Source organism: Acipenser ruthenus, chromosome 25, assembly GCF_902713425.1.
Source record: "Acipenser ruthenus chromosome 25, fAciRut3.2 maternal haplotype, whole genome shotgun sequence".
Lineage (NCBI taxonomy): Eukaryota > Metazoa > Chordata > Actinopteri > Acipenseriformes > Acipenseridae > Acipenser > Acipenser ruthenus.
Genome location: NC_081213.1, coordinates 10,070,821 through 10,131,768, shown reverse-complemented (window position 1 = coordinate 10,131,768; position 60,948 = coordinate 10,070,821). Strand labels below are relative to the sequence as shown.

The window sequence follows — 60,948 nt, the reverse complement described above, 5'->3', positions numbered from 1 at the left end:
ACAAGCCGGTGTATGCAACTCAACAGCGGGGTGCAAGGCAGTGAAATAAAACCACACATACACGCACACAACAGCAAAGCTGTGAGGGTAAATACAACAGACACCACAGCAACACAGGTGAACTGAAATTTTTAAGCTCACCGAGAGGGCGGGCCGAGACAATCCAGCGGAGTCAACTCCACAGCGGGGCGCGGGTTCCGGTGGAGGATCACACGTCTCTTTTTCTTTTTCTTTTTTTTAAAAACTGCAATAGCAGAGGAAAACACAAAACAGCGAGCGCTGTAAGGTTAGAAAAGCAGACTGCAATCGCAAACAGATGTAGGATGTTGAAAAGAAAAAGAGTAAACATAGCGCAGTTGTGCAGTGTTTATAGCTGAATTCACAGAAGCTCTGATTCCAGGGAAGTGGCAAGCAGAAAACTCGAGAGAGAGCTATTTCACAGTCTCGATCACAGCAACTGGACAGGGATGTCTAGCCTGCACTACGTGCAGTCACACGACCGGACAGCACGTAGCCTACAGTGGAGTGGAGCACCGTCTACGGACAGAGGGCATCAAGGCACCTCGTGCACCGAGCACCGTGCGTACCGAGTACCATAAGCACTACGTGCACCGTGTACCGTACAGCACCATTCGTGCACTAGCGCTGTAGCAGTGGCCACCAAGCACCGTGTGCACCGTGAGTACCGAGAGCACCATGTGCACCGTGTACCGTATGGCACTCGTCCGTGCACTGATGCTGTAGTGCTGGGCACTGTGCGCACCGAGATACCAAAGTATCTTAGTAAGGGCTATGCGTGCACCGAGGTACTGAAGCACCGGGGGGCAGCTATGCAACGGTGCCTACCCTAACCGCGTGGTCACACACCTGGTCAGCGCGTAGCATGCACCAGGGAGACACAAGGGCCAAAGCCACGACGGGCTTGTTGAAGGCAGACAGCAAAAACACGGTAGAAACAGATGGGGGAGAACACACTGTTGTCTGTTTACAAGGCCCGACTCACCGTGGTGGGCGGCCTACACAGCCGGAGAGGTCTACTCTACAGCGGGATGAAGCAACAGAGCCCGGTGGAGGAATACATGGCTGGATGGCTGAGTCACAACCCCTCTGCAGCTATCAACAGCACAACCCTGAACAGGGCCGTGCAGTCTGACAAGAGACAGGGGACGCGCAGCGGCAGCCAATGACAGGCCCACTCCAGCTGCCACACGGCGGCTGGGGGAATGACTCGACAGCGGGGATGCGGCAAGGCCTAGCCCCGTGGAGGACCTGTATTTTCGCAAGAAAGAAATAGATACTCAATCACAGGGTGACTGCACAGGCAGTCGCACACACACGACAGACAGAGGAGGCTGCTGAAAGACAGAAAGAAGAGACTCAAAATAGAGAGTCGGTGATTCCACGAAAGCGGCAAGCCGGCTTTCAACACGAATGCAAGGGAAATACAACACGACTCAAAGCTCTTTTCTATCAACACACTGAGCTCAACACAGAGGTATTACCTTACCATCTTGAGAAGGAAAAAGAGAAATGGCTTCCTCAGGATGACGGTTTTAATCCCTCGGTGGGCGGGACCGAGTGTGTCATTTTAGGAAGGGGCCTATCGGCAGCTCTGATATAGAGAGCTCAGCGATACCTGCCCAATGGGCAGGCATATCCTATACATAATGTCGTTGGTGCTAGTCTTCGAATTAACTGAGCGCCACACAGGCAGAGGGCTGGCGTGAACCCGCGACTGGTCGCATTAAAGAATAGAGTCGGCTGCTTTGTACAGCGGTATCGACGCTATGCTTTAGTGCAAGAGGTCCCGGGTTCGCGCCCACTTTCCGTCTGTGTGTGGATTACCTCTCCCTGTATGATTCCTATATATATATATATACAGTGCCTTGCGAAAGTATTCGGCCCCCTTGAACTTTGTGACCTTTTGCCACATTTCAGGCTTCAAACATAAAGATATGAAACTGTAATTTTTTGTGAAGAATCAACAACAAGTGGGACACAATCATGAAGTGGAATGAAATTTATTGGATATTTCAAACTTTTTTAACAAATAAAAAACTGAAAAATTGGGCGTGCAAAATTATTCAGCCCCTTTACTTTCAGTGCAACAAACTCTCTCCAGAAGTTCAGTGAGGATCTCTGAATGATCCAATTTTGACCTAAATGACTAATGATGATAAATAGAATCCACCTGTGTGTAATCAAGTCTCCGTATAAATGCACCTGCACTGTGATAGTCTCAGAGGTCCATTTAAAGCGCAGAGAGCATCATGAAGAACAAGGAACACACCAGGCAGGTCCGAGATACTGTTGTGGAGAAGTTTAAAGCCGGATTTGGATACAAAAAGATTTCCCAAGCTTTAAACATCCCAAGGAGCACTGTGCAAGCGATAATATTGAAATGGAAGGAGTATCAGACCACTGCAAATCTACCAAGACCTGGCCGTCCCTCTAAACTTTCAGCTCATACAAGGAGAAGACTGATCAGAGATGCAGCCAAGAGGCCCATGATCACTCTGGATGAACTGCAGAGATCTACAGCTGAGGTGGGAGACTCTGTCCATAGGACAACAATCAGTCGTATACTGCACAAATCTGGCCTTTATGGAAGAGTGGCAAGAAGAAAGCCATTTCTTAAAGATATCCATAAAAAGTGTCGTTTACAGTTTGCCACAAGCCACCTGGGAGACACACCAAACATGTGGAAGAAGGTGCTCTGGTCAGATGAAACCAAAATCGAACTTTTTGGCAACAATGCAAAACGTTATGTTTGGCGTAAAAGCAACACAGCTCATCACCCTGAACACACCATCCCCACTGTCAAACATGGTGGTGGCAGCATCATGGTTTGGGCCTGCTTTTCTTCAGCAGGGACAGGGAAGATGGTTAAAATTGATGGGAAGATGGATGGAGCCAAATACAGGACCATTCTGGAAGAAAACCTGATGGAGTCTGCAAAAGACCTGAGACTGGGACAGAGATTTGTCTTCCAACAAGACAATGATCCAAAACATAAAGCAAAATCTACAATGGAATGGTTCACAAATAAACATATCCAGGTGTTAGAATGGCCAAGTCAAAGTCCAGACCTGAATCCAATCGAGAATCTGTGGAAAGAACTGAAAACTGCTGTTCACAAATGCTCTCCATCCAACCTCACTGAGCTCGAGCTGTTTTGCAAGGAGGAATGGGCAAAAATTTCAGTCTCTCGATGTGCAAAACTGATAGAGACATACCCCAAGCGACTTACAGCTGTAATCGCAGCAAAAGGTGGCGCTACAAAGTATTAACTTAAGGGGGCTGAATAATTTTGCACGCCCAATTTTTCAGTTTTTTATTTGTTAAAAAAGTTTGAAATATCCAATAAATTTCGTTCCACTTCATGATTGTGTCCCACTTGTTGTTGATTCTTCACAAAAAATTACAGTTTCATATCTTTATGTTTGAAGCCTGAAATGTGGCAAAAGGTCACAAAGTTCAAGGGGGCCGAATACTTTCGCAAGGCACTGTATATACACACACACGCAGAGTATATTTCAGCTCTTGCACAAGACGCTGGTACTCCCCTATGGTTTTCCATTGCTCGTTATTATAGTGTGAATCCACATTATTTTCTTTCTCTTCTTCTTCAGAGCAATAACCATGCAGCAGTTTACACCCGATCCATTTTGCCTTCAGATTATATCCAAATTTAGCAGGACAGGGTGGTGAACGCTGCGTATTTCCGCCACATTTTTTTCTCAGCGGTTACGCTCAAGTATGAAAGGTAGTGTTCAGTTCCATAGGTTCGATTTTTGACCCTAGAAAATGCAGCGAATAAACGCTATAGTGTGAATAGCCTTTATTGTCATCCCTGTGTAGGGCAGAGTTACACCAAAACAACAGACTATACTGCAGGTATATCTGCAGAATAGTGACAGGACAGGGATCTGGAAGATCTCTCTATAAGGGTGTGTCTCTGGGAATGGTTAATAATTCATGGTATCTCTCTTGATTAGGAATGCTGTTTTTGTCCACTACAGCAGCAGCCTGAAGCAGCACACTGCCTTCATGCACACACACTCCAGTATAATATGTGATAGACAGAGGCTCTGCTGATTGCCCATTATATTCATGCAGAACGAATGCATTGCACTGGATTACAAAAGTTACAGTATCTACAAATACAGCGTTACAGTACTACAGCATTTTTTTGTAATGGGAGTGGAAGATGAAGCATTAGTTTGGTTTTGTACTTGACTTGCATACTGGGGCACGGGCTACACTTATAGTTTATTTAGTAACACAGGAGATTACCAGACATCCCGAGAAAACTCGGATTTCAGCCTTCACTTACTGTCCCGGTCAGAAACGGTACGATTTTTACATCGCCTCGGTTTTACTACTGAGCAGAATCAGCAGCAGTGTGCTCAGCAAGTTAACAGTAGAGTATTCAATAGGATGTGTCAGCTGCATTCAGAAATACAAGAATCAATTTTAGGATTATTTGTTTAATAATTGTGATACCGCGTCAATGAATTGAAGAAAACAAATGTCCCAGTTTTTCAAATGTAAGTTATATGTCAAATTACAGCTGGAAAGTGTACCGCATGTCCGTGAGTACATGATGACTGGTGGATAGTCGCTTTCCTTCAATTTCAGTCAGGTGCCGCAGTTCTGAGCAGCGCTTAACACAGGTGTGCTCCAATTGGATGGAACCATTAAAGACGTGCAAAAAACACCGCGAATTATAATTCTTTTTAAAGCACATTCTTTGAACTTAAACACACACATGACCAATTCGCTTCGCGTGCTTGTCCCAGATCTATAGCAAAACCAAAGCCTCGTTATTTTTGTAATAAACTAATTAATTGCGTTCAATTTCCCCGCTCCCCCTCCTTTCTGAAATGGTCCTTTCCGCTTTCTGGGGAGAGGTGTATTTCCACTAGGACACTAAGTGAAAAGAAAAGAAATCAGAAAAAGCAAAGTGATAACAAGAATTAAAAGGTTTGTGAAATGGATTCGTGTGACCCTGAAAAAAATGGACAAGAACAAGACCCTGGTAACGACTTCGGTAAGGAATTAAGCTTATTGTTTTATGCGTGTAATTATTGCATTAGGCAGTTAATAACACAAAGCTAAATAGTTTGAACGGCGTTTAGTTAATACACTCTCGAGACCTGCCAATTTACTGTGATTCCCAATACTAGGCCTATTTAAATTGCATTCAATAATAATGCGGCCTGGCTTTATTTAGCACAGCGTTTAAGTACAATAGCGCAGTGCACGAATTTAGTCGTCCGGGAGTTACTTTTAGTGAAGTATCAATTGAAGTCGCGAGTTAACTGTGCGCTTGTTTTTATACACTTTGTTAATGTGTAATGTTAATTTTATTTATTTATTTATTTATTTATGAAAATCTCACAGGCACCACACTATAAAGGCATTCGGCACAATTGTAATAATAAAGTAATAGTGTGCAATATATTGTATAATTAAGGTGACCAGATTTTGAAGTCCTTTTAACTTCCAAGCTACGGTGAAGCGCTGTGGTTTTTATTTCCACTTTGGCAGTGTTTAATCTAATATCCTATTGAAAGTGAATGCAGAGACTCATGGTGATATTCAGAATGGAATCTTTCAAAAACTTGTTTTTGTGAATACATTCTCTTATTCTCTTTAATTTCTACACAACTAGGTATTACATTACACAGTAGCAATTCAATAATATCAGATTCTGAGATTATTAATTCACACACACACAAAAACTGATTACTGCTGCAAATCTAGTCCCTTTTTTGTCAAGGAAACTGCATCTTCTCTCTCTTTATCTCTGTGCGATCCTCCTCCTCCTCCAGTGTTCAATCTGCAAACCAGGCCCTTCCTGTATGAAAACAGATCGCATTATTAAATGATTACTTCATAGAATCATCTATTTTTTTCACAATATAACATTTCCTCCTGTTTAATATCCCTAGTATTTGTTATGTATATTTTGTTCCTATTGCAGTTTCTGCTTGGATTAATAGATAATATTGATTTCAGCCTCTTTCTACTATTAAACAAGACTCGTACATGTCCGATGATGTGGAGGGAAGCCCAAAGGTGATGCAGTGTGTTAAAGATCCTGTCTTTGGACTGTGTGCATGAACCCCACTGCATCCCCCAGAAGAGTCCCCACCTTTTCACAGATAATCCGCCTTTCTGAGTTTGTTTAGAAGCTGCCCTGATTACAGAAGCTGGAATTTCCTTCTGAAGCAGTTATTAAGTCTGGTAAATAGTCATCCAGGTAGGGAAACCCTTTCAGTTTCTCTGAATAGTTGTATTTCCAAACCCCCTCTATTAACATGCTGTAAGCTGACAGGTATCTCTTCAGACCTGTTGCATTGTGAAATGTCCTGTCTATTCCATTATTTTCAATCTATGCAGTTTTTCGGTACCAGTGATCATGAGAAAGCATCTTCTGACAATCTGAATTAGATAAGTACACATTTTACGAAGGCTCATTTCTTTACTGATCATGGCTGGAGTTAATTTTTTTGAGTCAACAGTATCAAGTGAAATGTTGTCACTTCTTTACCTACAAAATAAATATGATTTAATCTTCATTACTATAAGTATTAGCCTGTGTAAAAAGCACAGGGGAGTTTTCAGATTGTCAGGAGACGCTTTCTCTTTATCATTGATTGGTATGAAAAACTGCAGAGACAAGGCAGGAAATGCCATCCAGTTAAGACGTGTTTAACAGATTCTGTTTTAAGTGATGCTTGTCATCTTAAAACATGTTAAAAAGGACATTTGGAAATAAAACTATTTGGAGAAACAAAGGGATCGACCCCACCCCCAGTAATTCAGCCCTGACCTTTGCCTCTTTCGCTGAAGAAAAAACATGTTTTTATCAAGGTGTTGTTTTTCTTCTATTAAACCAAGAGCAGTGATAATTGATGAAGTAAAATATTTATAAAATACCTTATATAGCTTTCACATGAATGCAACAGATAGCACCAAATGGAGATTAGATACAGGGGCATTCAGAACAGAAAGTAGGAGGCACTTTTTTACACCGAGAATTGTGAGGGTCTGGAACCAACTCCCCTGTAATGTTGTTGCAGCTGACACCCTGGGATCCTTCAAGAAGCTGCTTGATGAGATTCTGGGATCAATAAGCTACTAACAACCAAACGAGCAAGATGGGCTGAATGGGGCCTCCTCTAGTTTGTAAACTTTCTTACTCCATTCTCTCTTATTTTTCTTAAACTTTGATGCAGAAACGGGACGAAACGAGCGTCCCAAGAAAAGAGTGACTGTCCCGTCCAAAACGGGACGTCTGGTCACTTTATGTATAACCGTATTGGTTTGATCTTTGGATTGTTTAACATTCCTAGTTTGTGAAGATCAGAGAACATTGCACTGCTGATTAGTGCATTTACTTATGTAGCGGAGCGCAGTACTGTCTCCCTTTACATTGAATGTGTGGAGTCACGTGCTGAGCATGCAAAAATACTTCTCCCGGACACTTTTTAGAAATCTATTCCTTTTTTTTTTATACGTTGTGTAATAGACCTAAAGTTAGATATATGAAGGTTGAGATCCTCAGCAACAGGTTCTTATACAAAAATTAAAGAAGTGCTGAATACGTTCGGAGCAAATCCATTGAACTGAGACACAAGTAAACTAGGCCACGCAAATGAATTTGCAGACGCGCTGACACTAATTGGCATAACACAGCATTTTTGTGGTGTGATACTGTTAGTCCCCAACCGGGCACACATGAGCAGTACGCATCACGAGACTTCTGCACGAATGTTATAGAGATATGGAATGGCAGTTGTCAGTGTCACACAGTCGGCTGTGGCCAAAGGGTTTGCATCACCTAGAATTGTAGGATTGAGACATAAACTATATGAACATACTTTAGATATTTTATTTAATGTCATGTAATCAAAGAAACTAAAATGATTTCGCAAAGATCTACCGGAAGCCATGATAGTGGTACACTATTTCATGTTAGATTTGGATAAAGGCAGTTAATTCTATAGGGAGATGCACAATGTTTGACCATAGTTGTATGCAGTTGATAAATGGGTCAATGAATCCCCAGAATGAAGGGGCTCCCTGGACTGAGTGGTAAATGTAATTCCCCCCCATATAATCTACTAAATAAAAACACTGGTTTGTTTGTCACGGTTGCTTTTCTGTCATCTATACAGTGCCTTGCAAAAGTATTCGGCCCCCTTGAACTTTGCGACCTTTTGCCACATTTCAGGCATCAAACATAAAGATATGAAACTGTAATTTTTTGTGAAGAATCAACAACAAGTGGGACACAATCATGAAGTGGAACGAAATTTATTGGATATGTCAAACTTTTTTAACAAATAAAAAACTGAAAAATTGGGCGTGCAAAATTATTCAGCCCCCTTAAGTTAATACTTTGTAGCGCCACCTTTTGCTGCGATTACAGCTGTAAGTCGCTTGGGGTATGTCTCTATCAGTTTTGCACATCGAGAGACTGAAATTTTTGCCCATTCCTCCTTGCAAAACAGCTCGAGCTCAGTGAGGTTGGATGGAGAGCATTTGTGAACAGCAGTTTTCAGTTCTTTCCACAGATTCTCGATTGGATTCAGGTCTGGACTTTGACTTGGCCATTCTAACACCTGGATATGTTTATTTGTGAACCATTCCATTGTAGATTTTGCTTTATGTTTTGGATCATTGTCTTGTTGGAAGACAAATCTCCATCCCAGTCTCAGGTCTTTTGCAGACTCCATCAGGTTTTCTTCCAGAATGGTCCTGTATTTGGCTCCATCCATCTTCCCATCAATTTTAACCATCTTCCCTGTCCCTGCTGAAGAAAAGCAGGCCCAAACCATGATGCTGCCACCACCATGTTTGACAGTGGGGATGATGTGTTCAGGGTGATGAGCTGTGTTGCTTTTACGCCAAACATAACGTTTTGCATTGTTGCCAAAAAGTTCGATTTTGGTTTCATCTGACCAGAGCACCTTCTTCCACATGTTTGGTGTGTCTCCCAGGTGGCTTGTGGCAAACTGTAAACGACACTTTTTATGGATATCTTTAAGAAATGGCTTTCTTCTTGCCACTCTTCCATAAAGGCCAGATTTGTGCAGTATACGACTGATTGTTGTCCTATGGACAGAGTCTCCCACCTCAGCTGTAGATCTCTGCAGTTCATCCAGAGTGATCATGGGCCTCTTGGCTGCATCTCTGATCAGTCTTCTCCTTGTATGAGCTGAAAGTTTAGAGGGACGGCCAGGTCTTGGTAGATTTGCAGTGGTCTGATACTCCTTCCATTTCAATATTATCGCTTGCACAGTGCTCCTTGGGATGTTTAAAGCTTGGGAAATCTTTTTGTATCCAAATCCGGCTTTAAACTTCTCCACAACAGTATCTCGGACCTGCCTGGTGTGTTCCTTGTTCTTCATGATGCTCTCTGCGCTTTAAATGGACCTCTGAGACTATCACAGTGCAGGTGCATTTATACAGAGACTTGGTTACACACAGGTGGATTCTATTTATCATCATTAGTCATTTAGGTCAACATTGGATCATTCAGAGATCCTCACTGAACTTCTGGAGAGAGTTTGCTGCACTGAAAGTAAAGGGGCTGAATAATTTTGCACGCCCAATTTTTCAGTTTTTTATTTGTTAAAAAAGTTTGAAATATCCAATAAATTTCGTTCCACTTCATGATTGTGTCCCACTTGTTGTTGATTCTTCACAAAAAATTACAGTTTCATATCTTTATGTTTGAAGCCTGAAATGTGGCAAAAGGTCGCAAAGTTCAAGGGGGCCGAATACTTTCGCAAGGCACTGTATGCAGGTGTATGAAATGAGCGATCAGCTTAGCAAAGAAACATACAATACGTCATTGAAGTGATAACAAATATATTTTTTTACTGTCTCAGCAAGTTATTTAGAAAAAATAGTAGTGAACTACAGAAATGATAAAGGCAGAAAATGATAACGGACATTGGACCGGAACAGGACATTTGCAATGTCGGACCTGCTCCGACATGGACCCAAGGGGTTAAGTAACATTGGCAGCGATATTGGTGGTAAAATGCCTCCTGATAGCCGGCAGCATTGCGCCACGAATGTGTGACCTGGCCTGAAAGCAGTACTGCCCTCCATGTTGGTCCGCAGGTATTAGGGACCCCCAAAAATATCACAACTCGTTCACCTGTCTACATTTTAATAATGTGTGCGAAGTGGATTTCAGCTGGAAAGGATGTCTTTGGCACACTGTCAGGAGTATGAGACTGGGGGGAATAAGGAGGGGTGTCTGCAAGTCACAATTACACATGAACATTGTGTTGATATATGGAAGGCATTCGGGTCACAAACACGTTATTTACAACATGTTTCAAATATTTAGTACCTGTTCTGATTTTAATTTAGTATGTCTTGTAATTTTAAAACTACTCCTTTAAATATAATGGAATTCCAGTTATTATCATACCTGTGGGTGTTCACATGTATCAAACACACTGCTGCACAAATGTGCCACCAACTACTATAAAGTATTTAATACCCTCCTCAAAGGGCTTTGTGTTTTACTTCAGGCCTTACCTGTACAGGTGAGATAAAGCCAGTTCCGTGCAGAACACACGTCTTACTTGACCGGCATTCATTTCTGCCTTCAACTTTGAATCCTACTTTTGAAATGCAGTCAGTTTCCTGTAGCAACATCCAATCCTTTCCATAAAAAGTTAAGTATGTTAAGTATTCACTTTGTTAGGACCTTCGTTCTTATGTCTCCTGTCTCCTAATATGTCATTGTGAACAGTAAAGGACTGTAGAGGAGTGTGTGTGAAGACAGCTGCCAGGTGTGCAATCTGTTGTTCTTGAAGGTAATCTTCAGTCCCTCCACTGTGATCTCACTCCCACCTGCACAGCTGAGGAACCAAGGAGAGCTCCCGTGCTGGCAATGCAATTACCTGAAAAACCAACACAATAATACAGCCACGTTACTGTTTAATATGAGAAGTAGTATCTTTTTTCTGATTGGATTATGTTGGTTTTTTGGCAGTGTTTGGAGAGGTAGGTGCAGTCCCTAATGTTTTGAAATCCACTTACCTTACTTGGCTTCGGTACTGGCTTTCGATTCTAAGGTATCCCTAACTTTAAAGCATGCCTGAAAGCAATACACTGTTGAGCAACTCTCTGCTTCATGCTGACCAGTAGATATTAGAGACCTGCCATACTCTCTGTGCTTCCTTCTGTGGAAATGTTAAGATCTTAACAGTGTCATTCACCTGTCTGTTCCGCAGGGTGTTCGTTCCCCTGTCTGTTCCGCAGGGTGTTCCTTCCCCGGTCTGTTCCGCAGGGTGTTCCTTCCCCGGTCTGTTCCGCAGGGTGTTCTGTCACTGAAGCATACAATCCCAGTCCTGTCTGGTGCCCTCCTGGTCTTTGTTCCATCTCTTCCCTAAATTACTGACCTGAACTAATGTAACCCTCTTTCACATCTTCGTGAGTTCATTATTTATTAATACCTATCCAAGCCTTGGGACAGGATGCCTGCTCCCCTGCTTGCGGTGTGCTATACTACAGGTATGGAGACTCTGTGTGCATAGCTTGCTACAGGCTTCTGCAGATTGAATTGTAACCTTTTCATGTAGTTCTGCAGGATTTGTGTTTTCACACTGACTTGCACCCGTTTGTGTTGCAGGCCGGAGAGAGCTGCTCTGCAATGAGCTGGTGAGCGAGACAGAGAGCGGACGAGGGGGGAGCGAGGGGCCGGGGTCTTCCGGTGAGGAACGAGAGGAGGAAGAGATGGAGGAGGAGGAGGAGGATGAAGAAGAAGAAGAAAGAGGAGTGCCAGAGACCCAGGAGACCTCTCCCCTGCCTGGCTATCGCACTGTCCTGATCAACAGCGTGTCTGTGGAGGGGGTGACAGAGGGCCGTGCCATTGACTCCGAGGAGGACAGTTTCTGTGTGCTGCAGGTGGAGGAGCAGCCCACCCCTCGGGAGAGCACCCCTTTCCTGACATCGGAGACCATACCCTCTGAGTGCCAAGTCAACTTCGTGACTGTCTGCGGGCGTGTGCCGGGGTTCTTTGAGAGGAACGAGCCCTCGGCGGAAGACTTTGTCCAGCTGCCTGCCTCCTACTGCCCCCAGGCCTCTGTGGGGATCTACCACGAAGAGGAGCCAGAGCAGAGGGGGGTGCAGGGAGCAAAGAGGCCCTACCAAGCCCTGGTGGACAGCGATCATGAGCCTGGGGACCTCAAACTGGGCACCCAGGCCTCCTCCTCCTCCCCCCAGGGCGATGGCCCCCTCATGCTGCCTTCCAAAGTGCTCAGCCTGGCCGAGTTCCAGCCTGTGGACCTCAAAATCAACCCTGCCTATGCCACCCGCCGCCACACCCGCTACGCCAGCCAGGCCAAGGGGGCGTACCCCCACTACCGGGGCCTGAGCGAGTCCCTAACACCGGATGAGTTGGGGGACAGCATTGCCATGCCACCCCTGCCCAAGAAGAAGACCAGGACCCTTTATAACACTGGTAAGGACCAGACTGGGGCACCGAGGTGAGGGGGGCTGCATTTACTCAGAGGATCTTTTGGTAAAACTGTGAGAAACCATGAGTTAAGTAGACCAAAGTTTTGCCAAGTGTATGCAAACATTTCAGCTAATGCTTTCATCAGTGGCAGAATATATAAATTTAGCAGATCTGCACAGATCACTAGCGAATCATCTGCAAGAGATGGGCAGATGTGCTTTGAATTTATCCCATTTTGTGTGTGGGTAGCATTGTGTCTAGGAGGGAGCTTGGTGCCTCAATCTCTCTCTCTCTCTCCTCTCTCTCTCTCTCTCTCACTTTCTATCTCCCTCTCTCTACTCCCTCTCCCTTTCCCTCTCCCACACTCCTCACTCTTTCTCACTCCCTGTCTGGTGCAGACCAGCTGGAGGAGTTGGAGAGGATGTTTCAAGAGGATCACTATCCAGACGGGGAGAAGCGCAAAGAGATCGCCGCTGCCATTGGGGTCACCCCACAGAGGATCATGGTGAGGGAGCCCCACTTTCTTACTGACACAATCATTTTGTTATTTTTTTTGTTAAAGAAGCACCAATTGAAATTCTAAAATGAATGGTAAAGAAACCTTACAAACCTTTAATAAATTGTCTGGGTTCATCTCTGGTTTGGTAGCTTCATTGGGTGATTTTTACCTTTCTGAAAACAATGGTGCTGTTGGGGATTTTGAAGTATCACTCTATCTATGCTGATTACCGATCTCTCTCTCTCTCTCTCTCTCTCTCTCTCTCTCTCTCTCTGTGTGCTGTCTGTAACACTATCTGATCTGTGTAACATTCTCTCTCTCTCATGGTGCATGCAGGGAGTGTGTGGGTGAAGTCTTGGATTGAGTGTGTGTAAGAGCTGTCGACTTTACCTTTCCTGATTCTTTTAAAAACGGTATTAAGAAGTTATCCGGTTAATTAGAGGTTTTTAAAAAAGGAAGCTGACAAATATCCCCTTTGAATAGCTGACCCCTAGGCTTTGAGTAAAGACAAGCCTAGAGCAGTTCTGTCCCCTAGAGAGGTGTGGGGAACAAATATTGACCACATCTGAGGGATCGGGGATCTGAGCAGCTCACAGACAGCAACTGAGACAGTGGAGACTGTGTGGGGAGATGTGGAGATGCAGGTGGAAATGGGCATTCAAAATTCCAGGGAAAAAAAGATGGAGAAAGCTAGCTGAAGGGACTAGCAAAGAAGTGTAGCACGGAGTGGTCGGTAGACGGCAGCGAGAGCGCTGGCTGAAGAGTAATGGAGAGTGAGCCGGAGAGCAGAGCAGCTCTGCTGGGAGGCGGGTCACTAAGCTCTGGAGTGTGGCTGCTGCCAGCGCAGTTACTGAGGGCGCCTCCGGGACTGAGAGCGATGGCGTGGGAGGCTTCACTGACTCCTCTCTCGCCTCGGGATCATCAGCAAGCCAGCAATCAAAAGGGAGGATACAGTGTGCAGAGTATCAGAGCTTTTAGAAAAAACAAAGGGAAATAGAGGGGTTGTAGTGGAGAATTATTTCCCTGATACTAAATTGTTTGTCAGCTCTGTAAAATATTTTTTGAAGAATGGCTCAGGCACTGAGAGCTTGAGTGATCAGGAGATGGAGATTGAAGAACGTGGTCAGTAAACTCAGGCACTGAAAGCTTGGGCGATCAGGAGATGGAGATTGAAGAACGTGTTCAGTAAACTCAGGCACTGAGAGCTTCATCGATCAGGAGATGGAGATTGAAGAACGTGTTCAGTAAACTCAGGCACTGAGAGCTTCAGCGATCAGGAGATGGAGATTGAAGAACGTGTTCAGTAAACTCAGGCACTGAGAGCTTCAGCGATCAGGAGATGGAGATTGAAGAACGTGTTCAGTAAACTCAGGCACTGAGAGCTTCATCGATCAGGAGATGGAGATTGAAGAACGTGTTCAGTAAACTCAGGCACTGAGAGCTTCAGCGATCAGGAGATGGAGATTGAAGAACGTGTTCAAATGGTCAACTGGTATTGGGCATAACTGGTAAGGTTATTTGATCTTGTGGAAATGTTTTTGTTGTACTGTCTAATTTAATTGAAAATAAAGTGCGATTAAAAGTAAAATCTGAGCTCTGTAATAGTCTCTCTCTCTCTCTCTCTCTCTCTCTCTCTCTCTCTCTCTCTCTCTGTCTCTCTCTGTCTCTGTGTGTGTGTGTGTGTGTGTGTGTGTGTGTGTGTGTGTGTGTTGTCTGTAACCCGCTATCTCTGAGCTGTGTAACAGCCCCTCTGTTCTGTAGCTCAGTAGTGTTCCTCTCCCTCAGGTCTGGTTTCAGAACCGGCGAGCGAAGTGGCGGAAGATTGACAAGACCACCCAGAAGCAGGATAAGAAGTACACTGGCAGAGGCGCGGCGTCCACCCTGCCCACCACAGCCATGCAGGCGCCCCAGGTCTCCGGACACATCCAGCTGACCGCCGCACCCCCTGGGTAGGACTGGAGGCAGAGCTTTAAGTGATGGGAGCTCATAGAATAGCTGCATTAATGTTACCTGCACTTCCATTCCCTCTGCATGGCATCTGTTACTACGCAGAGTTAAAGACAGTCTCAGGTTGACGTACCCAACACCGCTCTAGAGCGTTAGAAATGTGTGTCCCAGAGGCGGGGTGCTGATGGAGTGAGCGTGTTTGTAACGGAGGTCTTGTGTGTGTGTCTCAGAGGCAGGGTGCTGATGGAGTGTGCGTGTTTGTAACGGAGGTCTTGTATGTGTGTGTCTCAGAGGCAGGGTGCTGATGGAGTGTGCGTGTTTGTAACGGAGGTCTTGTGTGTGTGTGTCTCAGAGGCAGGGTGCTGACGGAGTGTGCGTGTTTGTAACGGAGGTCTTGTGTGTGTGTGTGTGTCTCAGAGGCGGGGTGCTGATGGAGTGTGCGTGTTTGTAACGGAGGTCTTGTGTGTGTGTGTCTCAGAGGCAGGGTGCTGAAGGAGTGTGCGTGTTTGTAACGGAGGTCTTGTGTGTGTGTGTGTCTCAGAGGCAGGGTGCTGATGGAGTGTGCGTGTTTGTAACGGAGGTCTTGTGTGTGTGTCTCAGAGGCGAGGTGCTGACGGAGTATGCGTGTTTGTAACGGAGGTCTTGTGTGTGTGTGTCTCAGAGGCAGGGTGCTGATGGAGTGTGCGTGTTTGTAACGGAGGTCTTGTGTGTGTGTCTCAGAGGCGAGGTGCTGACGGAGTATGCGTGTTTGTAACGGAGGTCTTGTGTGTGTGTCTCAGAGGCGGGGTGCTGATGGAGTGAGCGTGTTTGTAACGGAGGTCTTGTGTGTGTGTGTCTCAGAGGCGGGGTGCTGATGGAGTGAGCGTGTTTGTAACGGAGGTCTTGTGTGTGTGTGTGTGTGTCTCAGAGGCAGGGTGCTGATGGAGTGAGCGTGTTTGTAACGGAGGTCTTGTGTGTGTGTGTCTCAGAGGCAGGGTGCTGATGGAGTGAGCGTGTTTGTAACGGAGGTCTTGTGTGTGTGTGTCTCAGAGGCAGGGTGCTGATGGAGTGAGCGTGTTTGTAACGGAGGTCTTGTGTGTGTGTGTCTCAGAGGCAGGGTGCTGATGGAGTGTGCGTGTTTGTAACGGAGGTCTTGTGTGTGTGTGTGTGTGTGTGTCTCAGAGGCAGGGTGCTGATGGAGTGAGCGTGTTTGTAACGGAGGTCTTGTGTGTGTGTCTCAGAGGCAGGGTGCTGATGGAGTGAGCGTGTTTGTAACGGAGGTCTTGTGTGTGTGTGTGTGTCTCAGAGGCAGGGTGCTGATGGAGTGAGCGTGTTTGTAACGGAGGTCTTGTGTGTGTGTGTCTCAGAGGCGGGGTGCTGATGGAGTGAGCGTGTTTGTAACGGAGGTCTTGTGTGTGTGTGTGTGTGTCTCAGAGGCAGGTTGCTGATGGAGTGAGCGTGTTTGTAACGGGGGTCTTGTGTGTGTGTCTCAGAGGCAGGGTGCTGATGGAGTGTGCGTGTTTGTAACGGAGGTCTTGTGTGTGTGTCTCAGAGGCGAGGTGCTGACGGAGTATGCGTGTTTGTAACGGAGGTCTTGTGTGTGTGTGTGTGTGTCTCAGAGGCGGGGTGCTGATGGAGTGTGCGTGTTTGTAACGGAGGTCTTGTGTGTGTGTGTCTCAGAGGCGGGGTGCTGATGGAGTGTGCGTGTTTGTAACGGAGGTCTTGTGTGTGTGTGTCTCAGAGGCAGGGTGCTGATGGAGTGAGCGTGTTTGTAACGGAGGTCTTGTGTGTGTGTGTCTCAGAGGCAGGGTGCTGATGGAGTGAGCGTGTTTGTAACGGAGGTCTTGTGTGTGTGTGTCTCAGAGGCAGGGTGCTGATGGAGTGTGCGTGTTTGTAACGGAGGTCTTGTGTGTGTGTGTGTGTGTCTCAGAGGCAGGGTGCTGATGGAGTGAGCGTGTTTGTAACGGAGGTCTTGTGTGTGTGTCTCAGAGGCAGGGTGCTGATGGAGTGAGCGTGTTTGTAACGGAGGTCTTGTGTGTGTGTGTGTGTGTCTCAGAGGCAGGGTGCTGATGGAGTGAGCGTGTTTGTAACGGGGGTCTTGTGTGTGTGTCTCAGAGGCAGGGTGCTGATGGAGTGTGCGTGTTTGTAACGGAGGTCTTGTGTGTGTGTCTCAGAGGCGAGGTGCTGACGGAGTATGCGTGTTTGTAACGGAGGTCTTGTGTGTGTGTGTGTGTGTGTCTCAGAGGCGGGGTGCTGATGGAGTGTGCGTGTTTGTAACGGAGGTCTTGTGTGTGTGTCTCAGAGGCGAGGTGCTGACGGAGTATGCGTGTTTGTAACGGAGGTCTTGTGTGTGTGTGTGTGTGTCTCAGAGGCGGGGTGCTGATGGAGTGTGCGTGTTTGTAACGGAGGTCTTGTGTGTGTGTGTCTCAGAGGCGGGGTGCTGATGGAGTGTGCGTGTTTGTAACGGAGGTCTTGTGTGTGTGTGTCTCAGAGGCAGGGTGCTGATGGAGTGAGCGTGTTTGTAACGGAGGTCTTGTGTGTGTGTGTCTCAGAGGCAGGGTGCTGATGGAGTGAGCGTGTTTGTAACGGAGGTCTTGTGTGTGTGTGTCTCAGAGGCAGGGTGCTGATGGAGTGTGCGTGTTTGTAACGGAGGTCTTGTGTGTGTGTGTGTGTGTCTCAGAGGCAGGGTGCTGATGGAGTGAGCGTGTTTGTAACGGAGGTCTTGTGTGTGTGTCTCAGAGGCAGGGTGCTGATGGAGTGAGCGTGTTTGTAACGGAGGTCTTGTGTGTGTGTCTCAGAGGCAGGGTGCTGATGGAGTGAGCGTGTTTGTAACGGAGGTCTTGTGTGTGTGTGTGTGTCTCAGAGGCAGGGTGCTGATGGAGTGAGCGTGTTTGTAACGGAGGTCTTGTGTGTGTGTGTCTCAGAGGCGGGGTGCTGATGGAGTGAGCGTGTTTGTAACGGAGGTCTTGTGTGTGTGTGTGTGTGTCTCAGAGGCAGGGTGCTGATGGAGTGAGCGTGTTTGTAACGGGGGTCTTGTGTGTGTGTCTCAGAGGCAGGGTGCTGATGGAGTGAGCGTGTTTGTAACGGAGGTCTTGTGTGTGTGTCTCAGAGGCGGGGTGCTGATGGAGTGAGTGTGTTTGTAATGGAGGTCTTGTTCAATGTGTGTTTCAGAGGCGGGTTTCATATGCACAATCAGCCCATCATGCCCCGGTTGGCAGTGCAGCAGAACCAGAACCAGATCCACTTCACCAGCATGCTGGGCAGCCCCTCCAGTCCCACCAGTACGTACAGAACCTCCCTTATAAAGGCTCCCCAGGGTACACTTGCACAGCCATTCTGCAATTTTCCCCTTTGCTTTTCCCATGTTTATACTATGCATATCCCACAGTTTATGTTATGGTTCTGCAGTATCAGAGTTATCTTAACTAATGTCGTCATTATCTGCAACATGCCCAGCTTGGATACCAAAGTGTAACAATCATTACCCTGCCCCCCTCCAGCTCTCTACCTCATTTGTCCACTATGCTGTTTCTTAGTGGTGTATTCCTTACATTCTCTGGGGTTGAGTGTTGTTCACTGTGCTGTTTCTTACTGATGTATTCCTTACATTCTCTGGGGTTGAGTGTTGTTCACTGTGCTGTTTCTTACTGATGTATTCCTTATTTTCTCTGGGGTTGAGTGTTGCAGGGAGACAAGTCTGTGGCTGCACTCTGGTTTTAAACAAGTCACTAGGATGCCATTTTATCAGAAAATGATACAAAGTGAATCTAAAGAAGAAGAATACAGTGATATAACAGTGAAACACCAGCAGCAAGATGCTCTGTAATGAGTTGTGAGAATGCATGCTCCCTGTGTTACCCCGTGCTTGACAGGGAGCTGGCTCTGCTCTCTTGACAGGCCTGGCGGTGGCAGCGGAGATGGGGCTGCAGCTGGAGTACCTGCCTGCGATCCCCAGCCCTCCCCCCCTGCGCAGGGCCAGCCTGCCCCTCAGCGCCTCCTTCAACCCCTCCAACCACCTGGTGCCCCTGACCCTGGACACACCCGAGAGCGGGCAGGAGGGGCACGGCAGGGAGGGGCTGAACTACAGCCTGCAGAGCGATGGAACCACCGGGTGAGTGAGTGAAGGGGAACACCACCGTTAGAAAAGACTACTGTGCTAAAAGTGTTTCCCGTTGTTATACTATGCATTTACCATGCTTTGCCATGTTTTTCAAATGCTTTACAATGCCTCTCTGGGTTTTGCAATGCTACAGTTTTCCCATGCTTTCACTGTGCTTTATTACACTTGGCTGTGCTTTTGCTATGGGAAACTTTTATAAGGGCAGGACTGCGTTCAGATACTATTTACTAAGTTTTTGCTCCACTTTGTTTCAAAGTGAAATATGAAGCTGATGGTGATACAGAACTAGATTGAAGGTGTGCGTGGAGGAGACCTTGTTTATGTTCTGAAACATGGACGTTTTGTATATAATAACAAAATCGATTCTGAATAAGTCTTGCCGGAGTTAGGAAGTCAAACCGCTGTTTCAATTGCGCTGTGGATTCCACTAATGTCCACTGGAAACTACCCCCTGTCCACACTGCCTCAGTAACACCTGATCAGCACATTGAAACACTGTGATCACCATTCACTTCATTCACAATTACGTTTTCAAAATGTGAGGACCAGGTAGTGTGAATGGGGTCCCCTGTAAAAGCTCACCACGGTGTTTATTAATATGTTTGACATACCTTACTATTATTTACAGTGCTTGCCTATGCTTCACCATGCTTTCGCTGTGCATTATTGCACTTGGCTGTGCTATACTGTGGTCAACTTTTCTAAGGGGTAATTGAAGAGACCAGCAGTCATTTTGCTTGTGACCTGAGCTGCCCGATTTGAACCCAGGCCTCCAGCGGTGACAGGCACTAGAGGCCCGTGAGGATTCGAGTGCAGTATAGCTAGGCGGGCTGCTGAAAGCAGAAGTGTGTAATTAGGACAAGCTGAAGTTTCTTTATTTTCCCAGTTTGGGCACGCTGCCCAGGGCAGACCGCAACCGCAGCACCACGGAAAATCTAAACTGAGGAATCTCTCAGGCCACAGGCTCCCTGCAAGCCCGGCTGCACAGCCACTCTTGTGTTTCTAACCTCCGCTCAGGGTCTTGAAGTTTAAACTGCATCACATCAAAGGAGGTACTTTTGGAGCTGAGCTATTCCGGGCACTTGCTTGTTTCATTGAAGAAACTCTGCTGCCATGATCAGTGTGCAGTGAGTGGAGCACAGGATGGATTTTCAGCAAATACTGGGGGTGTGGTCACTTTATTTGGAACAACCCCAGCCCTTACAAAGGAAGTGTCCGCCTGTGTAGAATATCTTTCAGTGTGGGGGTCTGCGGGTCACAGCTTTGTGGTCAGAAACGCATGTGACTAACGTGACATTAGATGAGTTTAAGATGCACAACACCTCGGAATCTCTCTTTTTGTAATTTTTTTGAATGTGTTAATCATGTAAGCCAAGGGACAGAATGGCACTGACTACAGTCAGGCACAGTGTTGGCAGGCAGGCAGGCAACCCTAACCCCTCCTATCTCCCTCTCTCAGGTCCAACCCCTCCCCCCTGTGTGATTACAGCGAGCACCTCAGGACCTCCCTCAAGGTGGAGCCCCCCCCCCAGCACTATCTCCACGGCAACCAGAGCGCGGGTGGCCTGGCCTCATTCCAGCTCGGCCAGTTTGCACAGCAGCACAGCAGCCTGCTGGCGACTCACAGCCTGAACGAGGGCCAGCTCCCACAGTACCAGCGCCTCCCCTTTATCAACACCACCTACCCGACCAGCGCCAGCCTGGCCCCCACCCCTCCCGTCGACGCCAACCCCTCCTACCTGACCTACGGAGCCAACCCGGGGGTCATGACCTACAGCACGGGGGCTGGGCGCGGCTACTACCAGGGCCAGGGGGGCAACCAGATCCTGCTGCAGCCAGGCGTGCACGGTGGGTGGGAGACGGGCTTGCGAGGTGAGGGAGAGACGGGCGTGTGTGGTGGGGGAGAGATGGTGGGGGAGAGATGATGGGGGAGAGACGGGCGTGTGCAGTGGGGGAGAGACGGTGGGGAGAGACGGGAGCTTGCTTTGTTTTTAAAGGTTTTTTAGGGTCCTCGTTCAACACAATTTGCTGATCGTGTCCGTCTCTGTCTGTCACGCTTTTCTGTACATGGTGAACACGATAACTGCCTAATTTTGCACCAATCCACCAAACCTTTATCATGCACTGCTAGCCTCGGGTAGACGGTTCGGATTGCATTCGGCTCTAATCTGATAGAAACTCTTGGTTTTATACAAATGTGGTTTAAAGAGAAGGTATAATATTTTTCCTAAATAACTGATGCATCAACACTTTTTTATTCAAAAGCAAGAAACAATCAAAAAAGCAACACAAAAATACAACTGAAAACATGCATGTACACAATTATACACAGTCGTGTGAATGCAAGCATTGAAAAAACTTTTTTTATTAAAAAGCACAAAGACATCCAATTTTTACATTTTTTTAATTATTAGATTCTGCAGTTTTCGTCTCAAAACCAATGTAAGCAAGGCGCTCCAGTCGAGCAGCCTGCTAGGAAAGCAGGGAGTTCTGGGTCGCCATAACAGCTAGGTGAGGCCATTAATCGATTTCATGGGTGTTTTAGTTGAGGCTCACAAAATAAGATCAATCAATAATCGATTTAATAGATACATTTTTGCATCTCTGTAATTTAACCTTCGCAGTGTTGGATTGCACATGCATTTGTTTTTCATGATGTATAATTTGACCTTTGTGCACTTTGGCTATTCTCTTGCTTTGTCAGAGAGACCCGACTCTTGCAGGACTCCCAGGGTTATCATTTGGTATATATTCTTATTCAAATACAAATCTAAACACTAGTAGTGTACACGAAGCACACTGATGATAAGTGACTATGTCTTGTTGTGTATTGAGAGTGAGGGCTGCGATCGCCCCTGTAGCCCGTGCTTCCAGGCAGGACCCTGGGGGACAGGCTGAATGTATCTCTAGCTCACAAGTCGCTGGAGCAGAGCGCCGAGCGGACATTTCCAACCCGCTCTTCACAGCACCGACAAGAACTGAGCATGGGTTTATTTTTCTTAAATACATGTTCGGCCATGGAGTTTGCACAGAAAAATGAAACAAAGAAGGTGACAAATACAGCTGAGGTCACTGTGCAGTATTTCCCATCATGCCTGTGCATGGGAACCATTCATTTTCCAGTTTCAAACCACAATTAGGCACTTTCATGTTTTGCAGACTTGAGATTGCATTTTAAAAAAAAGCTCTTTTTTTATATTAAACGTGATTGGCGTTGCACTTTATAATTCATTATGGAGAGAAACATATATCTTCTCCCGATTTATGGAGTTGCATTTGTGCCATATAAAAATGTGAGAAACGTCATCACGGTTACTATATACCAACATAGCCTATATTGTTTTTATACAGTTCTACGGTTATGCCCCAATACAGCGCTGTGAACACAGTTTATATTTTCTTCAATCTTAAGATAGTTCATACACTACAGGGTGGTCCGTCAGCCCCATTGAGACTCACTCATGTGTTTGTGGGTTGCTTTGAGCTCCCTATGCAATACTTGGATACAAGCAAGCCCAATATAAAGCTAATTTGATATGAATCATATGCAAAGTTTGAACTAGGCGAGTACACCATACACAGCATCGTAAGAACCTGTTAAAAACCTGTTCATTGCAAGATGAGATTTCATGACTTTTGTATTTTCAATGTATGCATTTTTTCAGAACAAATCAATAATAATGAGAAAGTGTCTTTGAATTGAATTAGAGAACTTCTCTGAGCACTTTGTCAGCTTTTTTCTTTTACTTGGGTCAAGCTATGCGATTATAATAAGGAAGATTAAATCGTATTCATTTCTGAATGTACATTACATCTTTTCATCTGCAATTGGCAACATGGGGGGGAAAAAAAAGTTAATCATTTTAATACAATGTGAGTGGAGCGGGAATCTCAAGCAGTGGAGCGGAGTGGAAGAAAGAGTGGAGTGGAGCGGAGGATATTCTGGGCGGTGAGCGGAATTTTGTCAGCGCTCACATTCTCTGCACATTACCTAGTTCAGTATAAGCCCGTGCATGGTCGGCCTTCACTGTAACATGTTATCCGTTCAGTAAAACAGAAACGGCAGAAGGTAATGGCCCCCTTGGATCTGATCGCTTAGGGATGAGGGGTAGTAGTATCCCACAGCTAAAACTACATTTTGGAAATGCAGACAAACCTGACTGCCATCAAGTTTTCAGATAAAAGTGGAATTCCTGGAAGGGTAAACTGGAAGGATGTAGTTCACAGACACCCTGGAAATACTTCTGCTGGGGAGTTACATGCTGCTTGTCTTGCAGGCATCATGTCTCAGAATTATTTTATGCTAAATTCAGATAAAACAGAGGTTATGCTACTGGGCTTTCAGAACTAACTAAAATGTGGGATTACATGAGCTCCACCATAGTAATTTTTCATAAAATTATAAACTAGAAATGAAAAATTTGGAGGTCATCTTTGATCCTGATCTATCATTTGAGACTTATATTAGGGAAGTTACAAAAGTATATTTTTACCATTTGAGAAATATAGCCAAACTTGGACCAATTATTTCTGTATCTGATGCCGAGAGACTAATTATTATTATTATTATTATTATTATTTATTTCTTAGCAGATGCCCTTATCCAGGGCGACTTACAATCGTAAGCAAATACATTTCAAGTGTTACAATACAAGTAATACAATAAGAGCAAGAAATACAATAACTTTTGTTCAGTGTGACAAACCACAATTCAATAATACAGCAGATAATAGTGATAGTTACATCAGGATATGATTAAATAATGATAGTTACAACAGGATGTGATTAAATAGAAAGTACTACAGGTTAAACACTTGGCAGATTACAGTATTCTGAAGTACAGGATTAAATGCAGTAAAATAGGGGGCTGATAAGCGCAAAATAAAGCACATTTACATGAAGGGTGATAGTGTCCCAGGATACAAACAGAGGAGTTCTACAGGTGCTCTTTGAAGAGGTGAGTCTTAAGGAGGCGCCGGAATGTGGTCAGGGACTGGGCAGTCCTGACATCTGTAGGAAGGTCATTCCACCACTGCGGAGCAAGGGTGGAGAAGGAGCGGGCTCTGGAGGCAGGGGAGCGTAGCGGAGGTAGAGCTAGTTTTCTAGTGCAGGCGGAGCGGAGAGGTCGAGTGGGGGTGTAGGGAGAGATGAGGGTCGAGGTAGCTGGGTGCAGTCTGGTCAAGGCATCTGTAGGCTAGTACAAGAGTCTTGAACTGGATGCGAGCGGTGATCGGGAGCCAGTGGAGCGAGCGGAGTAGTGGAGTAGCGTGGGTGAAGCGAGGCAGAGAGAACACCAGGCGGGCAGCAGAGTTCTGGATGAGCTGGAGCGGACGGGTGGCGGACGCAGGGAGGCCAGCCAGGAGGGAGTTGCAGTAGTCTAGGCGGGAGAGTACCAGGGCCTGGACCAGGAGCTGGGTAGCATAGTTGGTGAGGAAGGGTCGGATTCTTCGGATGTTGCTCAGGAAGAATCGGCAAGTGCGTGCCAGAGTGGAGATGTGCTGGGAATAAGAGAGGCAAGGGTCCAGGGTGACTCCAAGGTTCTTAGCGGAGGAAGAGGGAGAGAGTGTGGTAGATTCCAGAGGAACAGAGATAGAGAGATCAGAGGAGGGGGAGGAGGAGGGAAAGAAAAGGAGGTCAGATTTAGAGAGGTTGAGTTTGAGGTGATGCGAGTGCATCCAGGAGGAAATAGCGGACAGACAGGTAGAGATACGGGAGGAGATGGTGGAGTCAGAGGTGGGGAAGGAGAGGAAAATCTGAGCACTGTAATGTCTTTCTGGTATCCCAAAAGGTGTGGTGTCTCGCTTATAGCTTGTTCAGAATACCGGTGCTAGAATTCTGACTAAAACCAGTATAGAATTGATTTTAAGATTTTGCTGTTCACTTACAATGCCCTGAATGGATTAGCACCTAGTTATTTGCAGGAGTTACTGACCCCATATTTCCAAACCGCACTCTGAGGTCACAGGATGCAGGGCTGCTGGTTGTTCCTGGGGTCAACAAAAGCAACACGGGAGGAGGGAGGGCTTTTTCTTGTAGAGCTCCTGAATTATGGAATGCTCTGCTTTCGTTTGTCAGGGAAGCTGGGACCGTTACAGTTTTCAAGACTAAAAACATACTTTTATATGACGGCTTTCTTATCTCAGTGGATTTTAATGTAACTTTTAAATTTCTACATGTTTAACATTATTATTTATTTATTTTTTTATATACCATTTTTTTAATATGCTATTTAATATGTAACAGTTGTGTGTGTGTAACATGCCGGGGGATTTTTATACAAAGCTATTGTGTTGTGTAAATGGAAATGCATTTTTTCTTTAATGTACTGTACAGTGCTTTGTGATCCTTTGTATGAAAAGCGCTATACAAGTGTCATAAGTAAATGATATTTGAGTGTGAAATTGAACTTGATTGTGGGGCGCTGTCTGCAGTTTTAATGTAGGTCTCAAACAAACAGCAAGCCGGGGAACAGGGAGAGGAGCCTTCCTGCTGGGTCTGTGTTGCTGGGATGAGAGACGAGGAGAGCTGCCTCTGCCAAATACTCCTGGGCTTGACCGCTAAAAAAAACAGAAACCTAACCTTTAATTCAGACGGTTAAAGAACCAGAGTTTTGTTTGAGACATTTTATTACATTTTTATTTTAGACTTCTAATTATTCAGTTTTTACAAACTTGCTTTTTTATCTTAGGTTTCCTGATTTTACAATTCAAAGCATATTTGTTGTCTCTATTTTTATGTATTTTTTTGTGTTTTTGTGTGAAGCGCTTTGGGATCCTTGTGATGAAAGATGCTATAGAAATGTGAATTGTATTGTACATAAAATACAGAAGAAGCTTGATTATCTGAACACGTGTGGCACTATGGTGGTGTTTCCAGTACAGTTCACTACTCTGTGCTCTATATTTATAGCTTGCGTTGTATACTTGGCCCAGAGTTCAAACAACTCACATTCTTGGTGCTATGTAAAGTTTTCAGGTATTCAGTGGTTCAATGAGTTAGTCTGGCGCTGAAATATTCATTTTTTTCCCTTTGTGCTTTTACCCTTGAATTCCTGGGACTGCTTTATAAATGTTTCCTTGGCAACCTCGTTAGAAACCGCTCAAGTCTGAAATCGCTCGAATAGCAGCCATCAACCTGTGTTTTATGTATTTTTTTTTTTTATTATTTATTTATGTATTTGAATTCCAGGTGGGATGACAGCTTTCCAGGCCTTTCCCTGGAGTGACATGTACAGCCAAGCCGGACAGTTTGCCCCGTCGCTCTATCAGAGAACAGCGCAGTTCCAGGGCCTGACCCGTTGCCCTGGTGACCAGGGCCTGTACCAACAGGCCCCAAACCTGGGGCCGGCCCAGCACTACATCCAGGTCCAGAGGCCCGGTGGTGGGTCAGTGCAGAATTTCTACCAGGGTGCCCAGAGGATAGTCCCGGCCCAGAGCATGTACCAACCTCCCAGGCCCACCCAGAGCGAGTTCCAAACTGCAGAGCGCTCGGAGTGCCAGGGTGAGCCCACGGGGAAGAAGGACCAAGACTCCAACAACAGTAAGTGTGATTACAGTACACAAGCGCCCTGGCAGCCAGTGCAAGCAGCAGATGGGTTCCAATGGGACTCTCCTTCAGAGGGAATTCTCACAGGTCAATGTCTACATTGTGAATAATATATTTAGCAGAAATAGATTCATTCATGCATTCATTTTTATTTATGTTGTCTTAACCTGTTTCTTAATAAAATGAGCCAATGTGGTTTTGGGTAACAGGGTAACATTGTTTGTGGTGAATGAGTGTGTGGGTGTGTGTGGCCTCCTAACAGCTCTGAGCAGCTAGACTGTGCCTGACCTCATTACAGCTTCTCCTGTCCTTCCTCAGGATGTATTATTTAGAGTTTCTGTCTTTATATGGACATGCTTTTAACAGGGAGAGGAAGCTGAGGTCAGTGAGGAACTGCATGCTCGCGGTCCAGAAATAAACCAGACATTCTTACCTGATTTCAGCTTTCCCTCTCAGCTCAGAGTCTTAGATCACACTCAAGAAAAATGTGAACTATTTATATCCGTGTGTCTGTATGTCTATGTTTCTAAGGTCAGGGTCACAGTCTCCCATGCTGTGTCTGTGTTTCTAAGGTCAGGGTCACAGTCTCCCATGCTGTGTCTGTGTTTCTAAGGTCAGGGTCACAGTCTCCCATGCTGTGTCTGTGTTTCTAAGGTCAGGGTCACAGTCTCCCATGCTGTGTCTGTGTTTCTAAGGTCAGGGTCACAGTCTCCCATGCTGTGTCTGTGTTTCTAAGGTCAGGGTCACAGTCTCCCATGCTGTGTCTGTGTTTCTAAGGTCAGGGTCACAGTCTCCCATGCTGTGTCTGTGTTTCTAAGGTCAGGGTCACAGTCTTGCATGCTGTGTCTGTGTTTCTAAGGTCAGGGTCACAGTCTTGCATGCTGTGTCTGTTTCTAAGGTCAGGGTCACAGTCTTGCATGCTGTGTCTGTGTTTCTAAGGTCAGGGTCACAGTCTTGCACGCTGTGTTTCTGCAGAGACAATTGAAAAGTAAATAGACACCGCCAGGTGTGGTGAGCAGCCCGATAGTCCAGGACTGGCTACAGGTCCTTCCTGTGTTTCAATCCCAACACCTGCCCCAGGAGAGCACTGTGCACCAGCACACACAGCTGTTCATCGAGAGAGAGAGAGAGAGAGAGAGAGAGCATGAGAGAGAGAGAGAGAGCGAGAGCATGGGCGAGAGAGAGAGCGAGAGATAGAGTGAGAGAGAGAGAGAGAGAGAGCGCCTTTGTCTTTCAGTTACACACATAATAAACGTGTCCATTCCACACAGCTCTGCGGGGTCTCTGTTTACCTCCATGTCTCTGTATATCTCTGTCTCGACCAAGCAAGTGAGCAAGCAGGGGAAACTCAATCCTGACCTAAACACTCTCCAGTGTGCCGGTCAGTCCGAGCCCCCCCTCTCTCTCTCACTCCTCTCTCTTCTCTCCACATCATCAGACCCACACTGGCCAGGGGGAAAACATCTGGCCTGCGTGGGTCTGTTGATGTAGACTTTTTAAAGGAATCTTTAAGGTAAAACTCAAACAAATATAGAAAACGTTAAGGGTAATGCCTTCATTAGAATTGGGGCTAGTTTTAAAACATGTTCAATGAATTGAAGTGAAGCCGATAAGATCATTACAATAACACCCTGCTCCTGACTGAGTGAATCCTCGTCCTTCACAATGAACACAAAGCTGCACTAGCTTTCAGGTCTGCTCTCTTTTAAAAAGCCTCCTCTTTTGATTTCCCTGTGCTCCTGCTGTCACTGAGAAATGACAAAGTATCCTCCTGTATTAACTGTGTGAGCAGGAAGTGAATTGGAACTCTAGAATTGTAGAATTCCATTTTTTTTTGGGACGCCATTCTTAGAGGCATTTAAAAATGACCAAATAACAAAGCAAGTGCAGTCTTGCACCGCGTTGTCATGTATGTATTTTAATCCGAGGTTCATTAGTAAACAGAAAGGTACCAGATGTTGTTATTAAGGAAGGGGAGAGCATATTTGTTTCTAGATCTAATGTACTGCCCTTGATTTACAGCAGCTCCCCTATACAGTAAGCTTCAGGTTCTCTTCTGCTTGTGGATCAGGGTTTTGTGTCTGAGGAACAGGAGCAACGACACGTGTTGTGAAGAGCGCTAGTTATTTATGTTTTGCCATTTTGGGTGTAAAAAAACTAGTCATTTTCTTACTCGTCGCATCCTAAAATATATGGTTACAGTACACTCTGTCATTCAGTTCATGGAACAGGAAAGTGTTTTTTTTAATTATGTTATGTATATAGAGCTCTGTTTTGCTACAAAAAACCCTGTTTTTTTTACACTGTTCATTATTTTCAAACAGTTTAATTGTTGCAAATAGCTGCCGGATCTGGGAAGCAGCACGAATGAACCCTTGGCTTTAATGTGCCTTTATACAAGGATAGAGGCTCTGTCTGTTTAACCAGAGTTATTTCTTATTAAACTCATATGAGAGAATTTAGCCGTGTCTTTGTTACTTATCTGTGTTCCCTACAATGCAGGATACGTTAATACAACTGGGTTCAAATTAAGAAACGCTGTGTTATATCCTGCCATTGATTTTTTTGTGAGTAAATGTAAAGCATAACCATGGGGAACCTTGGTGAACTTTTATAATGGTGGAGAGAGAAAATCAATTGGATCAGAAAGAGTGTTGGGGTAACAGGTTGTATTTCTCTCTCTCTCTCTCTCTCTCTCTCTCTCTCTCTCTCTCTCTCTGCCTCCTTTCAGATTTTAACCCGGAGATGGACACATAATTGCTGTTTCTGTTTCCCTGGGGTCACAAGACTGCTCAGCACCTGCTGTATTCCAGACCAGAGACCCAGAAAGACTGAGGCAGGACACTGAGAGCACGATCTTTGAACTTGCTGTGTTGACACTTTCTGAAATACACAAACACACATGTAGTAACGGAAATCCTGTTTGAACCCTGTGCAGCACAAAGCTCAATATAGCCAGTGCAATTTATTTTCAAATTCAAATTAAAAGAACAAGTTCACACCCATGACCTACACTGCCACCTTTTTGTATTTTTATGCATATATAATATATAGCAGTCTGCCTCAGGACACCCTTTTTTGTCTATTTCTGGATGGTTTTGTGTTTTTTTTAAGTTTATTTGCATGTGTTTGCTGGCAGCCATGTGTTCTGTGGGAGGGCAGCTCTGTTGACTTGCCTTTCCCAGACACATGACTGAGCTATTTTTGAAGATAACTAAGAATTGTCAGGTTAACATAAGTTTATTAAATAGTATATATTTTTACCAGTGTTTTTTGTTATGGGTGTGAGATTTGTCTGTGTCTGAGAACATAAGAACCTTTACAATGAGAGGAGGCCATTTGGCCCAACTACAGAAAGCTCGTCCGGTCCCCAGTAGCTGAGAGATCTCCAAACTGTTCAGCCGTGCATTCAAAGGCAGTGTCTTCATCAACACATTTGTGCATCAGGATTACTTCAGCTATGGCCAAAGGTTTTGCTTCACCTAGAAATTTAGGATTGAGACATAATTAAAAAAAAAAAAAAAAAACTATATGAACATAATTTTGTGTAATCAAAGAAACTACAAAATGATATTGAAAAAGTATACTGGAAGCCATAATAGTAGTACAGTATTTTATGTTCGATTTCGAAATGTCAAATTGTTGTCAGTTGTTTTTTGTTCAGTATTTGGAAAAATCACAAAGCGGTATGTAATTCAATATGTTAACGTAACATTATTCAGCAGGTTTCATTTGACTTTATAAAGCAAAATTAGTTAATTCTGTAGGGTGATGCAAAACTTTTGACCATAGCTGTACAGAGTTAAAGAGCGGCGGTATTTAGATCCGCTTCTGTTTTAGATCATTTAAAATAGCTTAAGCCTGCCGTGGAGGCTCTCAACCCTCCAGCAGGTGTCACTGTTGAGCAGCAGGCTGAGCATGAAGAGGCTGCCTGGACTGAATGGTAAAGTAAAAAACAATGAGAAACATTTCAATTAGAAGTCTTTTTCATTGTTGAAATGACAAGAAAGAGAATCAACAGCCCATTCAGCAATGAATAAAATAACAGCATTATACAAGAGAATAGTACAGTATGTGACCCAAAACTCATTTCAACATTGAAGACACAGAGAAACACTTGCAATGGAAACTTTTCTCACTGGATTCATAAGCTTTCTTTTAGTATTTAGCACTACCAAGAGTGTAATAGTTATGAAAATAAATTATAAACCAGTATAAACCCAGAGAGGCTGAGGGCAGCCGTGCTGGCCCTTCCTTCTCCATGCCATCTGGAAGTGCCAGTGCCAACATGGCAGCCCTGTCACGCTGCCTCCACTGCCAGGCGCTTCTCACTGATAATTACCCCGGAGCGATGGAGCAGATGTTGGGGTGAGCTGTGTTGGCACACAAACTCTATGATCTTTAAGATGTATTTATTTCATTCTCACAGCTGTGTCAAATACACTTTTTATTAGACTTCAGTTCCTGCATATCATGAAGGAACCTTGAGCAATGACCGTGGAATGTCAAGGACTAAACTTTCCAAACGCTTCACCACAGCACTCTGTGTGTTTATTATATCAGCTGTGCCGTTTTCTTATGGAAAGATCAGTAACCAGGTAAACGGGAGTGATCCAGTGCTGCATTGTATTCATCTTAAAACACAATGAAATGAAAGACCTGCAAACTTCTGGGTGTATCGCATCATAATAGAGGGATGTATGGTTGATATTGTGATACACAAGACCGAAAGCACAGCATAGCTCATTATAGTGCACCAAGTTCTTGAATGAAGAATAAGTGTTTTGTAGTAGGTATGAACACAAACTCTCCTGCTCTTATTTCATTTTCAGCAGGACAATAACCTATTCCATGCTGAGTTTATTTGAGTTATTGATCAGTTCTAGCCAGCCAGAATTAATCAGTATTGGTACAGATCAATAGGTCAAAGTGTTGATGAAAAGGTAATGAAACCTGTCTTTAGAGAAATGTAAGGCATTTCAAATCTTGCAGATTAATACAATATTAAAATGCAGTATGTGGCGGTTAGAATTTTCATATTGAGAGGTTGGAAAAAATATTAGAAGCACCTGCCATAAGAAGCCAGGACCACACTGATCTAAGAAATGAAAAACACATTTCCAATAAAGGGTGGTCGTTTGAGACCAATATATTGAACAGCATGTCATTCATTTCCATTCTGACTAAATTAGACCTCAGTCCTTGAAGGCAATTTCTTCTTGCTAGATTACCGTTGTTAAAGAAGCTCATTTGAAGAGATTGTAAGCGCCAGTGTGCTCGAGAAGGCTGATGTGGTGTTTAGGGACCAGATCATCGCCTAGGGCTGCTTTTCCTTTCCATTGCAGAGCGCTGCTTCCAAGCAATGATTCCCTATAGGAATACTGTAAACACTCAATAAGATTGTTTTAATAATGAGGTGAACTTTTCAATTTCTAAAGCAGTTAATGTGGGTTCATACTACAGTCTTGATGAGCGAGCGTTGAGGAAAATTCATCTCTAGAGACTCCCTTGGGTTACCAGACAGTTGCACAACTACAGAGCCTGGAAATCGAAGCAGCCTTTAGGAGGCGCACAAAGACAGACGACGGCTTGGCTCCCCGGACATTCACCTCTGGAGTCCTGGGTTTGAATCCTGCTGCTCAGCTCACAGGCGACATCAGTCTGGTGGATTCAACAAGCCTTCAGTTCAAAACAGTTGTCTGTCTCTGCTGGTACTGAGAAAGACCTAGGACTGACTGGCAGGCCAGGGGTCAGAATTGAGGTTCTAATATAATTGAGGGCGAGAAAGGCGGATAATAAACTTAAGAGACTGACGGCACAGAGAGCTAAGTATAGTTCTCATCAAAACTTTATAGATAATTAAGGGCAGCTGGCTCTTTGAGCTAAATATATATATATACACTACCGGTCAAAAGTTTTAGAACACCTCCATTTTTCCAGTTTTTCTTGAAATTTACGCAGTTTAATGTCTCAATGTACTCTGAAATTAAAGCATAGAACAAATAAACAATTGGAGATAAAAAAGAAATCATGGAATCGTTTTGTTTAACAAAATTTAATATACATTTTTGACTCATCATAGTAGCCACCTTTTGCAGATATAACAGCCGAACACACTTGTGGCATTCTTTCTACAATGGAAATCAAATATTGTTCGGAAAGTTCTTCCTAACACTGTTGCAGAAGTTCCCACAAATGTGTTGCACTTGTAGGTTGCTTTGCTTTCACCCTTCTGTCCAGTTCATCCCAAACCAGCTCGATGGGGTTTAAGTCTGGAGACTGTGCTGGCCATGCCATGATTTGAAGCCTACCGTCTTGTTCTTTTCTTCTAAGGTAGTTCTGACATAGCCTGGAGGTATGTTTTGGGTCATTATCTTGCTGTAGGATGAACCCCTGACCAATTAGGCATATACCAGAGGGTATTACATGGCGCTGCAAAATGCTGTGGTAGCAGTTTTGGTTCAGGGTACCACTCACTCTGTGCAAGTCGCCGACTCTGGATCCAGCAAGAGCCCCAGAACATCATGCTTCCTCCTCCATGTTTGACAGTTGGTGTCACACACCGAGGAACCATCCTTTCGCCTACTCGACGGCGTACAAAAACCCTGCGTGATGAACCGAAGATTTCAAATTTTGATTCATCGGTCCATAAGACCTTCTTCCAGTCTTCTGTAGTCCACTGGCGGTGCTTCATAGCCCAGGCAAGCCTCTTTTTCTTATTTTGCCATCTTAGCAATGGCTTTCTTACTGCCACTCGACCTGTCAAACCTGCAACTCGAAGTCTTCTCTTCACAGTTGAAACTGAGACTTGCTTACTTCGACCAGTGTTAAGCTGTGCTTGAAGCTGTTGTCCTGTGAGCCGCCTATCACGCAAGCTGTTGACTCTCAGAAACTTGTCTTCTGATTCTGTTGTGGCTTTGGGTCTGCCAGACCTCTTCCTGTCAGAGTTTCCTCCAGTTTCCAAGTGCCTTTTGATGGTGTAGGAAACTGTACTCACTGACACCTTGGCTTTCTTTGCAATTTCTCTAAAAGAAAGACTAGCAATATACTACTTCCTGCAGTACAATACTGTCCAAATAATGCTTAAGAGGGTGTAGTAACACAGTCTGTTCCAACACTGCTTTTATACAGCCAGAGGGTTTGTAAGTAATCAACAAAAGTTGGGACACCTGTAGGAATTGTTAGCATCAACTTTCAAGGCTTAATTTACTTCCATTGCTGCAGAACAGCTGTAAGTTGTTAACCCATTACTTGTTCCCTGAAAAAGGCCTTTTTGTATAACTCTGAAATGTACATTATTTTTCAGTTTTTGGTAACCTAAACTTTTTTTTTAAACCTCTGGCAGTTTACCGCTCACCTTTGTACCATTTCAGGTTATTCACTGGATTTGAACTGCTTAAATTTCAATAAAAACTGGAAAAATGGGGGTGTTCTAAAACTTTTGACCGGTAGTGTATATATATATATATATATATATATATATATATATATATATATATATATATATATATATATATATAAAATGCTGTCACCAAACAGTGAAATTATTGATAGAATTACCTCCAATTCTTCTGGCCCATGGCATCGGGGCCATAGCACAAAAATGCAATACATGAAAAGTGGTCAAAACTAACAGCTAATAGCCGACTCGTTATATCGGGTGAGGGGGAGGCACTGCCATTGCACAGGAAAAACATTAATTTATCAAAGCGTATCGCAGCTAAACATCACACAGGACTGTCAACAGAAAAACAATATTAATAGAAGAAATACAATTACTAAACACTCATACACACTCATAAACCCTCGAGAGTTGTCGTTTCTTGTTTTTCCTGGAAGGCTCCAGAAGGGCTGGTGGTTACATAAATATGAGTGTCAGACCAACACAATTAGAAACCAGTCCCAACACGGTGCACAGGGCCGTGCAGCACTGACTAAACATGAGCGTCAACCAATTAGAAACCAGTCCCAACGCGATGCACAGGGCCATGCAGCACTGACTAAACATGAGCGTCAACCAATTAGAAACCAGTCCCAACACGATGCACAGGGCCATGCAGCACTGACTAAACATGAGCGTCAACCAATTAGAAACCAGTCCCAACATGATGCACAGGGCCATGCAGCACTGACTAAACATGAGCGTCAACCAATTAGAAACCAGTCCCAACGCGATGCACAGGGCCATGCAGCACTGACTAAACATGAGCGTCAACCAATTAGAAACCAGTCCCAACGCGATGCACAGGGCCGTGCAGCACTGACTAAACATGAGCATCAACCAATTAGAAACCAGTCCCAACGCGATGCACAGGGCCATGCAGCACTGACTAAACATGAGCGTCAACCAATTAGAAACCAGTCCCAACACGGTGCACAGGTCCGTGCAGCACTGACTAAACATGAGCATCAACCAATTAGAAACCAGTCCCAACACGGTGCACAGGGCCCTGCAGCACTGACTAAACATGAGCGTCAACCAATTAGAAACCAGTCCCAACGCGATGCACAGGGCCGTGCAGCACTGACTAAACATGAGGGTCAACCAATTAAAAACCAGTCCCAACACGGTGCACAGGACCATGCAGCACTGACTAAACATGAGCGTCAACCTATTAGAAACCAGTCCCAACACGGTGCACAGGATAATGCAGTTGGTTATTATATTAAACTACTAGCAAATTAGCAAATGCCACATGAAGGACAGGCTTTTTACAAATACATGTTAAATATTCCAGGTGTTTTTGTTTGGTTTGCAGGATTTTGTTTTCTGAGAAGTTTGTACTGCACATGAAAAATGAATACTTAAAATACTAGACAAATGCATTGCACTGATGAATGCCCTAGATGTTCGTCTACTTAGAAGTTTTTCTTTAAAATGCAAGACACCTGGAAAGTACAATTCAATTATATTCCTTTAGTCATTTTAGGACAATTTGATTAATTCAATCATTTTTTATTCTCATTTTGCCTAATGCTCCTAACTTGTTGATATCTAAATTGGTTATGAGTTCAGGGTATTTAATTGCTTAGATTACTCTTTGTTTATTTTTCTGTACAGTCCCAAAGTAACCTTGGGTTAACATCATACCTTAGACAGTCTGGGGAAGAGAGGAGACAGAGACACAACTTTCACACTGTAGGGCTCCCATCCACACAGTGCTCAGACCCTGCCTGCTTCAGAAAGCAGGCGCTGGGGGTGCTGCAGCGGCCTGTGTTCACATACTGGTGATTTGGTCTGGTTGCCATGGTGAATGTGCTATCTAGACTGAAGGGAATGCAGCTTTAGTCGGTGCATGGTGCCTGGAATCAATTAGACCAGCTCTACGCCCCTTCCTGCCAGCTCACCTTTGACCCTCAGGTTAATCTTGTGCAGGGAGGGGGGGCCAAGACAAATTACTACCTAGCAACAGTCAGTTCCATAGCAACATGGAAGTCTCAACTGAGAGTCTTCCAAGTGAGAGAGGGGGAAGCTTGAACACTCACTCACTCCTTGCATGATGGTCTGACACAGGCACCATGCAGCTTGCTCACTCCTTGCATGATGGTCTGACACAGGCACCATGCAGCTTGCTCACTCCTTGTATGATGGTCTGACACAGGCACCATGCAGCTTGCTCACTCCTTGCACGATGCTCTGACACAGGCACCATGCAGCTTGCTCACTCCTTGCATGATGGTCTGACACAGGCACCATGCAGCTTGCTCACTCCTTGCATGATGCTCTGACACAGGCACCACGCAGCTTGCTCACTCCTTGCATGATGGTCTGACACAGGCACCATGTAGCTTGCTCACTCCTTGCACGATGCTCTGACACAGGCACCACGCAGCTTGCTCACTCCTTGCATGATGCTCTGACACAGGCACCACGCAGCTTGCTCACTCCTTGCATGATGCTCTGACACAGGCACCACGCAGCTTGCTCACTCCTTGCATGATGCTCTGACACAGGCACCACGCAGCTTGCTCACTCCTTGCATGATGGTCTGACACAGGCACCACGCAGCTTGCTCACTCCTTGCATGATGCTCTGACACAGGCACCACGCAGCTTGCTCACTCCTTGCATGATGGTCTGACACAGGCACCACGCAGCTTGCTCACTCCTTGCATGATGCTCTGACACAGGCACCACGCAGCTTGCTCACTCCTTGCATGATGCTCTGACACAGGCACCACGCAGCTTGCTCACTCCTTGCATGATGCTCTGACACAGGCACCACGCAGCTTGCTCACTCCTTGCATGATGCTCTGACACAGGCACCATGCAGCTTGCTCACTCCTTGCATGATGCTCTGACACAGGCACCACGCAGCTTGCTCACTCCTTGCATGATGGTCTGACACAGGCACCATGCAGCTTGCTCACTCCTTGCATGATGCTCTGACACAGGCACCACGCAGCTTGCTCACTCCTTGCATGATGGTCTGACACAGGCACCACGCAGCTTGCTCACTCCTTGCATGATGCTCTGACACAGGCACCACGCAGCTTGCTCACTCCTTGCATGATGCTCTGACACAGGCACCACGCAACTTGCTCACTCCTTGCATGATGCTCTGACACAGGCACCATGCAGCTTGCTCACTCCTTGCATGATGCTCTGACACAGGCACCATGCAGCTTGCTCACTCCTTGCATGATGCTCTGACACAGGCACCACGCAGCTTGCTCACTCCTTGCATGATGGTCTGACACAGGCACCATGCAGCTTGCTCACTCCTTGCATGATGGTCTGACACAGGCACCACGCAGCTTGCTCACTCCTTGCATGATGGTCTGACACAGGCACCATGCAGCTTGCTCACTCCTTGCATGATGGTCTGACACAGGCACCATGCAGCTTGCTCACTCCTTGCATGTTGTGCGAACAGATCCTTCCAGATATCCCAATTCTCTGCCGTATCGCCCGGACGATCAGTGGTAGTTGTCTTATTGAGCATTTGCTATTCCTTAAAGGAAACAGTCTTCAGACATTCACTGGTGTCCCTTTAGATCCCCATTAGTAATTGAGTCCTGGGTCAGTGTTGATGTCAGTCTTAACAGGCGTAATGCATTTCCGTTAAGGATTCGTTATCCCGTCGGTGAGATAAGGTTAAAAGCTTTATACCCACACCTACAGATGAGCCTGGTTCTTTTGCATAGCGGTTAAGATGCTTGCTCTCATGTGCGTGTCGCCGGTTCTTTTGCATAGCGGTTAAGATGCTTGCTCACGTGTGCGTGTCGCCGGTTCTTTTGCATAGCGGTTAAGATGCTTGCTCGCGTGTGCGTGTCGCCGGTTCTTTTGCATAGCAGTTAAGATGCTTGCTCGCGTGTGCGTGTCGCCGGTTCTTTTGCACAACGGTTAAGATGCTTGCTCGCGTGTGCGTGTCGCCGGTTCTTTTGCACAGCGGTTAAGATGCTTGCTCGCGTGTGCGTGTCGCCGGTTCTTTTGCACAGCGGTTAAGATGCTTGCTCGCGTGTGCGTGTCGCCGGTTCTTTTGCACAGCGGTTAAGATGCTTGCTCGAGTGTGTGTGTCACCAGTTTGTTTGCATAGTAGTTAAGATTAATGCTTGCGGTGTGCGTGTCGCTGGTTCGTGCCCAACCCAGCAGGTTATAAACTTTGTAGTAAAAAAATAAAAATAAAATTGCATTTCAGGGGGGCCGACATTTTTAGAATTCAAGACACACTACAGCTGCAAATGTCTCAATCCTCTCCTTTCATCTCTCTGTCTTTGTAAATTGGAATCGAACATTCAGGATCACAATATTCTCAAAGGGTTACATTGACATACATGGTAGGGTACTTCTGGTGGACAAATAGAACTTCTGAATGCTAATTAACAGTGGGCTTGCTAGCAGTATATTTCTGTTTGTCCTTCCAAAAATGAAGCTGTGAAATGAAGAATAAATCATTTAAATGACTTTTTGAATGAATTTGTTTTTTCTATGAGTGCGGACCTTTGTTACATTGTTCTGATTTGATTCATTTTTGGGTCTCCGCGCTGATGAGTTAAAAGAGAAATTTGGAAATTGAGCACGGTGGTATCTGTTGTATAAATTGTAATTTTTAAAACCATCTGCTGCCACTATCAAGAAATGTCTTCCTTTGAGGAGATAAATAAATTGACGAAGGCTAAGGCCATCACTTTTTCCTATAGCAACACGGATGCAGAGAAGATTCTAGTTCCAGGAGATATTTCTTCATTTCCCTCCTTTTCCTCAGAGACATTGGATGCATTTACAGAAACATTGTTACATTTACAGAAGAAGGAAATTTGTTTGGACTCACATGCAATAACACTGAGTGAGTATTACAGGAGCAATAAAATACCAAGGGGCTTACACCTCCAAAAGGAGCCTACCATCGGCAGAAAAAATGCTGGGTTTTGCCAGACATGGTGTCAAATTTTAAACCAGTGTTCTATGGATTTAATGTTATTAATTGTGGACTTTACAACAAAAGAAATGGTTGTAACAAAAGAATCCATCGCCACCTGCCAAATGGAGGTGGAACAGAAATTCAACCATATTGCAATGATTTCTGTACATGAAAAAATTAAAAAACAGTTGGAAAACTTCAAGTCTGAGTTGCAAAAGTTCAAGATTAAGAAATTTCAACGTGATACACTGGATTATAAAGACAATAAAATCTATGTCTGGCTGTCAAGTGGATTATGGAGACAGAACGATGGAGGTGGACGGTCCAGGGTTAATGCATCCGGAGTCTTCCACTTCACTGAAGTTCTCTGGATCAATGGCCTCCTCAACCGCGTCATCTCTTTTAGCTCCAGTACGAAGTTCACATCGGATTTCTCAATGAAAAAAATTCAGCACCAAGAGAAGGGGGAAGAAGAATACAAAGGTAAAAAGAAACTTCCTCAATGAAGATGCAGTTTTTAATTTGTCCAGCAAAGAACTTTCTACTGATCAAGTAACAGTACTAACTAAATGTCATTCTTTTGTACCAGCTACTGTTCCAGATCCTTTCCTAGTTAAGATAGAGCTATTTAAGTTCTTCAGGAATAATAAGTTGAAAAGTTTTTTTTGGATCTAAGACCATGCCTACAAAACCAACAAACTATACCCATTTTAAACCTAAGAGTAAATTTATGCCATTTGTGACGAATGCGTCTGTTAATACTTTCTGTAGATCGGTGGAGGGTGATATTGATAAGGAATTGACAACTCAAATAATGATGATCCTCATACCTATAGCATGAACAATCTGAATAAGATCAAAAGAATGGCACTTCTTCAGTTAATGACTGATAAAGAAATTATTATAAAACCAGCTGATAAAGGTGGGTCTGTAGTTATTCCGGATGCAATGACTCATGTTAACGAAATAAAGGAGATGTTATTGGATGATACATTTTATAAACATTAAACACATGATCCAACACTGGTAGCGTCGGGTCTCGCAATACACCGAATGGGACTTTTGGTGTGCTGAACTTGCGGGAGGGACCGGGACTGTTTCTTCCTCTGTAAATAAGTGTATTTCTGTGTGTGTGCTGTCCTGTCTTACCCGTCGTTTGTGTGTGTCACCCTGCGCGAGTCTGTGAGTGGCAGCGTGTTTCGTGTCTGCTGCCTAGGGTGTCACGTGCACAGTGCAGCTGAATGAGAGAGGGGTCTGTGTTGGCTGTACTGTGATTTGTGTTCGGTTCTGCCAGTCAGCTGTTTGCGCGGGACCGAGGGTAGGGCGATTGGTCAGTATGTATGTAAATGTACCCTTGTGTGTGTGAGCCAATAGGGCTCAGGGGTGGTCTATTTAGGAGCTGCCTGCGAGCAGCTCGGGGATGTGTGGTGTGGTGTGTGGTGTGTGGTTGGCACTGCCTAGCTGAGTTACTTATCCTGTTGCTAAAAAGAGCATCCTTTTGCCTGCTATTCCTGCTTAAATAAAAATAGCAGTTTTAACTGCTTTGATCTGGATCCTGTGTTGCCTTCTCTTATTCCGCAGCGGAGCAGATACATCTCCGCTACACTATGATGGTGAAAGCAGATGTACATAAATCAGAGTGAAAGAGCGTTTATAATGGGATGCATTCCGTGTTGCAACTGTGTCTCTTGTAAGAATCTTATAAAGTCTAGTTTTTTTTAATTGTCCTACAACTGGTAAAAATGAAAGATCAAATCTTGTATAACATGTAACACCACACATGTAGTTTATCTACTGTCTTGTCCATGTGGAAAGAGGTATGTGGGTAAAACCGCTCGTCAATTAAAAACTAGACTTAGTGAATAAAGAAGCTCCATTCAGAGACAACATATAACTACACCAGTTCCGAAGCATTTTTGGAAGAAAACAGTGACATTGATACTTTAAGGTGTATTGGAATAGAAAAATAGGAGGGGTGGCTTAATAATAAATTACTACAGAGAGAATCGTTTTGGATTTTTAATCTAAATACTGTGGTACCCAGTGGATTAAATGAAGGATTAAATTGGGTACCTTTTTTTATGAACTATACCTAATTTTTGTTTTAAGAATGACTGCTTTTATTTAAGCTTGATTAATATTAATAATAATTATTATTATTTATTTCTTAGCAGACGCCCTTATCCAGGGCGACTTGCAATTGTTACAAGATATCACATTATTTATACATACAATTACCCATTTATACAGTTGGGTTTTTACTGGAGCAATCTAGGTAAAGTACCTTGCTCAAGGATACAGCAGCAGTGTCCCCCACCTGGGATTGAACCCACGACCCTCCGGTCAAGAGTCCAGAGCCCTAACCACTACTCCACTCAAAATAATAGGGTAGGAAATTGGTTTATTAGTGTATCTATATAACTTTGGTTTACGGGGTATTTGAAGGATCAGTGATGGATAATTGATTGATGTCTGTAACTCAATTGAGGAATGTTTCATTTTGCATGTAAATTACACTGAGATAACAGTTTTAGAATTTAAGCGAAAATGGATACACCAGGTGTGGCAAATCAATTGGTAATTTGTGTTGTGTGCCCATGAACTAATACTTCACTTAATTGTAATTACCTGTTAAACTGAGGTATTGAGCTGTGTACACACTGATGAAGGCTTTTTGGCTGAAACATGTTTGTGATTTTTCTTTGTGGATTACAACTTTAATCTGTTTGTCCTTCAAAAAATGAAGCTGTGAAATGAAGAATAACTAATGAGAATGACTTTTTGGAATGAATTTGTTTTTCCTGTGAATGTGGACCTTTGTTACATTGTTCTGATTTGATCTGATGAGTTAAAAGAGAAATGTAGAAATTGAGCGCGGGGGTATCTGTTGTATAAAGCTGTAGAATACACAAATAGAAGTTCTGAATGCTAATTAACAGCGGGCTTGCAGTATATTTCCTGGCATATAGATATGCAGGGGTTCATTTATAAATACAAAGGTACTGGATCTTATTAAGGAAGAGGGAGAGCATGTTTGTTTCTTATGTGCTGACCTTCATTTACAGCAGCTCCCGTATATGCTTCAAGTTCTCATCGTTTTTTTTTTTTTTTCATAGGGCTCATCATTGGTATTATTCTCGCCTGACAGGCAGAACGGTACCAGATCTGGGATTAGCACCTGCATATAATATATATCATGATATAGATACTGTATTAATCATAGGATTCAGACCCAAATTTATTTATTGCAAATTTATAGAATTAATTGCGTGTTTATGCCATTGTGTGTGTTTTATAAATCCCATCCAAGAATTCAGAACCCTCAGCGCCTGTTTTACGGTGGTAGAACATGCGCAATCCTTTTATAAGTCTGGGCCTCAGTGCTCCCTGATCTCCCTGTTGCAGTGGCAGTCTGTTATAAAATGAACACACAGGACTCTTAGATTGGTATAAAAATCCAAACCCTAGCCTTAACCCAAGCCATGCAACTCATACACTTATTCATTTTATTACAAATGATTTCATCTTTCAAAGGCCATTTATAATCACAGCAACACACTTCAAGCTGTGCCCTTCTACCCAAGGATAGACCTGAGCGCAGTTTGTGGGAACCCAGGGGACCTGTTTGTATTTTGTGTGTAAATTAGGGAGCAGCAAGGAGTGAGCGGTGAATGACAGGCGAGTCTCTGCAGGGTGGCAGGGGCTAATCCTCTCCTGTGCACCCTGCCCCTTCACAGACCCCGGGGGAGGAAGAGTGATTAGCCCCCTCACAGACCCTGGGGACACTTACAGACACTTACAGACGTGTGCAAGCTGGTGTTCCTGTGAACGTGGTCTTCCTGTTAGCACCAGCGTTTCCTTTTCAAGTCCGCAGGATTGAGCGGCTGATCTTACACACCTTGACCCTGTCCTCCTTAGATCAGGAGCCCCCTGGTGTCCACAGAGGTGAGGTGCAGCTCAGCAGCCTGCCTCTCTAGATACACCAGGACTGCAGTCTAACTGTACACTTCACCTTGCATATTTATATTACAGACATTATCTCACTTTTTACATTCAAATGGTCATTTTCAAAGAGCAGTTTAAAAAGCTGTATTCATCCAAGAAGTTATTGTGTCCGGTGTCTGTCTGTCTCTTCTAGAAGAAACTAATACATACATAAATGAAATCAAATACATGCATGAATCCAATACACTTCAAATCACAAGTAAGTTAACTGCAGGTACTGTGCATAGAAATACTAAAAGAAACTTAAGGGATTCAATGACAAGTCTTTTCCAACTTGGTCATTGAATGAATCCAGTTTCTTTTAGTGTTTCGAATTCAGCATTATTGAGGGTTTCATATTTATGGAATGTGCTGTACTTACCATGATCTGATATTTACTGCATGCCCTCCGCACACAATTCCGTGATTGTGAAGATGGAAGTGCTGATATTAACACAGTTATTTTCCTGATCATTGCATTTGCTGTACACATATCACACAGTGCAGCACAAGTGTCAGTACAGTGGAGCTGCAGTGCAGTTAATGTTGCGTATTCTGATGTGCATCCAGACCTTTCAAATGCTCCCTCTTTCTATTTTGCTACCCTACTTATGCATCAAAAACAGTGAACTAGTGAAAGGCCGTTAAACAGTAAGAAATAAATACTTGTACAATTTACTGTCAACATGGCCTAACCATGAATTCCATGAATTAACTACATTAGTGAATTATAGAAAATATTCCGGGAGTCCAATACATAGCAGTGTTTCTGATACTGTAGGGGAGGGCTACACAGGGGGAGGGGGAGGGGGGGCTCACTGACACACCTACACAGGGGGAGGGTGGGTCACTGACACACCTACACAGGGGGAGGGGGGGGTCACTGACACACCTACACAGGGGGAGGGGGAGGGGTCACTGACACACCTACACAGGGGGAGGGGGAGGGGGGGTCACTGACACACCTACACAGGGGGAGGGGGGGGGTCACTGACACACCTACACAGGGGGAGGGGGAGGGGGGGTCACTGACACACCTACACAGGGGGAGGGGGGGGTCACTGACACACCTACACAGGGGGAGGGGGGGGGGGTCACTGACACACCTACACAGGGGGAGGGGGAGGGGTCACTGACACACCTACACAGGGGGAGGGGGAGGGGGGGGTCACTGACACACCTACACAGGGGGAGGGGGGGTTACTGACACACCTACACAGGGGGAGGGGGGGGGGTCACTGACACACCTACACAGGGGGAGGGGGGGGGTCACTGACACACCTACACAGGGGGAGGGGGGGGGGGTCACTGACACACCTACACAGGGGGAGGGGGAGGGGGGGGTCACTGACACACCTACACAGGGGGAGGGGGGGGTCACTGACACACCTACACAGGGGGAGGGGGAGGGGGGGTCACTGACACACCTACACAGGGGGAGGGGGGGGTCACTGACACACCTACACAGGGGGAGGGGGAGGGGTCACTGACACACCTACACAGGGGGAGGGGGAGGGGGGGTCACTGACACACCTACACAGGGGGAGGGGGGGGGTCACTGACACACCTACACAGGGGGAGGGGGAGGGGGGGTCACTGACACACCTACACAGGGGGAGGGGGGGGTCACTGACACACCTACACAGGGGGAGGGGGGGGGGTCACTGACACACCTACACAGGGGGAGGGGGAGGGGTCACTGACACACCTACACAGGGGGAGGGAGGCTCACTGACACACCTACACAGGGGGAGGGGGAGGGGGCTCACTGACACAATTACACAGTGGATAACTGTGTTATTGAACTGGGGAAAGTAGTGGGGTGTGAGCATATTCAGTCAGCCTCTCGGATGAATAAGGCTGTTGTTTTTCTGAGCAGTGAAGATCTCATTCATAGAATTGTTCAGGAAGGGTTGATGATTGAAGGAGTTTTAATGTCTGCTCTACCGCTTGCTGTTCCGGCTCTGCAAATTACGATTTCAAATATACCGCCGTTTTTGAAAAGGAGTTATTGGTTAGAGAACTGAGCCGCCACGGGGAGATCATGTCTGAGATAACAATGATTCCGCTGGGCTGTAAGACTCCTGAGCTGAGACACATAGTGGTTTAGGAGGCAGCTCTACATGCTGCTTAATGGCCCAAATAAAGAAATGAAATTTATAATTAAAGTTCGGGAGGAGGGTCAGACACCAATCTCCGCGTCACCAAATTGAATCATTCAATTTACACATTAGCCAATTTAAATTGTTAGCACTATAAATACCCGCTTCACTTATCTCTCAGTTGTGTTTTGATTTCATCGTAACCCACCACCTCCCCATCTCCTCCTTTCTTAACAGTTTTTATATTTTATCAAATGGGGGTCTCAGCCTCGTCCAGTTGGCCAGGCAACGAACCCTCAAACCAAGTTAGGTTTGATGCCAAATGAATGTGTATATACAGCATACTTTTCTGTTAAATCACATACTCCGCATTCTGTACAATAAATATTTGTACTAAAACATTTTGTGATTGGTGTTTGTCCCGAACTACTGAAATGAAGATTATGTTTAGATTTTGGGTGGATGGCTGTGACTATGTAGTTTTTGCCACCTCCGCGCTAATGAGATGTTTTAAGTGTGGTCGTGAGGGGCACATTGCAAGGAATTGTAAGAGAAGGGGGTCAGGAGGTGGAGAGTGAGGATGAGGGGGTCACTGCTGAGCTGGCGGCCGAGTCGGAAGCCGGTCCATCAGGTACTGATGTGAACAGAGAGGTGGGGCCGGTGAAAGGGGCACCTGCAGCTCAGTCAGAGGCAGTGGTGGAAGGGAAGAATGTAAATGAGCCTGTGCAAAGAGAGGCTGCTGATCCGGAAACAGCAAATTAACTTGAGGGTAAAAAAAAACAACGCTAGCTGTAAGCATGGAAGAAGAGATTAGAGGGGGAGGTGAATGCAGGAGGGATTTTTAAACTGCCTAAAAGAAAAGCCAAAGAAAAGCTCTGCGAAACGTGGCATTATTATTGCAGAACGGGGTGCAGAGAGTGAGGTGCCAGTGAGGGGGGACTCGGCAGAGCAGTTTGTACTGCAAACGGAGCAATGGAGGAAAGCTGAGAACGTGAAAGTGAGGCGGAGGGCAGTGACACTGATTCTTCTATTAGTTATGAGCTGTCTGCTAGCCAGCAGATGAGAGGAGGATATAGCGCTCAGAGTATCAGATTTTTTTTTTAGAAACTATTGGTAAACGAGGGATAAGTGTAATTGAACACTGTTTAAACTCATTTGTAAGCTCCGCTCAACAGGTAATGCGGGATGCTAATGTAATGCTTGAGAAGAAAGAACATGATAGGTTCAAAAATCTGCTGAGCAAAGTCTGTGTTTCCCTAAAAGCCAAAAATGATGAATACGTTATATAATATAAGTCACTTCTCTACTCTTCTGATTATTTATTTTTCCTAATCTGTATTTTTTCCAGTTTTTTTTCTCTATAATGCAGAATCTTAAAATTATTTAGTGGAAAATATGCTGATGATACCCAGCTATATTTGTCCCTAAAGCCAGGAATTTCTTCTGCCTGGGTGTTATTAGCTGCTTGCGTTACAGACATCAAACATTGGATGTCACAGAATTTTCTAATGTTGAATTCAGATAAAACAGAGGTTATGCTAGTGGGATCACAGAACCAACTTAAAGGAAATGCGGGATTACATGAGTTTTAAACTTGATAGTTTTATTGTAATAGGTAATTATTATTATTATTATTTATTTCTTAGCAGACGCCCTTATCCAGGGCGACTTACAATTGTTACAAGATATTACATTATACATTATTTTACATTATACAGATATCACATTATTTTTTACATACAATTACCCATTTATACAGTTGGGTTTTTATGTGGAGCAATCTAGGTAAAGTACCTTGCTCAAGGGTACAACAGCAGTGTCTCCCACTGGGGATTGAACCCACAACCCTCCGGTCAAGAATCCAGTGCCCTAACCACTACTCCACACTGCTGCCCGTGAGCAATATCTTATCTGAGCAATATCGTATGGATTGTGTCCAGAATGGGAGATGTTGGCGACTGTTTAAAAAAAAAAAAAAAAACCGAAATCCTTAAACCCCCGACACAACCAAAGCGAATTTTGATATTTTTTTATTCCAACAAGTGTATATTTTGGTGTCGCTGTCTGTCCACTGTAAACACAAATGGAAAGTTAGGAAATTAAAACTGTACTTAATTTTTTGTTTACATTAAAACCTGTCCAAGGCTTTGGCACACTTGGTTTCTGTGATGAGTTCTATCGTGCAGTTTACAAACTTCCTCTTGGGCCAGGCTAAGCTAGCTATATTGAAGAGCAGGAAGAACAGAGAGATGGGGGTCTCACTGTGGATGCTGTGATTGTGTTCTTCCTCCTGGGCCAGGCTAAGCTGACCGTATTGAAGAACAGAGAGAGGGGGTTCTCACTGAGGATGCTGTGATTGTGTTCTTCCTCCTGGGCCAGGCTAAGCTGACCGTATTGAAGAACAGAGAGAGGGGGTTCTCACTGGGGATGCTGTGATTGTGTTCTTCCTCCTGGGCCAGGCTAAGCTGACTGTATTGAAGAACAGAGAGAGGGGGTTCTCACTGAGGATGCTGTGATTGTGTTCTTCCTCCTGGGCCAGGCTAAGCTGACCGTATTGAAGAACAGAGAGAGGGGGTTCTCACTGGGGATGCTGTGATTGTGTTCTTCCTCCTGGGCCAGGCTATGCTGACTGTATTGAAGAACAGAGAGAGGGGGTTCTCACTGAGGATGCTGTGATTGTGTTCTTCTGGGCCAGGCTAAGCTGACTGTATTGAAGAACAGAGAGAGGGGGTTCTCACTGGGGATGCTGTGATTGTGTTCTTCCTCCTGGGCCAGGCTAAGCTGACTGTATTGAAGAACAGAGGGTTTACTAATTTTCCATTTGAAAAATGATCCCGTTGACATGGAGTTGAAGTTGTTTCAGAAGTTTGTATTCCTTTAGAGAAATGTGTGTTGGCAACAGGTGATGTTGTGGGCTGTGAGATTAAATTGGCTTCTCGGATGAGTGGATCGATCGTTGTTTTTTGAGCTCAGTAGATTTGATTTCCAAAGTAGTGTAAAAAGGTATTGTCATTGATGATACGCTTATCCAGGTTTCACTGCTCGCTGTTCCAGCAAGGAGAATAACTCTGTCTAATGTTCCCCCTTTTAAAAAAATGAATCTCTAGCGAGAGAGTTAGCCCTTCATGGGCAACTAATGTCAGGGGCAAAGCGAATCGCTTTGGGCTGTAAATCTCCCCATCTTAAGCATGTAGTGTCATTTAAAAGACAGGTATATATGGTGCTTAATGACGTAAATGAAGATTTAAATATTGCTCTTAAGATTGAGGGTACTGATTATGTGCTTTCTTTTTTCAGGTCAAAGAAGTCCCCTGGGTTGACATTGTCTATACCTTTTAGGATTTTGAATGTTTGAATCAGATCGCCGCGTAGTCTTCTTTGTTCAAGACTGAATAGATTAAATTCTTTTAGCCTGTCTGCATACGACATGCCTTTTAAACCCGGGATAATTCTGGTTGCTCTTCTTTGCACTATTTCTAGAGCAGCAATATCCTTTTTGTAACGGGGTGACCAGAACTGAACACAATATTCTAAGTGAGGTCTTACTAATGCATTGTAGAGTTTTAACATTACTTCCCTTGATTTAAATTCAACACTTCTCATAATATATCCAAGCATCTTGTTAGCCTTTTTAATAGCTTCCCCACATTGTCTAGATGAAGACATTTCTGAGTCAACATAAACTCCTAGGTCTTTTTCATAGTTCCCTTCTTCAATTTTACTATCTACCATTTATAATGCACATTTTTATTGCCTGCATGCAATACTTTAAACTTTTCTCTATTAAATTTCATTTGCCATGTGTCTACCCAGTTCTGAATGCTGTCTAGATCATTTTGAATGACCTTTGCTGCTGCAACAGTGTTTGCCACTCCTCCTATTTTTATGTCGTCTGCAAATTTAACGAGTTTGCTTACTATACCAGAATCTAAATCATTAATGTAGATTAGGAATAGCAGAGGACCTAATACTGATCCCTGTGGTACACCACTGGTTACCTCACTCCATTTTGAGGTTTCTCCTCTAATCAGTACTTTCTGTTTTCTACCTGTTAACCACTCCCTAATCCATGTGCATGCATTTCCTTGAATCCCTACTGCATTCAGTTTGAGAATTAATCTTTTATGCGGGACTTTGTCAAAAGCTTTCTGGAAATCTAAATAAACCATGTCGTATGCTTTGCAGTTATCCATTTTAAATGTTGCATCCTCAAAAAAGTCAAGTAGGTTAGTTAGACACGATCTCCCTTTCCTAAAACCATGCTGGCTGTCCCCAAGGATATTGTTACCATATAGGTAATTTTCCATTTTGGATCTTATTATAGTTTCCATAAGTTTACATATAATAGAAGTCAGGCTGATTGGTCTGTAGTTACCTGGTTCGGTTTTGTCTCCCTTTATGTGGATCGGTATTACGTTCTTTTCTTTCCATCTATGCAATGACTTGGATACATATGGGGTCTCAACATCAATGGTTGTAGAAATATTGAGAAGAGAACTGCACTATTAGAATATATTAAGCAAAACAATTTGACTGTCACTTTTTTTTACAAGAAACGCATATTGACTGCAGATCAGATTGATTGGGTTAAAGATTGGAGAGGGAATTTAATTTTTAGTAATGGGACAATTGCTGGGGTGGCCATTCTGTTTTTAGAAAATTTCAATCCCAGCTCCGTTATTGTTGATGAAAGTAAAAGATGGGCTGTTGAAAGTTCAGGCTTGTATTGAGGACAGGGTTTTTATTTTTATAAATGTTCATGCACCCACCACTGGTAGGGAGCAGGTCTTGTTTCTCCAGCGTTTAGAAAGTATTTTATTAGACTGTGGACCAGAAGAAGATCTTATTTTAGGTGGTGATTTTAATTGTACAGTAAATAATGGGCTAGATAGAAAACACATGGAGCCTCATCCACAGTCTGCTAGAGAGTTTTTAAGAATTTTAAAACATTCAGAACTGATTGATGTATGGAGGAACTTTAATGGCAAAGTCAGACAGTACACATGGGTTAAAACATGTGGTAAAGAAGTTTCCATGGCCCAATTGGATAGTTTTTATACCTTTAAACATAACCTGAATCTTTTAAAATCCTGTGTTATTATCCCTACTGGATTATCGGATCATCATTTAGTTTCATGCTGTGTATTGCTTCCAAATTTGAGAATTCATAGTGTATACTGGCATTTTAATAATCGTTTAGCCAGTGATGGACATTTAAAAAAATATTTTCTTTTCTTTTCGGAGAGATGGATGGTGAAGAAAGGGGATTTTTCTTCTCTGAGGTTATGATGGGAGGTTGGGAAAGTACAGATCCAGTCTTGTTGTCAACAGTTTAATAGAAATGTCACTAAGAGTTTAAACAAGGCAATTGGGGAATTGGAGGCAGATATTCTAGAGTTTCAGCAAGCTCTGGATTCCCAGCCAGATGACAGTCTGATTGAGGAACTAAAATACAAAAAGCAGGGGTTGGTGGATCTGTTGGGAACAAAAGTGCAGGGGGCAGTAGTCAGGTCCCACTTTAAGAAGATGATGGAAATGGATGCAGCAACCACCTTTTTTGTGGCTAGAAAAGAAAAGTGTCCAGGGTAAAATGATTAATTATCTGAAGACAGTGGATGGGCAAGAGTTGAGGGAAACAGTGGAGCCACAGTGCTTCCTGCAGAATCTCCCTCAACAGTCTGAAGAGGAGGCTGGAGGGCTAGGCAGCCCTTTGACTTTGGGAGAATTGACTGATGCCCTCCAAGGGCTGAATAATGGCAAAGTACCTGGACCCGATGGTCTCCCAGTGGAATTTTCTAAAGCTTTTTGGCCTTTGTTGGGAGAGGATTTGTGGGAGGTGTTTGGAGAGAGTGCACAAGAAGGAGTGTCAACTCAGTGTTGCAGGAGGGCTGTCCTTATTGTTCTTCCTAAGAAAGGTGATGTGTGTGTGTGTGACAGGGCGGAATCCCTGCACATGGAGAATTATGTATATTTGTATATTTTAGATTAATTGTTGTAAATATATGGATTTGTGTAAGTAGAGTCATTGAATTATTTAATTGTGATAACGCTCCATTTAGGGCTGCTACTTGTCTGCGTGGAGCAGCAGCTGAAAGCAATGTAGCTATTTCCCCTGAGCTCAGTCTGGACTCTGATGTGCCAAGGAAGCTATTGACTGTTAAAGCTCTGAAAGATCTTTCCCTGGCTACAGTAGATGGTAGGACACTGTATAGAATTTGTGTAAACAGCATCAGACACAGCTTGAGTCTTTACCTGATACTCCTTGGACAGAGAGGTTGGGGGTGGAAGAGCATGTACAGCCAGCCTGGGCTTCCTTATACAGGCCACCATTACCCAAAGGATCAGGTGATCTGCAATGGAGAATCTTACACGCTATTCTTTCTGTTAATTATTTTGTGTGGATTATTAATCCTGCAGTGAAAGATAGCTGCCCTTCCCTTTCTTCTCTCAAAGAGAGACTGTTTTTCATTGTTCTTCTTTTCTGTAAAAGATTCAAAATAATGTTCAATGTGCTGAGAAATATTACTGTTGGATTGAGTTTCCAGTTTGTTTCCAGTTTCTTTGTTTTTGGTTTTAGATTTTGTAAAAAGGACAATTCTAAGAGTCAACTTGTTAAATGTATTTTTGGACAAGCCAAATTGGCTATTTTAAGAGTAGAAAAAATAAGATGAATGGTTTCAGTTATCATTTTTAGAATGTTGTTATTAAGCAGAATGTTATTAGTTATTATAAAACTAAAAAATAATTTGGAGAGTTTTCAGCAGATTTGGTGTATAGATGATGTGTTGTGTGATATTGAAGGTGATAAACTGTGTGTGAATTTTTGATATTGTGTTTTTTTTTCTTCTGTTTGAATCCCAGTGCACAGCAAGATCTATCAGATCTTACTGTGCACTGGGATTGTCTAGCTGAAAGTTGAACTAATTGAATCCCTACTTAACACAATGAGTCTTTTTCATTATTGTTACTCAGTCAATACATTCCCAAACAGTAGCTAAGTGTGCCCTGAACCGCAGATGCACCTAGCGTTAACATTACCACTAATGCTCCCTGGCTGGGCTCTCACTAAACAACTCTGTCATGCTGTAAATGCATCATAATAAGCAGTCGGACCCACAGGGAGCTCCTCGCTCCACAAGAGCAGGTTTTGTGTGTGTGTGTGTGTGTGTGTGTGAGTGTGTGTGTGTGTGTGTGTGTGTGTGTGTGTGAGTGTGTGTGTGTGTGTGTGTGTGTGTGAGTGTGTGTGTGTGTGTGAGTGTGTGTGTGTGTGTGTGTGTGTGTGTGTGTGTGTGTGTGTGTGTGTGTGTGTGTGAGTGTGTGTGTGTGTGTGTGAGTGTGTGAGTGTGTGTGTGTGTATGTTCTATATTCCATGCCTGCGGTGTGATCGCATCATTACAGTATTACAGGGGTTGGATGTAAAAATGGAAACACCTTTGATATGTAACACACACTTTGTAAGTGTAAATGAGCTTCCCTTTGTTTCGCAGATGGCATCCCTGACTTGTTTTCTTTAACATAAGCTGCATCCCCCCATTGCAGGTCAGTTCAATCATAATGAGCAGGACGGGAGACCTGACAGGCTGTGATGGAGGGCTGACAGCAGGAGCTCAATGGGCAGGTGTTCTCTTTTCTAAAACATTTTCCAAAGGTGAGCCTTTCATATCTGTTTATATAAGTTGCTTTGAATTTCTTATGCTGTCTGTCTGTCTATATGGCCATGCTGCAATTGTATTGTGTGACCTACAGCACAGGAAATGACTAGCTACAGTAACAGTATCACTTTTTGTAGCATTGAAACAAGGATATAAGCACAATGTTATGGCGGATAGTGCTGAGGAAGTAAGAGGATGAATCTGGAAGTCTTGCTTAGCTCTCCTGGAAGGATTACCAGTCGGCCCGGTGTATTAAACTGCGGGCTCCCTTGAGTCTTGACTTTGACTCTGCCCTCATCCAGCTTCTACCGGTTGCCGTGACAACTGAAAAAGAGTGCGAAACAAAGATTTGATAGAAAGGCGTTCTACAGGGAGTGAGAAATGATCAGTCCCACAGTGCTGCAGCATGTGTGCCTGTGAAATCGTTCTTCTTTAAATCAGGATCCGTGTTCTCTGTAGCGCGAGGGCAGCGAGGCAGCGAGGCAGCAATCGACAGCAGCAGAGGCTTGTGTGTGTGCCTGTGGAATCGTTCTTCTTTAAATCAGGATCCGTGTTCTCTGTAGCGTGAGGGCAGCGAGACAGCGAGGCAGCAATCGACAGCAGCAGAGGCTTGTGTGTGTGCCTGTGGAATCGTTCTTCTTTAAATCAGGATCCGTGTTCTCTGTAGCGTGAGGGCAGCGAGACAGCGAGGCAGCGATCGACAGCAGCAGAGGCTTGTGTGTGTGTGTGTGAAATCGTTCTTCTTTAAATCAGGATCCGTGTTCTCTGTAGGCTTGTGTGTGTGTGTGTGTGAAGCAACCAGGGCTGCAGGGGGCAAATCCAAATGAGCTGCTCAGATACCCAGGGGCACATAATACATTATTGAACAATTGCAGGCCCCTGTGCCCTTATACAAGCTAACATTGTAAATCTGAAGCCATTACACATGAGGCCTGAGTTATTTCACAGAGTTATTTCCAGCCCTGAGTGTCTCTGGGGGCTCCGTTGGGAAGGGAACACCAGTGGCTGTCACTGCTTTGCTCGCTCTAGCGGAGGAATTGTGTTTGCATATGAAATCCTCTTAATGCCACTAAATATTGAAAATCAGAGCCTGGGAGGACCTGAGCTGAATTCTTTTATAAAGCAATCCTCTGTGAGGTCTGCTTATAATGCGTTTTGTGGTTTCATCATCTGCCTACCAATAATAATACAAAAAACAAAGATTGTGTCTTGTGGTCCTTAATTAGACTTGCTGCTTGCTAAATACCTCGGTATCTCTGAATAGATAATCATCATCTCTTCAGATATATGCAAATGACTTTAATGAGCAAGATGTCCAACAAGTGCCATGACGAGTATGATCCGTTTACTGTCAGTCATTATGATTGGGTCAGGAGTGAGTGGTTCTTGTTTTTTTTACTACACTGGTGTGATATTCTGTATTTTATACTGGATACTCTCAAGCAGCCTGAATGATTGCAAACATCATAAAAAAGGTAAGGAGGGGTACACAAACAATTCAAATAACTGTACAGTGTGCAGTGTCTGTGTGCAGTTGTATGTATAATGCAGATGCAGAATATCTGCATTATATATGATTAGGCAAATGATCCCATAAAATTTGAGAAGCAGAGCATCCAATCCCAATCTCAATGGAGTGGGGCTGACAGTTCAGATGAGTAAGACTATTCCAATCATTCGGCTTCACCTTCGGTGTACTCCTTCGCATTGTGATTCCCGGTCCAGCTGGGAGTGTGCGGGACACTTGGGAGATTCAGATTCCCTCAGCTGTGATCAGGACTGTCCTCTATTATTATTATTAGTTTCTTTAGCAGACGCCTTTATCCAAGGCGATTTACAGAGACTAGGGTGTGTGAACTATACATCAGCTGTGGAGCACAAGGAGGTCAAGTGACTTGCTCAGGGTCACACAGTAAGTCAGTGAGTGAGCCAGGATTTGAACCGGAGACCTCCTGGTTACAAGCCCTTTTCTTAACCATTGGACCACACAGCCTCCTGTACTTACTGTAAGGGGGATAGCATATTTAAATATATGGCTAGATGTTTCTTCTAATTGCGACGGAGCGGATTATCCGTCACTAAATGAACACCCATATTGTTTTAATATGAACTGCCTGAAGGCATGGACGTTTATAGAATATGTACTGACCTGTATCCAGATGGGAATTGTTTTCTGGTGGAGAAACGGGATGGTAAAACTAGATGGGAAATGCAAAACGGTCTGAAATGAATCGGGGATGTAGAAAGCAGTGTTTATTTTAATATAAGGGGCACATTTTCTTTGAAATGGCGTTAGGTTGAATAGTTGTTGTAAACGCTACTGTTTTGACAATGGTTCAAATGTGTAAAATGATACTGAAACTTACTGGAGTCAAAGCATTGCAGCTGCCATTAGGGGGAACACAATTAGGGGTGTGGGCAGCAGCTAGAGCACATATTGAATCCAATGGGGAGAGAACATCTTCAGTGTTTTACATGGTCAGGCTAATAAGTGCCTTTCAAAGGTGAGACATTTAAAAGGTAAGCGGAGGGTTACAGCCGGCTGATTGTACCCTGATTAAAGGTGAAATAAACTGAACAGTGTTTATTGAATGATGTAAATGTCCTCTTTAACCCTCCAGGCTGGTTTAACTCAGAGGCAGAGCTACCAAGGCCAAGCTATATATAGGCTGGGTTCTGCCATACAGAGAGTTCCGGGTACGAGGGTAGATGTGTGTCCTCAGAAAAAACTAGGCAGAGAAGAGACCTGTGGATAGCTTGTTATCTTGAAGAGGCCTGTGGATAGCTTGTTATCTTGAAGAGACCTGTGGATAGCTTGTTATCTTGAAGAGATCTGTGGATAGCGTGTTATCTTGAAGAGATCTGTGGATAGCTTGTTATCTTGAAGAGACCTGTGGATAGCTTGTTATCTTGAAGATACCTGTGGATAGCTTGTTATCTTGAAGAGACCTGTGGATAGCTTGTTATCTTGAAGAGACCTGTGGAAAGCTTGTTATCCGGTTAGGAGAGACCTGTGGATAGCTTGTTATCTTGAAGGGACCTGTGGATAGCTTGTTATCTTGAAGAGACCTGTGGATAGCTTGTTATCTTGAAGAGACCTGTGGATAGCTTGTTATCTTGAAGAGACCTGTGGATAGCTTGTTATCTTGAAGAGACCTGTGGAAAGCTTGTTATCCGGTTAGGAGAGACCTGTGGATAGCTTGTTATCTTGAAGAGATCTGTGGATAGCTTGTTATCTTGAAGAGACCTGTGGATAGCTTGTTATCCGGTTAGGAGAGACCTGTGGATAGCTTGTTATCTTGAAGAGACCTGTGGATATCTTGTTATCTTGAAGAGACCTGTGGATAGCGTGTTATCTTGAAGATGAGACCTGTGGATAGCGTGTTATCTTGTAGAAGAGACCTGTGGATAGCTTGTTATCCTGTTAGGAGAGACCTGTGGATAGCTTGTTATCCTGTTAGGAGAGACCTGTGGATAGTTTGTTATCTTGAAGGGACCTGTGGATAGCTTGTTATCTTAAAGAGATCTGTGGATATCTTGTTATCTTGAAGAGACCTGTGGATAGCGTGTTATCTTGAAGAGACCTGTGGATAGTTTGTTATCTTGAAGAGACCTGTGGATAGTTTGTTATCTTGAAGAGACCTGTGGATAGCGTGTTATCTTGTAGAAGGGACCTGTGGATAGCGTGTTATCTTGTAGAAGAGACCTGTGGATAGCTTGTTATCCTGTTAGGAGAGACCTGTGGATAGCTTGTTATCTTGAAGATGAGACCTGTGGATAACTTGTTATCTTGAAGAGACCTGTGGATAGCTTGTTATCCTGTTAGGAGAGACCTGTGGATATCTTGTTATCTTGAAGAGACCTGTGGATAGCTTGTTATCCTGTTAGGAGAGACCTGTGGATAGCTTGTTATCCTGTTAGGAGAGACCTGTGGATAGTTTGTTATCTTGAAGAAGAGACCTGTGGATAGTTTGTTATCTTGAAGAGACCTGTGGATAGCGTGTTATCTTAAAGAGATCTGTGGATAGCGTGTTATCTTGAAGAGATCTGTGGATAGCGTGTTATCTTGAAGAGATCTGTGGATAGCTTGTTATCTTGAAGAGATCTGTGGATAGCTTGTTATCTTGAAGAGACCTGTGGATAGCTTGTTATCCGGTTAGGAGAGAAAAGGAGCCTAGAGGAAGTTTCTGACTGGCTAATTCATATCAGAGGTGACACATCATAGTGTTAAAGGTGTTAATTAAGCAATGTCTCGTTTGTGTCTGTATGATTTTATTAAAATCTGTGTTTCTAACTTAAAGGAAATAAAACTTGCCACATCACTTGTAGTTTAGATCAGGTTTTAAAAGTGGTGTTTTGTTACTGTGTGGGTATCCGCTGACAGACGAGAGAGATACAGAGGTTGACGCTGAAATATGCTCAGGCGTCCAGGTTTTATTATTCCTTAGCGGTCCATTTATTCAGTGCGTCTCAGGCGCGTCAGGTCCAATTTATTTTCACACACGCAGTTTATTTTAGACGCACTGTTTAAAAGTATTTTTTTTCAAAGTAAAATAGGTTTAAAAGGCACTGCATATCAACAGGACACTCAGTACTGCATCTCCAGCCCCGCCCCACCCCTTGTTCGCTGTATTTTTTACATACCTCTTCATAGTCGTGCATACCGATAAATCATCTCCTGATCACTCGTTTTATCACCAAACTCCTCAATAGAAGATAAGAAGATAAGAAAGTTTACAAACGAGAGGAGGCCATTCAGCCCATCTTGCTCGTTTGGTTGTTAGTAGCTTATTGATCCCAGAATATCATCAAGCAGCTTCTTGAAGGATCCCAGGGTGTCAGCTTCAACAACATTACTGGGGAGTTGGTTCCAGACCCTCACAATTCTCTGTGTAAAAAAGTGCCTCCTATTTTCTGTTCTGAATGCCCCTTTATCTAATCTTCATTTGTGACCCCTGGTCCTTGTTTCTTTTTTCAAGTCAAAGAAGTCCCCCGGGTTGACATTGTCTATACCTTTTAGGATTTTGAATGTTTGAATCAGATCGCCGCGTAGTCTTCTTTGTTCAAGACTGAATAGATTCAATTATTTTAGCCTGTCTGTATACGACATGCCTTTTAAACCCGGGATAATTCTGGTTGCTCTTCTTTGCACTCTTTGTAGAGCAGCAATATCCTTTTTGTAACGAGGTGACCAGAACTGAACACAATATTCTAGGTGAGGTCTTACTAATGCATTGTAGAGTTTTAACATTACTTCCCTTGATTTAAATTCAACACTTCTCACAATATATCCAAGCATCTTGTTAGCCTTTTTTATAGCTTCCCCACATTGTCTAGATGAAGACATTTCTGAGTCAACATGAACTCCTAGGTCTTTTTCATAGTTCCCTTCTTCAATTTCACTATCTCCCATATGATATTTATAATGCACATTTTTATTGCCCGCATGCAATACTTTACACTTTTCTCTATTAAATTTCATTTGCCATGTGTCTGCCCAATTTTGAATGCTGTCTAGATCATTTTGAATGACCTTTGCTGCTTCAACAGTGTCTGCCACTCCTCCTATTTTTGTGTCGTCTGCAAATTTAACGAGTTTGCTTACTATATCAGAGTCTAAATCATTAATGTAGATTAGGAATAGCAGAGGACCTAATACTGATCCCTGTGGTACACCACTGGTTACCTCACTCCATTTTGAGGTTTCTCCTCTAATCAGTACTTTCTGTTTTCTACCTGTTAACCACTCCCTAATCCATGTGCATGCATTTCCTTGAATCCCTACTGCGTTCAGTTTGAGAATTAATCTTTTATGCGGGACTTTGTTAAAAGCTTTCTGGAAATCTAAATAGACCTTGTCGTATGCTTTGCAATTGTCCATTTTCAATGTTGCATCTTCAAAAAAGTCAAGTAGGTTAGTTAGACATGATCTCCCTTTCCTAAAACCATGCTGGCTGTCTCCCAGGATATTGTTACCATATAGGTAATTTTCCATTTTGGATCTTATTATAGTTTCCATAAGTTTACATATAATAGAAGTCAGGCTTATTGGTCTGTAGTTACCTGGTTCAGTTTTGTCTCCCTTTTTGTGGATCGGTATTACGTTTGCTATTTTCCAGTCTGTCGGTACAACCCCTGTGTCAAGAGACTGTTGCATGATCTTGGTTAGCGGTTTGTAAATAACTTCTTTCATTTCTTTGAGTACTATTGGGAGGATCTCATCCGGCCCAGGGGATTTGTTTATTTTAAGAGCTCCTAGTCCCTTTAACACTTCTGCCTCTGTTATGCTAAAGTTATTTAAAACTGGATAGGAACAGGTCGACATGTGGGGCATGTTGTCCGTGTCCTCCTTTGTAAAAACCTGTGAAAAGTAAACATTTAATATATTTGCTATTTTTTTTTCTTGATCTATGATTTTGCCATTTGTGTCTCTTAGACATTTAACCTCCTCTTTGAATGTTCTCTTGCTGTTATAATATTGGAAAAACATTTTGGAATTGGTTTTAGCCCACTTAGCAATACTGATTTCTATCTCTCTCTTGGCCTTTCTAACTTCCTTTTTGACTTGTGTTTGCAGTTCCAAGTACTCTTTCTGTGTGCTTTGTTTTTGGTCCCTTTTAAACGCTCTGTAAAGTGCCTTTTTTCGCTGAATATTTTTTTTAATTGATCTATTAAACCATTTTGGCCATTTTGTTTTAGATTTAGATTTGTCTACTTTTGGGATGTAATTGTTTTGTGCCTCTAGTACTACTTTTTTTAAAAACAGCCACCCTTTTTCTGTGGATGTTTTCTCTATTTTACTCCAATCTACTTCTGTTAGTCTCTGTTTCATACCTTCATAGTTTGCTTTTCTAAAATTGTAAACCTTAGCTTTAGTCATTACTTTTGGGGTTTTAAAAAATATTTAAAATGAGACCATGTTGTGGTCTGAGTTTGCCAATGGCTCTCTGACCTCTGTTTTAGTTATTCTGTCTTCATTATTTGAAAAGACTAAATCAAGGCATGCCTCCCCTCTAGTCGGTGCCTTGACAAATTGCGTTAGGAAGCAGTCACTTGTCATTTCCACCATTTCAATTTCGTCCGTCGTGCCCCCCATCGGGTTTTCCCATTTTATATGGGGGAAGTTGAAATCCCCCATTAGTATGGCTTCTCCTTTTCTACACGCATTTCGAATGTCATTGTACAACAGATTATTTTGCTCAGCGTCTGAATTTGGCGGTCTATAGCATGCTCCTATTATTATGCCCTTTGAATTTGTGTCCATTATTCTGACCCATATTGATTCTGCATTGTTTTCTTTGTCCTGATTTAACACCTGGGCTTCAAGGCTATTTCTTATGTATAGCGCTACCCCTCCGCCTCTTCTGTCCTGCCTGTCTTTCCTATACAGTGTGTACCCACTAATATTATATTCGTCTCCATCACTCTCAGACAACCAAGTTTCTGTAACACCTATCACATCGTAGTTACTTGTTAGTGCAGTAGCTTCAAGTTCTAACATTTTGTTTCTGAGACTTCTAGCATTAAGATAAATACATTTAATAGTGGTCTTACCTGAGTTGTTGCCCTTGTTTTGATGTGGTCTCCCTTCTGTTGTTTTGTTTTCTCCCCCCTTCCTTTCTAGTTTAAATGCTTCTGTACCACCTGAAGGATCGTTTCTCCGAGTAGATTGGTTCCCTTTCTGTTTAAGTGCAGTCCGTCCCACCTGTATAGATAGTCCTTGTTGTAGAAAGTGCTCCAATGTTCAAGAAAGGTGAAGCCTTCCTGTGTGCACCACGATTTCAGCCATGCATTTTGATTTTGTATTTCCAGCTGTCCATATGGTCCTTTGCAAGGCGCCAGCAGTATCCCAGAAAATACCACAATAATGTGATCCAAGTCATTATTTTATTACTATAACATCTAAAAAAAAGCTCTGCAAATGTCTGTGATATTCTTTGGGCGCTGGATGCAGAAGCAGCTATCTTGTTTGTTTATGTCCGTGTTATCTATGTGATGCCGGGGCTATCTGTATTCATGAGATACGTCCCCTTTTTTTTCGGCTTCTCTCGGCTCCTATCGATCTCACTCGGTCATTGAATGGTTTTCTCGACTTTTTCCGGAGAAAAAACGACTAGAGACCTGTTTTTTGCTTCTTTTTGATGATGTCGGAAAGGGAAAATTGCAATGTCGAACCAGGTCCGACATAGGACCGCAAAGGGCTAGACGATTAATGGTAGTTGCAGTGGTAGGTGGCCGCCACTAGGGTACCAACAAT

General features: G+C 43.9%; 1 protein-coding gene across 2 annotated transcripts; it reads left to right on the top strand.

Annotated features, from left to right (window-relative positions):
- The first annotated feature begins 4,712 nt into the window (after window positions 1–4,712).
- LOC117413671 (homeobox protein NOBOX) lies at window positions 4,713–29,856 on the top strand. 2 transcript variants are annotated; one of them, XM_059000279.1, is made up of 9 exons: window positions 4,713–5,053; window positions 11,672–12,502; window positions 12,898–13,004; window positions 14,784–14,947; window positions 18,096–18,205; window positions 18,822–19,035; window positions 20,504–20,916; window positions 26,233–26,583; window positions 29,321–29,856. In XM_059000279.1, the coding sequence occupies exons 1-9, from the start codon at window positions 4,996–4,998 to the stop codon at window positions 29,344–29,346; spliced, it is 2,274 nt and encodes a 757-aa protein (XP_058856262.1). In that variant the 5' UTR covers window positions 4,713–4,995; the 3' UTR covers window positions 29,347–29,856. The 2 variants fall into 2 exon arrangements, with proteins under 2 accessions (XP_058856262.1, XP_058856263.1); XM_059000280.1 differs by having other exon boundaries at window positions 4,715–5,053; window positions 20,504–20,892.
- Window positions 29,857–60,948: the final 31,092 nt, after the last annotated feature.

Bases quoted from the DNA above. Each gene is read 5' to 3' on its own strand.
- LOC117413671 (XM_059000279.1), top strand. From the start codon at position 4,996: ATGGATTCGTGTGACCCTGAAAAAAATGGACAAGAACAAGACCCTGGT. The intron at 13,005-14,783 runs GTGAGGGAGCCC...CCTCTCCCTCAG, and splicing joins TCACCCCACAGAGGATCATG to GTCTGGTTTCAGAACCGGCG. The intron at 18,206-18,821 runs GTACGTACAGAA...CTCTCTTGACAG, and splicing joins CAGCCCCTCCAGTCCCACCA to GCCTGGCGGTGGCAGCGGAG.